At 31.1% G+C, this 56,701-nt stretch overlaps 7 protein-coding genes across 8 annotated transcripts; 3 read left to right on the top strand and 4 right to left on the bottom strand.

Annotated features, from left to right (window-relative positions):
- Positions 1-3,415: 3,415 nt before the first annotated feature.
- On the bottom strand, positions 3,416-5,918 carry LOC111687238 (protein pelota). Its single transcript, XM_023449663.2, has 2 exons — positions 5,578-5,918; positions 3,416-5,517 (listed from the first exon to the last, which is right to left on the bottom strand). The coding sequence occupies exons 1-2, from the start codon at positions 5,616-5,618 to the stop codon at positions 4,383-4,385; spliced, it is 1,176 nt and encodes a 391-aa protein (XP_023305431.1). The 5' UTR covers positions 5,619-5,918; the 3' UTR covers positions 3,416-4,382.
- A 650-nt stretch (positions 5,919-6,568) lies between these two features.
- Positions 6,569-15,399, bottom strand: LOC111687241 (RNA-binding protein 5-B). The gene is made up of 13 exons (XM_023449668.2): positions 15,173-15,399; positions 14,273-14,366; positions 13,875-14,195; positions 13,610-13,793; positions 13,471-13,540; positions 13,130-13,203; positions 12,044-12,148; positions 11,855-11,969; positions 11,398-11,634; positions 10,831-11,331; positions 7,197-8,070; positions 6,887-7,130; positions 6,569-6,824 (listed from the first exon to the last, which is right to left on the bottom strand). The coding sequence occupies exons 1-13, from the start codon at positions 15,180-15,182 to the stop codon at positions 6,711-6,713; spliced, it is 2,943 nt and encodes a 980-aa protein (XP_023305436.2). The 5' UTR covers positions 15,183-15,399; the 3' UTR covers positions 6,569-6,710.
- Positions 15,400-17,084: 1,685 nt separating this feature from the next.
- On the top strand, positions 17,085-17,977 carry LOC111687237. The gene is made up of 2 exons (XM_023449662.2): positions 17,085-17,275; positions 17,400-17,977. The coding sequence occupies exons 1-2, from the start codon at positions 17,146-17,148 to the stop codon at positions 17,750-17,752; spliced, it is 483 nt and encodes a 160-aa protein (XP_023305430.2). The 5' UTR covers positions 17,085-17,145; the 3' UTR covers positions 17,753-17,977.
- LOC111687236 lies at positions 17,776-19,694 on the bottom strand. Its single transcript, XM_023449661.2, has 4 exons — positions 18,780-19,694; positions 18,604-18,718; positions 18,009-18,525; positions 17,776-17,944 (listed from the first exon to the last, which is right to left on the bottom strand). Exons 1-4 carry the CDS (start codon positions 19,607-19,609, stop codon positions 17,784-17,786), a joined length of 1,623 nt encoding a protein of 540 aa, XP_023305429.2. The 5' UTR covers positions 19,610-19,694; the 3' UTR covers positions 17,776-17,783.
- LOC111687234 (cysteine-rich protein 2-binding protein) lies at positions 18,207-25,893 on the top strand. 2 transcript variants are annotated; one of them, XM_046948706.1, is made up of 10 exons: positions 18,207-18,334; positions 21,342-21,493; positions 21,791-21,953; positions 22,009-22,530; positions 24,113-24,628; positions 24,694-24,943; positions 25,009-25,161; positions 25,222-25,357; positions 25,434-25,615; positions 25,680-25,893. In XM_046948706.1, exons 1-10 carry the CDS (start codon positions 18,309-18,311, stop codon positions 25,851-25,853), a joined length of 2,274 nt encoding a protein of 757 aa, XP_046804662.1. In that variant the 5' UTR covers positions 18,207-18,308; the 3' UTR covers positions 25,854-25,893. The 2 variants fall into 2 exon arrangements, with proteins under 2 accessions (XP_046804662.1, XP_023305426.2); XM_023449658.2 differs by lacking the exon at positions 18,207-18,334 and adding an exon at positions 20,452-21,272.
- On the bottom strand, positions 25,874-28,705 carry LOC111687235 (probable ATP-dependent RNA helicase DDX23). Its single transcript, XM_023449660.2, has 2 exons — positions 26,702-28,705; positions 25,874-26,642 (listed from the first exon to the last, which is right to left on the bottom strand). Exons 1-2 carry the CDS (start codon positions 28,603-28,605, stop codon positions 25,979-25,981), a joined length of 2,568 nt encoding a protein of 855 aa, XP_023305428.2. The 5' UTR covers positions 28,606-28,705; the 3' UTR covers positions 25,874-25,978.
- A 1,371-nt stretch (positions 28,706-30,076) lies between these two features.
- LOC111686852 (solute carrier family 12 member 9) lies at positions 30,077-43,485 on the top strand. The gene is given in 10 exon segments (XM_046952152.1): positions 30,077-31,109; positions 32,972-33,106; positions 33,177-33,311; positions 33,314-33,519; positions 36,836-37,726; positions 37,794-38,182; positions 38,245-38,436; positions 38,503-38,788; positions 38,851-38,984; positions 42,194-43,485. Coding segments are annotated over 10 exon segments (2,844 nt in total). The 5' UTR covers positions 30,077-30,832; the 3' UTR covers positions 42,393-43,485.
- The last annotated feature ends 13,216 nt before the right edge of the window (positions 43,486-56,701 follow it).

The raw sequence follows: 56,701 nt of genomic DNA, 5'->3' as shown, positions 1-56,701 counted from the left end.
AGTACCTCCAAAAGAATAACATTTATCATCACTTCAAAAGTGAAATCGTGGACCGTTTTCGACCGTTTTAAAATCATGTTCTGATTAATCTTCTTAGTTCCTTTTTGCCGATGCTAGTGCAACAAAAACATCGTCTTAGAATTTAAAAGGACCCAAAATTTCCACATACAACCTTCAAGGATCTACACAGCGAAAATAAAACTAAGTACCTCCAAAAGAATAACATTTATCATCACTTCAAAAGTAGCACTAAGTGAATATGTTTACCTTCTCTGGAAGTGGTGTTTATTGACTTCAAAAGAAGCGAAATGAATCCAATTGGGTATGAAAAATATTTCGATCTATTGAAATGACAAAGACAATAAAATTCTATCTTTTTTATAGTGGTTTTAAAAAAGGATCTTCATAATCGTGAACCTTTATATAAAGATAAATACTCGAATTAAACTATTTTTTTAACAAAATAAACATTTTCTTACCTTGTGTGAAATCAGAATACGAAGAAACAAATTAATTTGTGTTGAAAATATGCGGTTTGATGAAAATTGATTGAGGCGACATAAGGAAAACACACATTGAAACAAAAATAGAAATTTACAGAAAAAAAGAAAAAATAAATTACTTTACTTATGAAAAAACAAAATTATCTAAAATAACACAATATTGATTAAGAAATAATAGATTATACAAAAAAAAACTGTAACAAAATTAAGTATACGTTCGTTTGATTTGAATGTTTATAAACATTTATTGTATGTAAACATTGTGTTGGCACTCTACCAGTTGTTGATGTTGTTGTTGTTTTGGCTTGGCTTGTTTTTTTTAACAGTTTTAAAACCTAAAAGAGAGTTTTTTTAATAATATTTGTTTTTTTATGTTTTCATCTAAGATTTTGTTTTCGATTCTATTGACCACATATGGTAAAGCAGACACAATGACGATCTTGATTTTTATTTCAATTTTATTTTTTTCTGTTTTCTATTTCAATATTTAGAAAAAAATGTGTACAAATCTGTGTTTTATTGTTGTTGCTGTTGTTATTGGTATTTTTAATATTTTATGTATATTTTGAAGGTGATTTAATTAATAATAATAATATTTCCAAAAAAAGATATGTACAAAAAATTGTATATAGAAAACAAAAACAACAAACATATTGTAAAAGAGCTTTATGCACTCATAAACACTCCGCTCGCTCTTTTATTTTATTCGTTTATTGCTCTCCCTCTAAGTTTTTTTATTAAAAAGTCGAAAGAAATCATTTAAAAATTTAAAAGAAAAACACATTTAATATTAAACAGAAAATTTTGAAAATTAACACTTTTAATATTTTGTGTGGAAAAACACAGCCATTAGATTTTTGAAAATTTGACAATTTTTATTTTTAATATTCTTGCTTTTTCACACGTTTTTTTGGTTTTTGTTTTACTTTTCTTATTATTGCTTTTTCTAGCGGCCCACGTTTAATTGTATTTTCTTGTTGTTTTTTTGGTTTTTCTCAATTAATTTTCTTTTTAAACAAACACGTTAAAAATACTTTATATTTTTTTATATATATATATACTTTTCAGATACACACATCTATACGTATGTATATTTTATACGTATAACAAAAATCATACACTCACTTTATGTTTTAAAAGGGATTTGAAAAATATTTATTTTTTTTTGTATTTTTCAATAACAAAAAAAAAGCTGAAAAAGACTATTTAGCGCAAAAAGTCTAGATCGTTTTGTGCAAGAGGTTCGTTCGTGTGGAGAGCGCGCACGGTTCTGACGCAAATTTGTTAAGTATCAGTGTGTTTAGATGGGCAGATATCCCCAAAATATTTGTATCTTTTAAAAATGAGTTTAACAGCTGTTTGTATTCTCCCCACTACATCCCCTCCCACTCTTTAAGAGAGGGGTCGTTTGTTTTTGATGGAAAGCTTTTTTTGAAATGAGAAAAGTTAAGCTTTCTGAGATCATTTATGAAACTCTTTCAGTGATGGTATTTGTAGTGGTGCTACTGCAATGTCCAAAAATATATAACTATTTGTTTTCCTCTGAAATTGAAAAAAATAAATATTTTCCAGAAAAATTGGTTAGTTACTTACTTTCTTAGTTAGTTTGTTAATTAGTTAGTTAGTTAGTTAGTTGGTTAGTTAGTTAGTTAGTTAGTTAGTTAGTTAATTAGTTAGTTAGTTAGTTAGTTACTTTGTTAGTTAGTTAGTTAATTACTTAGTTACTTAGTTGGTTAGTTAGTTAGTTAGTTAGTTAGTTAGTTAGTTAGTTAGTTAGTTAGTTAGTTATTTAGTTAGTTAGTAAGTTAGTTAGTTAATTATTTAGTTATTTAGTTATTTAGTTATTTAGTTATTTAGTTATTTAGTTATTTAGTTATTTAGTTATTTAGTTATTTAGTTATTTAGTTATTTAGTTATTTAGTTATTTAGTTATTTAGTTATTTAGTTATTTAGTTATTTAGTTATTTAGTTATTTAGTTATTTAGTTATTTAGTTATTTAGTTATTTAGTTATTTAGTTATTTAGTTATTTAGTTATTTAGTTATTTAGTTATTTAGTTATTTAGTTATTTAGTTATTTAGTTATTTAGTTATTTAGTTATTTAGTTATTTAGTTATTTAGTTATTTAGTTATTTAGTAATTTAGTTATTTAGTTATTTAGTTATTTAGTTATTTAGTTATTTAGTTATTTAGTTATTTAGTTATTTAGTTATTTAGTTATTTAGTTATTTAGTTATTTAGTTATTTAGTTATTTAGTTATTTAGTTATTTAGTTATTTAGTTATTTAGTTATTTAGTTATTTAGTTATTTAGTTATTTAGTTATTTAGTTATTTAGTTATTTAGTTATTTAGTTATTTAGTTATTTAGTTATTTAGTTATTTAGTTATTTAGTTATTTAGTTATTTAGTTATTTATTTATTTAGCTATTTAGTTATTTAGTTATTTAGTTAGTAAGTTAGTAAGTTAGTTACTTAGTTAGTTAGTTAGTTAGTTAGTTAGTTAGTTAGTTAGTTAGTTAGTTAATTAGTTAGTTAGTTAATTATTACTTAGTTACTTAGTTAGTTAGTTAGTTAGTTAGTTGGTTAGTAAATTAGTTAGTTAGTTAGTTAATTAGTTAGTTGGTTAGTTAGTTAATTAGTTAGTTAGTTAGTTAGTTAGTTAGTTAGTTAGTTAGTTAGTTAGTTATTTAGTTAGTTAGTTAGTTAGTTATTTAGTTAGTTAGTTAGTTAGTTAGTTAGTTAGTTAGTTAGTTAGTTAGTTAGTTAGTTAGTTAGTTAGTTAGTTAGTGAGTTAGTTAGTTAGTTAGTTAGTTAGTTAGTTAGTTAGATAGTTAGTTCCCTCCTTTATTCCATTATTTATATTATTTTGTATAAATCATGTTTTTTAATTACTACGTTAATTAACGGTAAACATTTCATTTCATTTATTTTCCAAAACATTCAATTTACATGTTTTCTTAAAACTAATAATCATGTTACATATATTCCGACATACTAAGTATCCTCCATGGACTTTCAAACTTAAAACTACTTACAAATTTATAGCTATTACTAAATAATTATAATTCTAATTTAATTTTACATTTAAATATATATAATCCCTCAAAAAATGGAAAAAAAGGGACGCTCTAATTAACGGTAAACCGCATTATCTGTCTTTTAAAAGGTTCCTGCATTAAGGTTGCCATATGCATTGGATATTGAAATATGAGTTACTGGGATTATTGTTACTGTAACTAAAACTGATTAATTTCATCGAATGAAAATTAATTCGGTTTTATTTACTTCAAGAAAATTCTTATGAGTTCTGCTGTTAAACATTTTTAATTGCATAGACATGGTTTACACTGGGTAACTTTTTTTTAGGAAACTTTTGATTTTTGTGTGTGAGAGAAAGAGAAAGAAATATATTAACCATCTCTTTCTCTCACACACAAAATCAAAAGTTTCCCAGTCTCAACCAGGTCATAGAAATAAAAGAATAAATATCGAAATTTTTAATGAAAAACAATTTGGAAATTCTATAAAATTTTAGAATTACATAACACAAACAAAACCTCATGTTCATAACATATGTTCAGAATTTAAGTGTTTAAACAAAATGTTCTTCTTTTGGAAATTTAAATATTTTTATTACGGCTTTTGATTATTATTTTATTTCATTATTATTTATTTACGAATATGTATAAGTTGACTTTTATTTTATTTTTTCTTTAAATTTAAATATCGTTAATAGCTAAAAAAATTGTTTATGTATATAAAAACCTGCAACTAATGTAAGTTCATGCGAGTTTATAAACTTAGTTATGAATAGAAAAAAATCCCTTATTTAAATTATTTTACAGCACTTAATTAAAGTAAAGCACTCCCGCAATCTCTTAATCCGAATCTGAGTCAGCTGCACCATTGTCGCCCTCATCGTCTGAGTCCTCTTCCAGTTCGGGCATAGGAAAACGCAACAAGGCGGCTATGCCGGTCAATTGTGCCAATTGTTCACCTGAAATATGCATACTGGAAAATATTTTCACATCTCCACCGGCGTCACGTACATTTTCCACCAGTTGTACATATTCCTTGCGCTGTTGAACATCTTGACAACGAAACAGATTATCAGAGATGAGTAACGTCTCTATAGCCATGTTATCGGCAGCCATTAGTATATGTTTTTTGCCATAAAATGCCTTAGCCGGTTCACACTGTAACATGGTATAGAATTGTTCTAAAGCTTTTACCTCACCGGCCGCCTTGGTGTCTGAGATTTTCGACATTACCGCTGGCTCTTGTAGCACCTCTTTAAGGGCATGCTTAAATCCAGATGAAGAGTGTACGAGCATAAATTTGCTTTTGTTGTCCAGCAACACTTTGTTATCGGTTTTAACAGCCTGTTGATACATATACTCAAAAAATTGGTCCCTAACAAAACCGGGCGAGGCTATAAGTACACATTTTACTACCTCGAAGTTTACATGCCTCAATATGCCTTGCATAACACTTTCATAGAACTTGGCTAGACCCTTTTCGTGTTGCTGTATGTTGCCTTTTCGTTTGCGCGGTATATTCACTTCTATTTTACTGCGTACCAATGTCATGCTGGGAGTTATAAGACAAACATGGGCTAAACCTTCTTGCATAACTACGGCTGCAACATCAGCCGATTGTGTGGGATCACAAGCCATATCAATACGTTCTAACGCTATTGAATCCCATTCCGGTTTGCGTAATTCAAACTTGCGATTCAGCTCCAAGTCTAAGGTATGATAGGCACCCATTTTCACATATTGATTTTCCTCGATATTACGTCCCTTTAAACGTAAAACACAAGCCTGAGTATCAAAATCTATTGATTCTACGGTTATGGTTAAAGTGGTACGCACACGACTACTTGTACTGGAGCCAGTCGCCGTTTCATTTTGCACCTTACGTATGGTGGTACTACGTACACTATCGCCCTCAGATATCAGATTATAAGCATGCCACATGTCCTCAGATTCTTCGGGTATTAAGATCACGGAGCTGTAAGAGAAGACAACTGCTTATACTTCTGGCATCAGTTGTAGTTCTTGGAACACTTACCCTTGACCCCCTTTATCCATATTTTTACTGACCAACTTCATTATTATGTCGTCTATTATTTGCTCTGTCTGTTGTTAACTTATCACTTTTGCTCTACTACTATCACACGGGGTTTTTGGGTTAATGTCACTTTTGTGGTTTTATCGTACTACTCTGTGGACGTTGAAAAGTTTTCAACATGTTTTTCCGCATTTGTTTAAGATAAATTTAAGTTTCCAGCAAAAGATTTTATTTTTCCTCTTTTTAATACATTAAGATGCCCAAAAGTATTGACATTTCCTCAAAAACAATCTGCATCAGCATTTTAAGCACCAAAATCAGTCAGCAGCACCAGAGTTCTGTGCCGACAAATATTAACGACGATTGCAGCCGGCAAAAAAAATATCGGCGCCAGCTTAAAATCGACTAATAGCCGGCCGAGTTTTCAGTTATTTTTTCCACGATTTTAAAAAATTAATAACGGAATCCGGTAAAATAAACTCTTCGTTTTTTATCCTTTATACATTTAATCATCACTCTAGCTGAATTAAAACTATGAGGTAACCCTGATGAGAGCAAGACTAGAAATCTCAAAATTAGAAAGTCTAAGGATAGTATGATGGTAAGTTTAGTCCTAGTTTAGTTTTAGTTCAGTTCTAGTATTACCATCACATCCATATAAAGTTGAACGTGTAGATTCAGATAAAATGTTGAACATGTGGAGAGGACAGTGAAACTCTCAGCACTTTCTTTGCCATTATATCCAAGTATCTTGGAAGTGATGTTATTGCGAAAATAACATTCCTTACTAACACTGATTGTGAGGAAAGCCGACTAAGCGGCTGGGATCGATTTGAATTAATTGTCTCTATCAAAGTTAATTTAATTCGAACTCCCTTTCCTCCTCTCCTTATATTATGAAGCACAGTTTTAATAATATTCATTGTTTTAGTAAATAATTCAAAATTTATTTTTACTTAGAATATTTTCTATACTAAAATATTCAACAAGATTGTTACGGCGTTATTTTGTACAAATAAAAAGTCTCTTAAAATAAGATTAAATTAAGAAAGCAAAAGTTAAATTATAAAAGATTACTTAACTATTTAATTTATAAAACAACTTAATTAATAAATAGAAAAAAAGAAGAAAAATCACACTGATTCATAGCGAGACTTCATCATTTTCTTAATATAGGACTTGTAATCATCGCCGGGACCAATACCCGATTTTGTGCCTAAGCCAGCGTTAGTATTACGAGCGTTTGCCTAAAAGAACATTAAACATTATGGTTTTATAATGATATACATAGTTATTTTAAGTTACAAACCTCAATAATATTTGTACGTCCTTGATTTTTACGTCCCAGACCTTGACCCTCGGACCAACCCATTTTTTGCAATAAACGATTACCGACATTATTCGAACCTATGGGCATGGCGGGTGATTCCTTTTGTTTTTGGCGTGAAGTTAGATTATTTATTTCTTTTTCGAAACGCTCGCGACTACGATTTGGTGGTGGAGGATCACTTTCACCATACTTAAGTCTTCTTTCTTTGGCACGATCACGGTATCTAAAAACACATTTAATTTTAATTAAAACATTTAAAACGTTAAAACATTTTCACAAAAACACTTACGATAAAGCAGCTGTTAGAGAATCTTGTTCAGCCTGTTGCTGCTGCTGTTGTTGCTGTACCGTTAATCCTCTTTCTAGGTTATGTTTTGCTAGATTTTCTTTATGCAAATTGGACATCTTTAGATGTTTTTGTAAAATCTCCAAAGATTGAAAAGCTCTTTTACACAGCAGACAGGTGAGCTTTTGAAAATCAACATAATCCTTTTCACATGTATCCCCAGCAGATGCAGCACAGCTGACTTTAGCTGATGCCGGTGGTGGTGGTATATTATCCTCGTCAGAATCCGAACCATAAGAGGGTATCAACTTGTTGCTGGCCGCTGCACCCAAACTCATGGGTGACATAAACGTATTGGAGGCATTTAATTTTGTGGTTTTCTTTTCTAATATTGAAAAGCCTAAATCCGCATAACCACTTGATATACCAGCTGATGTTGAGGGTCGCATTGTGTCTTCAGTTCTATTATTATTTAATATTGGTTGAGGTGTTGCCACGACAGTGTAATCTTTCTTTTGATTCAATTGTTTAGCCCACTTTTCCATGTCTTTAACAATTTTTTTAGCTACTTTAACCTTATCGTGTTTATTGCCACTACCACTTTCTTTTTTCTCTTTTTTGGTAGCTTCCTCATCTGCTGCTGTGCTTGTTTTGGCTTCCGTTTCTGTTTCTTGTTTAACAACATCTTGTATTGTGGCTGCTGCTGCAGCTGGTGTGGCCAGTACATATGAACTTTTACGTTGATCCCAATAGAGATATGCCCCCGTTTCGTTGTTGTAATAGTATTGTGAATGTGCATCATAGTAGAGACCAGTGGTAGGGTCATAATAATAACCAGATGTCTCATCATACTGATACAAAGAAACATCGGGAGTGGCTAGTGGAGAATAATTTAATGATATATAATTTAATAAGGAGCTTCTCAAAATTGTGTATGATAACAAAAAATGTTTTAGAAAAATAATCAAGAAAGAAATATTCCTTCTCTAATTAATCTGATAAATTATTTCAGACTCATGTTAAAATTCTTTCTAGGCAGGAAAATAGGGATAGGGAATGCTATTTACCATTGTTTGTTGTTGGAGTTGCGCTGGTTCTATTTCTTTTTAAGTAAAACACTTTTTAAATCTTTGATTTTGCAATTTTAATTTATTTTATTTGTTAAATTCAATGTTTGTTGTAAGGAAAAGAGAATAAAAACAAGGACCGTTAGTATGGTAAAGGGTGTTTAAAAAAAAAAAAACAAGTAATATAAAGGGTATAAAAAAGTGTTAACGTTGAACATTCCGGCCCACATGACTTTGTGAAGTTTACCACAGGTTTTGAATGGGCCCTGAAAATAAATAGCCCAAGGCAGATTTTTCGGCCACAACTTGACCCACTTCGGTTCATAGGGCTCCGTCCCGACATAATAATGGGTAGACGTCGTTTACTAGTTCCACTTCAATTATATTATTGGCTTGAGGGTCAATGTCCGCGAATGAATTTGACGGGAAATTAGCAGTTATTTTGGTTGTCCACTTGTTTCTGTCGTTGTAAGACTTAATTTCAAAAATGACAAAATCATGGCCATATTTCATAGTCGTTTTTATTTTGTATTTTTGAACAAACGACTTCGAAATTTCTGAAATAGTGGACGATCGATTAACAATGGCTCTAGTGCTGATCCAGGTGTTGACATGTTCTGCAGTAATCTTTATGGATGCAGTGGGAAAGTGTATTTGGGTCAATACTTCTTGGTTCTACTCGTCGTGACGGCTGTGGGTCGGGACGGCTAGATGGTTGTGGATCGGCACGACTTGATGGTAGTGGGTCGGCACGACTTAATGGTTGTGGGTCGGATGTTTCGTGTCCTTTTAATTGTTCTGCGCCATGTAGCAACGTGTTATGCCTGTGTCGACAGATATGGCATCCGTTCTCACTTTTGCACGCTTGAGTTGTGTGTGATCGTGCAAGACAGTTCAAACAATATTGACTCAGATCATTGTCTTTTGAATGGGCCCTGAAAATAAATAGCCCAAGGCAGATTTTTCGGCCACAACTTGACCCACTTCGGTTGATAGGGCTCCGTCCCGACATAATAATGGGTAGACGTCGTTTACTAGTTCCACTTCAATTATATTATTGGCTTGAGGGTCAATGTCCGCGAATGAATTTGACGGGAAATTAGCAGTTATTTTGGTTGTCCGCTTGTTTCTGTCGTTGTAAGACTTAATTTCAAAAATGACAAAATCATGGCCATATTTCATAGTCGTTTTTATTTTGTATTTTTGAACAAACGACTTCGAAATTTCTGAAATAGTGGACGATCGATTAACAATGGCTCTAGTACTGATCCAGGTGTTGACATGTTCTGCAGTAATCTTTATGGATGCAGTGGGAAAGTGTGTTTGGGTCAATACTTCTTGGTTCTACTCGTCGTGACGGCTGTGGGTCGGGACGGCTTGATGGTTGTGGGACGGCACGACTTGATGGTAGTGGGTCGGCACGACTTGATGGTTGTGGGTCGGATGTTTCGTGTCCTTTTAATTGTTCTGCGCCATGTAGCAACGTGTTATGCCTGTGTCGACAGATATGGCATCCCTACTCACATTTGCACGCTTGAGTTGTGTGTGATCGTGCAAGCTAGGTACTCGGACTTCCATCTTTGACAAAATGAGTGGTAGATGACCTTTAAGCGTTTCCAACGGTTGATAAGGGGCTTCGCGTGTTGTGGATGTAAATGATTTTTAGCTTCTAAATTGGTATCACCTGTTTGTGTTGATATCGGCCATTGATTTTTAGGTAATTTTAACCAGGAGGTTCCGAACCACCATAGGTTGTGGTTTTCTAGTTCTTGGGGAGTACGGTCCAATAATATGTCTTGGTATTTTGAATTTGAAGATTTCGTATAAGTCCACATGCAAGATTTGCCAATAAGACGGCTCCACACAGTTCTAAGCTGGGTACCGATATTTGCTTAATGGGAGCTACACGGGTCTTTTAAGCCAGAAGAAACGTGAATACCGAGTTTTCCGATTGTATTCGAACATAAAGGGTCGCTGAATAGTATATGCCGTTAGGAATTTTTTGGCTATTTTTGAATTTTTGCAGTTTTTAATAATTTTTTTTGTTGTTGTAAAAAACACTGAACTTCACTACACTACACGACACTTTATACGGTTCGACTTTTCAACTTTTTTCGCCTTTCTTCGGCTTTTTTCGACTTTTTTTCGACTTATCGACCTTTTTCGACTTATTGACTTTTTTCGACTTTTATTAACAAAGTCGACTTTTCGACTTTTTTCACAGACAATAGTCGAGTTATCGACTTTTTTCACAAACAATAGTCGAGTTATCGACATTTTTGGAACAAAATAGTCGACTTCGACTTTTTTCGACAAAAAGTCGATTGTTCGATTACTCGAAAGTCGATTTATAGAACCCTACTTGTTAGGAAGTAAGGAAATGAGAATAAAAACAGGACCGTTACTTTGGTAAAGGGTGTTTCAAAAAAAGTGTTGACGTTGAACAACCATATTTCACAGTAAATTGCCATTTTGCAAAAATGAAATGAGCTCTAAGTTATGCCTGAAGTGCATGAAACATGTATTACTGGGTCGGTGTTAAACAAATACTTAAAAAGAACTTTACTTACGATAAATTTTGCCATCATTTCCCTTCGGTGTGACAATAGTGCGAGCTGCCAATGAAGCTTTAGCCGCCGCTGCAGCTGTTGCCGCAGCTACTGCAGCCGCGGTAGCAGTAGTCTCAATACTATTCATTTTTCTTTGTTTTCGTTGTATGGCCGATAAGGCTACAGCAGCTCCAGAATTAGCTTCGGTCATTTGAGTGTCTGTTGGTAAATTACCATAAGAGCCTTTAGTAATTTCCGATATATAATATTCTGTATAATATTGTAAATAATGAGCATGCTCTGCTGGTGTACTGGCATACATAGAAGCACTGTACTCAGCTAAACGAGGAACATCAGCTAGAGTATATTCGCCAGAGCCACCTGATGAAACAGAAGCCATTTCTGCTGCCGTTAAAGGACCTATAGATGTTGTATTAGCAGTAGATGATGTTGAAGACGAGTTATCCGGTTTCTTGGGTACAATTTGACGATTTTCATGATCAATGCAATAAGTTATTATAACTGAAATTAAAAAAAAAACGTTAATGTTTGTCAAAACATTGATTGATTGATTGTTTGATTAATTACCTTCTTTATTGTCAATTTTTAATGGCGGCTCTAAGGTACTCAATAAATTATGCATATTCATTGAATCCACTAAACTTTCAAAGTGTAAATAACAAATGCCTCTAGAGGTTTGGGTTAATGCATCGCGACTCACTAAGACTTTACTTATTTTTTTCGCCAAGTCGGGTGCATGTTGTGTTATGGCTGTTAAAACCCCCTCTTCATTGGTCAGCACATCCAAATTGCGTAACATGATTTCTGCATTGTAGATGTAGAGTTAGGGAGATTCATTTCGTTATTAGCGTTATTTTGTTATAAACAATTATAATGGAGAGTACATGTATTATACATATGCAAAATTGAGATAACTGAGATTATTTCAAAACTAGGTTTGTTAATAAAACTATTTTGTAATTGTAATTGTAATTGTAATTTTTTTTTGTCTTAAGAAATTCTAAAATTTTTTCAATATTTATACTTTTAGTAAGAATGTTGCTTATTTCATCACTGCCTTCACCGCCACGTTCACTTTCTTCACGAGAGGCATAACATTTGAAACAACTGTCACGTCGTTTAAAATTAAACATGCCACACTGAAAGTTTATTTTTTAAAGAGAAAATTTATTAAAAAAGGAATAGTAATCTTAATAATAGTAAGATTTATTACCTTGCCACAGTACCAATCTGTGGGATTAATTTTTGTTTTATTTGATTGTAATGAATGGCTGTATTGTAAAGTTGCCCGACATGTGTCCTGCAGTTGTAGCACACCCTATAAGTGGGAAAGAAAGAAGAAAAGAAAAAATACCGATTAGTAAAATTCTATTCGTTGGTAAACATCCCACAGACTATACAAGTCACCGGTGTTTGCAGGTCTTTCGATTATCACTTATTTTTTGTTGTTGGTTATTTCTTTTTGGCATGATTCTCATTTATTAATTATGATATTTTGGTCATCTTTTCTTTTTTATTTTTTTGTTCTATTGGCTAAGATGATGGCACATCCAAACATTGTATGTTCTTTTTTTTAACAAGATGATGTATATGATCGTCTATGGTCGGTCTTTACAGTTTATTTACAAAACGTTAGTGTATAATACATATGTATGTAGTCCGTGAATTATGTGATTTTGATGTAAAATTTAAAAATGTTTTTCCAAAATAAAATAAAATAAAAATTGCCTCTTTAAAGTCCTTAAAATCTCAAAATTTTGAAATTATTTTAAAAGCTTAAAATTTATTCAACTGTAAGTTCTAATTTTCATACCAATCTTAAGATTCCTCTCAAATCTAAAATTATTTTACATTTTCAAAACTAATTTTGAATTTTCAAACAAACCTAAACTCATGGTTTAGAAATCATTTCGAAAATTTTCAAAATTTTGTTTAAATTTTCAAAATTTATTTGGCATTTTTCAGGAATTTAATAATTTATAAAATTGAAATTCTAATTTTCAAAAATTCCTTAAAACATCATGATTTCGAAAAAAATATTTTTTCAAACCTAAATTCGAATATTCGATTTCGAGCAATTTCAAATCAAAAATTGGAAAATAAAAAAATATATTTTAATTCTCCAAAATGTCATTGTCATGATAAAAAAAATCTTTTTATAAACTTAAAAATTTTGGCCATTTGTCTCCCCGTCCATTGTATGTTTCTGTCTGTACGTTTTTTTTAATTTAATATATTTTTCACTTTAATTTTTCATAACCCATTTTGTATTGAATTTGTTTTTTTTGTGTGTTGATACCTGAGTTAATTCCATCCAATGTGCAGCTTCATCAACCGTATTAAACTCGACGAATGCAAAACCACGTGATGCACCTAAATAATTTGAATAAGAAGCAAATACAAAATGTTTTTGTAAAAAATCAACTATTTTTTTGTTTGAGGTGGTTTGTTTTATTTAAAAAAAAATTTTTTGTTGAAAAAAGGGAATTTGTTTTTGTTTTTGTTTTTTTTTTTTTTTTGGTATAATGATGCAGAGCGTAGTTTCATTTTTTGAAAACTTGAATACTTACGATTTGTTAAACACTTTATATAAGTTAAAATTTAAAAATAAAAATAATTTTTTTTCTTAGTGAAACCTACCTGTAGTACGTTTACGTATAAGACGTATTGATGCGGGAGCCATGCCCATTTGTATTAATAAACTCATAATCTAAAGAGTAAAATAAAATATGTAATAAAGTAAATAACATTACTACAATACAAGGTAATTTTAACTTACATCTGCTTCGGTGATATGTGATTGTAAACCTAATACTATAATAGTATTTGAAGGAGTTTTATTATAATAATGTCCGCTCATAGTTTCATCACTATCATCGCTATCATGTTCAGTTGTAGTATTATAACGTCTGTTATTATGATTACTATTATTATTACCATTACCACCATATCGTCGATTATCTCTAAAAGTTGGGTAAATTTAAATTTAAAATTTAAAAACAAAAAATAAAATAATTTTTATTGCTTTTAAATCGTTTATTAACCTTCTATCTCGATTGTCATAATCGCGATCTTGATCGCGTCCTTTATCCCGTGATCGATTGTCGCTCCAGTAATGATCACGATCATCCATATAATTGTCATCATTATTGCGAGATCGATAATTACTACTATTACCACCTCCACCACCACCACCTCGAGAATATCCTCCATTTCCGCCATAATTTCTTTCATCTTGATAGTCTTGGTTAATAATATCACGATATAAATCGTTATCATTACTATTACCACGTCTATGATTGCGATCACGGGAACGTGAGCGTGTATTGCGTTTATTACGATAATTTTGTTCACGGCCGCGATCTCTAAAATAATTTTATTTCAATTAAAAGTTTAATTAAATTAGCGAAAAAATACATTATAAATTCACAAAAAAACGTACCTAGATCTTGAACGAGAACGACTATAACGACGGTATCCTCCTCCACCACCACTACCGCCATTACGATAACGTCGTGGTGATATACTGCGTGAACCTACATTATAATTTAAAGTTGTTAAAATAAAATGTTTAACACATAAATGATTCAATCTTTTTAAATTACATTTAATGGAGACAAACTTTATATTTTACGGGGAATGCTAAATCAATAGATACATAGGTACAAAAAAAAAATAAAATTGTTTTCATGGAAATCCGTTTAGGGCCGATCTTAAAACAAGTATGAATGTATAGTCGGGCGTAGCCGACCATATGATGCCACCGGACGGACATAGCTTAATCGACTCAGAAAATGATTCTAAGCCGATTGGTATACTTTAAGGTATAGGACGAATATTTTTGTATGTTACAAACATCAGCACAAACCCAATATACCCTCCCCACTAAAGTGGTGTAAGGTATAACAATATGGTAGAAGTATTTAGTTTAATTTCTTTTTGTACAACTTCGTCTCAGTATTTATACATATTATAGTCAAACAAAGCAAGGGCAGATCGTTTTCGATTAAAATCAGTTCCAATAGGTTGTTGTTAGACCAAAATTCTAACAGAGATATGTGCTCAATAATAAAATAGTTAATAAAACAATATTATTAGTGTGCGCTACAGACGCCAGCACAAACTCAAAATACCCTGCCCTCTGATACTGCTGTAGTATAAGTGTTTAATGCAATTAATTTAAAACTTTTTTTAAAAAAGATATTTTAATCATAAAACTTCAAAAGCACACAAAAATTTATGTATTATTAACTGCATTCATTTGTATTTATGGCTTGAATTTTTTTTTTTTTATTCTTGACTAAATTTTAGAACTTTTAACAATAAAAAAATGGCGACTTACGACGATCCATGTTGAAAGAAATTTTCAATTTAGTTTTAAGCACTTATATTTCACAATTTTTATTCTTTAAACTACAAATTATTATAATTTTAAGTTTATTCTATATTATTTTAATGCTTTAAAATAGAATTTTTTATTTTAGATGTATTTAAACAAGAAAAATTGACACGATTAGTAAAATTCTTCCACAAATGAAAAAATTGATTTCGACTTTCTTCTTTGCTTTTTCACACAGAGTTGTTTTTAATAAGTAGTAGAAATAATCATCTTATTTTCGCTACTATATTTTACAAGACCGAAAGAGTTTTATTTAAATTTATATAATTTATTTTGCAACAAAATTTAAGTTTTCTTAAATTATTTGATTCTGCTTGCGTTTTTTTAATATTGATTATTTTTAACAATTAAATTAATGCCTGTAAAATATAGTAGTAGAAAACAGAATTTTTCCTTAAAACATAATCTGTGTAGACCTCGTCCACACTTGGAAATAGGGTTATATAGTTGGAACGAAAAATTGACTTTTCGACTTTTTGCATTTAGTTAAAAGTCGGCTTTTCAACTTCTTGCATTTTATGCAAAATTGATTTTTCGACATTTTTCAGTTAGTTAAAAGACGACTTTTAGATTTTAAGTATTTTGTAAATAGTCGACTTTTCGACTTTTCAACATTTCGACTATTTTAGACTTTTTCCGACCTTTTTGGACTATTTTTGACTTTTTCCGACTTTTCGACTTTTTCCGACTTATTCCAACTATTTTCGTCCTTTTCTGACTTTTCGAATTTTTTGGACTTTTTGACTTTTATTTCCAAAGTCGACTTTTCGACAAAAAGTTGATTGTTCGATTATTCGAATGTCGATTTATAGAACCCTACTATGAAATAGGGTTCTATAGTTGAAACGAAAAGTCGACTTTTTGCATTTTATGAAAGTCGACTTTTCGACATTTCGACTTTATGCATTTTATGAAAATTCGACTTTTTGCATTTAGTTAAAAGTCGATTTTTCGACTTCTAATATTTTATAAATAGTCGACTTTTCGACCTTTTCCGACTTTTCGACTTTCCGACTTTTTTGACTTTTTCCGACTTTCCGACTTTTTTTCGACTTTTGCCGACTATTTTCTACTTTTTCCGAAGCCAGAAGCGTAATTTTATATTATTATTTATTATTATTAATAAAAAATTTTATTTATATTTTTTCTATTTGTTGCAATTTTTTGAGTTTTTTCGACTTTTTCCGACTCTTTTGGACTTTTTCCGACTTATCGACATTTTTCGTCTCTTCGACTCTTTCCGACTTTTAAACTTTTTTCGACTTTTATTTACAAAGTCGACTTTTCGACTTTTTTCATAGACGATAGTCGAGTTATCGACCTTTTTGGGACAAAATAGTCGACTTCGACTTTTCGACTTTTTTCGACAAAAAGTTAAGAGATTTTTTAAATTAATCACGTTATCTACACAATTTTAATACAAAATATAAAACAATATTGTGTAATATGTTAACATTTAATAGAAAAAAATATTTTTCTTAAATAACATATTTGTATACATACCAATTATGCCATTATTTAAATAAAATGATAATTATTTACGAGAGGCTTGGTATTTTCAGATTTTTTACATAAATAATTCAAAATATTAACGAAGTTTTTCTCTGTTTAACGGACATTTTTAAATATAAAAATGTAAACAATAACAAACTTTGGCAGCTAGGAAAACCAGGCGAATTAAGAAAAAAATTATCAGCTGATTGATTAATACCACCTTATATGAATTCGCCTTGCAAAATACATGTAAAATGTTGTTGTTGTAGAACTGCCATCCCTTTTTTTGAATTCGCCTTGATACGGGCTAAATTTCCAATGGCAAAAAAAAAACAATCAGCTGTTGAAATGACTTCACCTTATTAATTTTGCCATGGCTTGTACAGATTGTTTATTTCAAAATAAACAATTTGAAGAAAATAATGGGTGGAAAAAGTTATTTTTGTGATTATTGTCGTTGTTATATGAAAAACGATAAAAATGTACGTAAAACCCATAACGAAGGTTTAGCACACAAAATTATTAAAACTTCTATTATGAGGAAATATGAAGGTAAGGAAGGCAATATATAAAAATACGTGATTGATGAATGCCATATGTAAAGAAACATCAACTTAGTTCTTATATTTTTTAACCGAAAACAAAACTGTTTAAATAAATTATCTATATTTACCAGATCCTAGAAAGATTTATGAAGAGGAAATCGTCAAACAACCATGTACACGATATTTTAAAAGCTATTGCAAATATGACTTATACTGCCAATATACACATTTCAACGAAACGCAATTAAAACAATTAAAAGATATGATAGAAAATAAAATCACTGCAAACGATTCCAGAGGTCATACAACTATTAAATCTAAACGTTTATCAACAATAAAACAAACTACGAAATTACCTTGGCAAAATTCTATAACAAAACGTAAACAAAAATTATTACCATCCAAGTTGCCAGCATCTTTAAGACCTTTAAGTTTAAAAAAATTATCAAAACTTGATGTATGGAATAATAATTGGGGCGGCTGATATGTAAAACGAGTTTTTGTCGATTAATTTTCTACGATAATAACTTTATTACCTTTTCCATAGTATTATCAATATTTAAACTTAAATTAAGAGATTTGCCAAATTCGCTAAAATATGATTTACAATCAAGACCACTTAAATTTTCCGTACGTGGATCTGTTAAGTGGGCTAAAAGAAAATAAATTAAGTGTTCTGAAAATAAAGTAATAAATGACAATAAAAATATTTTAAACAACTTATTGCAACTTCTGCTCACCATATCGATTATCTATTGCAAAGTATAACACTGTATTCCCACTTCTACGATCACCGGCTTGCAATAATTTCTGTTTCAAATCATGATTATCAATTATAGACGTATTTGTCTCATCGTCTAGGGCCATTCGTAGGCATATCTTTTCATAATAATTATGAAATTGTTTCTTTAAAACTTTTTCATCTGTTTCCAGTTCATCTAGTTGCCGTTTATAAAATACTTTTTTCATTAGACGTTCATCTAAGATATTTAGCATGCATTCCGCTAATAGAAAACGATCTTGTCTTATGGCCAAGTGCAATGGTGTATAGCCCTCATCATTTAGGGTAAGTAATAATTTTAACTCAATTTTGTTCATTAAATGTTCTAGTGACTTGACTGTTATGTCATTTAATATAGCTAAATGTACAATAGTATTTGATTCAGCATCGAATGTATTAAGATTTAAACCTTTTTCCAATAATAGGCTTATAATTGAAGGGTCACACATGTTTATTACGGCCAGTTGTAATAAATCCTGGAACAGACAGTTAGATACATAGATTAACATAAAACTCATAAGTTAAAACATAAATAATACAATATGTATGCATACCTCATCTTCTTCTGTTAGTATATCATTAAGATCTGTACCTATATAGGTTTGCCATATGGGAATATGTAAACTTAATTTATACGTTTGATTTTTAACAACAGCATCTTGTATTGGCCTAAAACATATAAATCAAATTCAATTACATTATCAACAACATTAATATGTTTAATACATACAGTAGACCATTTTCGAATGGCTCATTTAATTTATTAAATTCCATTATTACATTTGTCTGATGATCATCGAATATATTTACAATATCCGAACTGCACTCTGAAATTGAAAATGAATCGATACGTTGCCGTTTTGGTGAGTTTAATTGCTGTCCATTTGGCGCCGAAGGCGTTGCTGCATCATTATTCATCATCGACGTTTTGGGTTTATTCATTTTTGCTAATTGCTTGGCGCGAGATTCTTTATTGGCTTGCGGTAAAGAAACTTTACGTTTTCGTTTTCTTTTCTTCACCATCTCTTCGGATGCATTGGAATCTTTACTATTAGGTGTTTCATTACCACTACCATTGGCAGTTTCTCGCATTGATATGTCTTCAGTTTCTTTACTTAATAAATCTTTGATTTCAACTGGATCTGTTTGCGTTTCAATCGTTCTATATTCCCTAGGTGAATGATGACTGTTAATAACAGCCAGTAGTTTATTTTGCATTTCTTTATCTGGTAGTTTCATTAAAGCTGCAAACAATTCTTTATATTCGGGTAGCATACGTTTACGTTGCTGGTATACTTGACCATTTCCCGCTCCCTCTACTGCTGGCGCTAATACATGCAAAGGTCGTGGCGTTTTATCTTTTGTGGCAGCTACATGTTTTAAAATAGTACATTTTCTAAACGGTACCATCGCAACGGTCTGTTGTGTTGCTGACACAACGTGTATGACCGAGAATTTGTTTTTCGTATCGTCGACTGTTGCAGCTTTCTGCTTTATCACTTCATCTTCTTTATTTGTTTTTGTATCATTTTTTTGTTTAAAGTCCCGTACTGTTATCATGATTACGACAATTAATCTTCGAGTATTATAAATAAGAATAAAAATATATAGAAAAAAACAAATATCTTGGAAATTTTCGGTACATCCCCAAGATAAGATTTTTATTTTAATAAACCATATGTTTTTGGGTGTCAAGTAAACAAAGTTAGAGAAAGTTAACAAGCCCTAATAAGAAGATTTTCAAAATAAAGTTGTTTTTATTTAGTGGTGAATTTTTATTATTTTTGTTGTTTTTTTTTGTTTATAAATGTAGTAAAACCCAAAGTTTAAAAAATGTTAAAAAAATTATAAATTTTAAACCTCTTTTTGGCAATTTCGTGTCAAGGGGTTTAACTCAAAAAATCGATTTGGAAGAAATTTGCAGCAAGGTTAGTACTATTGTATAGTAGCCAGACACCAATTTTCAGCTCTCTCTCTCTGCAGGACTTAGAGGGGGTCGTGGCGAAACTCTGCCATAATGTGAACCTACTTACATATATTACTAAAAAATTTCATTGAAACTAAAATCGTGTTGTTACCCCACGAAATTGGCCATAGACTAAAATTTAAAAAAATTTATAAAATTACATTCGATTTACTTTCCACTAGATTTGTGTACTCGGTTTTAAAATGAGAAAAATTATGCGAATTCATTTTTAAAGCAAAAATTTTCTCGGATTCGGTTTATAGAACAGTCCTATCTGTTCTATAAACCGAAATATTATTTTACCTTAATTAGCTTTTTTTATTACTGAATAAATAAAATATCTTTGTTTTTACATTATTGATCATTTTCTTAATGCAAAATTGTTTAGAAACAGATTTTCTGCAAGAAGTTTTAGATGGAGGGTAGGATCAAATATAGGCCGATCCTCGTAAAACTTGGAGAAAGGATTTGTTTTTAATTTTTAAGAATCTTTTATGGATCCCTGCAAAATTTCTCACACAACTTATGTGCTTGCTCTGTTGTTATTATTAATAATATATTTGCTTCCAAAATCCCACTTTCTGATCTCTAGGATTCCGTTTATATTTAAAATGGTAGAGAATTTAACAAATAAACGTTATTGAAAACTTATTCGGCTTACAGTCGGCCGCCGCCGACATATTTTGTGTCAGTAACTGCCGCCGTTAATATATGTCGGCGCAGGGCTCTATACACGCGTGTATTGTTGTTATCTTTTTTGTATTGTTGTTAAACAATTTGTTTTTTTTATGCTACAAAATTTAAAAAATATATACAATTTGAGTGAAAACAATTAAAAATATAAATGGCCACATTACAATGCTCCTATTGTTCGTTGGACATAAACGATGAAAGATTTCTACATTGTGGGAATTGTGGCGGTGATGTGCACATCAAGTGTCTGAGACATGCCAGTACACCGGGTGATTTATTGGGTGATGTTTTCTTTGATTTCACATGTGCCAAATGTATGCAAATACAATTTGAATCACCGTCGACATCAAAAGGCTTACATGGCGGCAACAGTGTTGACGTTGATAATGTTGTCCGGGAGAAATTTGTACGTCAGCGTATGCCCTGGCTATTGGTCATTACAATGGCTTTGTATAATCTAGCGATAAAATCCAAAGGTTTAAGTCGTCATGGTTATTTTCATTGGCGGACGCATATTGTTAATTTTATAGATAAGAATTGGGATTATCTTTTTGATCCGACAATGTAAGCAATTTAGATAATTGTGAAAACTGTTAATTTTTTGTTTAAATGTATTTTTTTTACATATTATAGTAAACGACGAAAGAAGTGGACAGGTTCGATTTCGGGAGCTTTATCACATAATAGTCCTAAATATTTTACATCTGGCCAGGAGTTATTTGATGAAACGGGCTGGTGGAAATTAACTCATGCAAATAAAACACCAAAAGATATTTTTAATTTATGTAAGTTGTTTAATGTACAATAATATATAGATCCTAACTGCAGGGAAAGGCTCTACTAATCTTTCCTGGTTTGGTAGTGTCTGTAATCCCTTTCTTTCAACATTTCATTGCTCATGTGTAATGATATGTAAAACCATTAAGAGAACTGCTTAATATAAGTTGCTGATCCTTGACAGGGTCAATCACTCCAGAAGTGACTTCATTGACCATGAAACCAATAATTTTTAAACCATCTCCATAATTTAATGAGGGAGTAGTCTGACTGTTTCAATATTTTGTTAATTGTATTACTTTTAGATGAACAAGAGTGTTTAAAACGTCAACAAATGCGCCAAGATAAACGACAACAAGATGACAATTATGCTAGTGATAACTCGGCCAATGAAAATGATAGCAAACGCCCTAAACGCCATGATTCCGATGATGATTTAGTACCCACTGATTCTTGCAGTCGTACAATGTAAGATCAAAATAAACAAACAAAAAAATGAAATTTTAATTTATTAATATTTCAGTCCGTATATGGGTCGTAAACCTAAAATAGCAAAACCTCTAAACATATTAGATGATGATTTATTAAATAAACAACATAACACAAATGTTCTAGCGCCACCACCTCTCGACGATCCAGTTATGCCGCTGAATACCGTTCAATCCAGTTTAATGGATTTCTTAGCTGAAAGTTTAGCTAGCGATGATTTGAATATGTTTAATACATTACCAAATATAGCACCAGAGCCGTTGGTTGAAAGTGCTGGTAAAAATGATATGTTACCGCTACTTGAAGCCCATAATGATAATGCCAACTTTTTCGAAAATACTTCAATAATAAAAGCTGAACCGATGGATTTGAATGGTCATTTATATAGTGATTATAATACACAAGTATTGTTAAATGAAAAACTGAAAAGCTTTTTTACAAATTCAACATTTCCCTTAGATCAACAACAACAACCACAACAACATTTTAATAATAATTTTTTGAGCAATTCAGTAGCTGGTATAGGAAAAAATTTTCATGATAACATGGAGCCAGTGTAAGTATTAAATATTTAGATGTTTCTAAACAGTTTTATAACCTTCACCTTCGTGAGGAGGTATAAATAAGTTTGTCATTCCGTTTGTAATTTATGTAATATAATTTTCCAACCCTATAAAGTATATATATATTCTGGATCCTTATAGACAGTGGAGTCGTTTAAGTCATGTCCGTCTGTCTGTATGTTTGTTAAAATTAGTTTTTAGAGGACCGCAGATATCGGCCAGATCCGAATCTTCAATCTGTCCATTAATAACGGAGATAAAAGCAAAAATACGCGACAACCTCTGAAAATTTTATCAAAAATTTAAATTTTTTATTCATGCTCAAACAGAAATTGCAAAAAACAAAATACATAAACATACGTTAAATTTTGTTATTGTACAGTACAATAACAAAATTTGAGTACAATTTTTACTCTTGTTTATAAAAACATGACAGAGCGAAAGCAGCAGAGCAAGAATGGCGAGCGAGAGCATCACTAGTGTATTGTTATTGTCTAGAACCATGGCAAAACTAATAAGGTGAATTCATTTTTACAGCTGATTGTTTTTTGCCCACGTAAATTTAGCCCGAAGCTGTCAAATTCCATATAAAAAAATTCTTTCAAACCCAATGCTGTCAAAATTCGCCGCAAAATGAAATGACTTCACCTTATAGTATATTCGCTTTGGCTAGAACCATGAAATTAAGAATGTGGAGCCTGGCTTAAGTTAGAATCCATAAAAGGGGACTTTTTGGTACTTTTTCGTTTTTCAAATGGTACTTTTTGAATATTCTATAATATAGAACCTAGGAACTTGAAATTAAGTATGTAGATTCGGAATTAGATGAAATACCATAAAAGGGAACTTTTTGGTGTTTTCTCGTTTTTCAAATGGTACTTTTTGAGCTTTCTATAATAATGAACTAGAAACATGAAATTTAGTATGTAGAGTTTGGATAAGACGGGAACACATCAAAGGGAATTTTTTGGTACTTTTTCTTTTTAAAAAAGGTACTTTTTGAATTTTGTATAATATTGAGCCTAGAAACATGAAATTAAGTACGTAAAGTCGAAATTAGGAAAGAACCGAAAAAGTGAACTTTTTGCTATTTGTTTGCTTTTTTAAAGGTACTTTTTGAATATTTATAATATTGAACCTAGAAATGTGAAATTAAGTTGTAGAGTCTGAATTAGTTGAGAACCCATTAAAGGGAACTTTTAGGTACTTTTTCGTTTTTCAAAAGGTACTCTTTTTTAATTTTCCTTAATATTGTATCTAGATTCTAGAAATATGAAATTAAACATGTTGAGCTCGAAGTATGTTATGTAAAAGAAGGCTTTTTGGTACTGAATGTTTTTTTAACACACCATGGTGAAGGGTATATAAGATTCATTAAAAATGTTCAATGAGAAAGTGATTTTTTGAAAATTTTTTATAAAGGAATTTGTTTTTCGAACTTTCTATAAAGATGAAAATTTTGCGAAAAGTTTTTTAAAAAATGAAATTTAACAAAAATTTTCCTTTTTTCCAATGTTATTTTAAAAATTTGCAATTATATTTCAAAACAAATTTAAAAAATCATTATTACTTTAGACAAACTGAAAATTCTCTTCACACTAATTCGGAATTTTCCAATGAGCTGGATGAGGATAATACTACAACATCTATTACAAACCAAAATCCTATACTTAACGAAGAAAAACCAGAGGAACAACCAGAATCTGACGAAGAAGACGAAGAATCAGATTCTGAAGAATTTCAACCACGTATTGTACAAGTAACAAATTTCCAACAATTAACGGCTGAAAAACAATCTTGCTCCTCGTTAGGTGCTACAAGTCCCAGTAAAAGTAGTGGTAAATTAATTAAACAAGAACTAACATCAGATTCCGAATTTCGAAATAGTGTTAGATCAAATATGGCCGATGAGATAAATGAAGATTCATCCGATGATGATGACGATAATCTGAGTACAACATTAAGTGCTTGTAAACCTAGTCTTTTTACCAAACAACCTAAACGTCAATGGCCCTGGCTAATAGATAATCGTTCGGATGATATGATGGAAGAAGAAATACAAGATAAAACGGAATCATCAAATAATACAGAGTAAGTTTTCTTTTAACGATTTTCTTACACCATGCATTAATTGACTGTATTTTGTTTCCCTCAAGTCTTAACCTAATGAGTGAATACGAGGAAAAAGAATTGCTACAAAAATTACGTAAAATTTTCAATTTAGAAGAGAAATGTAAAATTCACATACCACCATTCATTAGAAGATTTTATCGTAAACTATGTATACGTGAATGGAAACGAGAACATGGTAAACCTATATTTAATCTAGACGATTATGTTAGTAACAATAAGCAACGCTTAGGATCACATATGTCTGAAAAAAACAAAATTATAGAACGTTATCAAGTGAGTATGTTCATTTGGTGAATGTTTTGTGAAAGATATGTAAAAACTTTTTTCTTATTCCTTAGCTTATTTCCTTATCTTCTTCGGATGTTAAAAAATCATTTTATGCTCGCATAGCGGGTTCTTCACAGTATGAGTTATTTGAATCTCCTTACACGCAGCGTATTTTACATCCTTTTATTTATCGTGATAGAAAATGTTGTCCTCCATTTCTTAAGGTATTATAAAAAAGAAACTTAATTTTTTAAATATTTTATATTTTTTTTCAATATTTATAGCTTATGTGTGAACTGCAATACAAAGTTAATGGTATACCACCGACTCGAGCACCTATAGATTTTTGTTATGTACGGCCTAATCATATAGCAGCAGTAAATGCTCTATTACAAACGGTATTTTGGCCAGGAATTGATAGTAAGTAAAAATTATCTTCATTCGCTCTATAGAGACTAGTTTAAATTTCTCTTTACCTTTGTTTTATTATTTCTAGTGTCTGAATGCTTAAGTTATCCAGATTTTAGTGTAGTAGCTTTGTATAAAAAATTAGTTATAGGCTGTGGTTTTCTAGTACCTGATGTTGGTTTTAATGAAGCCTACATTTCTTTTATGGCAGTACGACCGGGTTGGCAAAGAAGTGGTATTGCTACTTTTATGTTATATCATTTAATACAGGTTTGTTTAGCATTCTTATATCCATTACTTAATAATCATATCATTTTAATTTTAACAATTACAGACTTGTATGACAAAGGATATAACGTTACATGTATCGGCCACAAATCCTGCAGTTGTTTTATATCAAAAGTTTGGTTTTAAAATTGAAGAAGTTATATTGAATTTTTATGAAAAATATTTACCTTTCGATTCGAAACACAGCAGAAATGCATTCTTTTTAAGATTAATGAGATGAATTGAAAAAGAAATAAATTAACAATTTGTTATACTAAAAACTTCTTTCACAATTTATTGCCATTTTTTATGAACATACTTTTAAAATGTTTACACTTGTGTTTAAATTCAATTGGATGGAAGCTTTTAAGCAAATATCTTTTCCTCTCTACGTTTTTTCGTAACCACTGTACCGGGTTTATGTTGGGCATCCGGATGATTCATAAGTTCGGGCGGGCATACTGATACCGGACTTGCCATAACACATTGCTTAAGATCGTAGAACAATTGACTGTCATCTTTGGTAACAAACGATATGGCACAACCAGTTTTACCAGCTCTGCCCGTACGACCAATACGATGTGTATAATCCTCAATAGTTTTAGCCATGTCATAGTTAATGACCAATGATACATCTTTAATATCAATACCTCTACCAGCAACATCGGTGGCCACCAACATATCCTTCGCTCCAGATTTCAAAGCAGCCAAAGCATATTCACGCTGCTCCTGTCCTTTACCACCATGAAGGGTACATGCATTGTAGCCCAATTTCTCCAGACCCTTAGCCAAAACATCGGCACCTTTTTTCTGGTTAACGAATATAATTACAGGAGGATCAATGCCACGTGATAAAATCTCCATTAGTTTCTTGCGTTTGTCATTTTCGCCCATCATGTAGACAATTTGTTCGGTACGTTCCGTAGGCTTGCCCACAGAACCAATGTAAACTGTAGCAGGTCTTCGCAAATAGGTGCGTGCCAGACGTTCAACCGCTGGAGGCATAGTAGCTGTAAACATCACAGTTTGTCTGTAAACAAATCACAATTTAGTGCAACTAATTAGTTAATAATATTAAAAAAAGCTCACCTGTATTTCTTTTTTGAATAGAAATTTTCCATCAATTTGCTAGCATCTTCAGCCTCTTCTGTATCTGGCTTTAAATTTGTCACCGGCATATATTCCAAAATTTTCTGTACATCTGGCTCGAAACCCATATCAATCATACGATCTGCTTCATCCAATACTATATATGTACACTGATTTAATACCAAATAACGATTTTCCAAAACATCAATCAAACGTCCAGGAGTAGCAATAACAATTTCACAACCCAAACGCAAGCGAAAACCTTGTTCTTCACGTGAAAGACCACCAACAACAACCACGGTACGTATGCCCAAAGGCTGACCAAATTTAGTTGTTTCTTCTTCGATTTGTTGGGCCAATTCACGTGTTGGAGCCATAATTATAGCATACGGACCTTGATCAACATCTTCTAGACGTTCAATTTTCGGCAACGACTGGATCCAGGAGAGTAAAGGAATAAGGAAGGCCAACGTCTTACCCGAACCCGTTTCAGCTACACCAATAATGTCACGATTTTGTAAACCAATTGGTATGGCTTGTCTTTGAATGGGTGTGGGTTCTTTATAGCCAACACGATCAATAATATCCAAAATCTCCTTGGGAAAACCAGATTCTTTCCAACTGCGTATGGGATTGGGTATTTTACCACCCTTAATGGTGATATTGTAATCTTCGCGAAATATACGCCAATCACGTTCAGTCATTTCATCCACATCCTTTTCTGACCAATGACGATCATCCCATTTTTGTTTGTCTTCCTTACGTTTCACCTTCTTAAGGCGTACTTTTTCCTGTTCTTTTTCTGCCTCCGTACGCCGTTTTTCCAGAAGATCACCGTAAAATTTACTTTGAGTACGTTTTTGTTCCTTGATATCGATACCAGCTACATTTCCTCTGCCAAAAAATTGTACATGATGACGTTCTTTGTACAGATTATTATAATCCACAGAGGTATCTTCGGCTGCATCCCAATCAAACACAAATTTGCGATCATTTAAACGTCGTACTCTACGCTTTTTCTTAACTATACCCAAATAACGTTCTCTTATGGCCTCCAACTCCTTTTCTTTATCCTTGTTCGAGAGATCATCCACCCTCTTTATTTCTCTATCTCTATCACCAGCCCCACCACGATTTCTGTCATCACCACCTCCACCGCCTCGATCCCTACGATCAAAATCACGCTCACGTTCTCTATCACGGCCTTCTCTTTCACGACCCTCCGGCCGGCGTTCAACTTTAAGTTCTGGCCTTTTCGCCGATACACTAAAACTGTTATCAATGCCACTACTGGAGGCGGTAGCAATGCCGGATATAGATGCAGAAATGCCCACACGTACACCACTTTGAGCTGCTCTCATAGCGGCCACTTCCTCTTGACGTCTCTTCAAAGCTTCGGCAGCTCTTTGCTCTTTAGTCAAAAACACTGGTTTGGCACGTGCTTCCTCTTCCCGTTTCTTCTTTTCCAGCAATTCTTCTAACGATAATGGTTCTGATTTCTTAACCTTGCGATTCTCCTCCAACAGTTCCTCTTCTTCGGTTTTTAACTCTTTTTCTTTTTTCAGCTTTTGCTCCAACTTCAGTAAAGGTTTTTCATCTTTTGACTTTAGGTCTTCTTCAGCATCACGCCTCTTATCTTTATATTTCGAGGCATCAGAATCACGCATTCGTTCCTTAGAGCGGGATCTTTCGCGACTGCGTTCACGATGACGATTTTGCGAACGTTCTGGAGAGCGGTCACGACCGGAGCGTTCTTTAGAACGTGAACGGGTGCGCCTGGCTGCACGACGATCATAGTCACCACCAACTCCGCGGGAATCCCTTGCACGTTCACGGTCTCTGTCGCGTTCTTTATCAATGTGACGTTCGCGGGAACGTGAACGGCGCTTTCTATCATTAACCATTTATTTGTTTTTTTTATATATACAGACTTTTTATTAGTTTTCTTGGTTAATCAAAATGTTTTCTTCGGAGGAATTAAAACGTTTGTCGGTGAAAAAAAAACAATATAAACAAAGAGTTGCCCACTTGTTAAGCAAATAGAAAAGTAATGCCAAGTTTAGTGTTGAATTAATTTTTAATAGTTTCTATATCATTTTATTTTTTAATATATATAAAGTCTAATAATGGTTTTTATGTGAAATAGTAATTTATAATTGTATGAATTTATTATTTTTTTAACAATTTTAATATTTTAATATACATTTTTAATAATATGGCAATACTGTTAACATATGTATAATCAGTGATGTTAACACAGGGTCATGTTAAAATATTTTCATGTTTCGGCCTGCTTGGTACTTTCTTGGTTCCTTTGGATATTCACCTATATTTTCTTAAAAACCGTTATAATTATAATAGAAGTTAAATTTGTTTAAATAGACACATAAAAACTACATTTTTACAATTAATTTTTAAAAACAATAAATAAAATTTAATAATAATTCAAAATATTGTGGTTGAAAACATATTTATGTGTATTTAAGATATATATGTAATTTTGCCATTCGTATTATTGGACATTCGTAATAAAGAGGGTACGTACTATTGGACGTTCACTGTATATGATATGGCAAAGAATTGGGGTTCTATAAATCGACTTTCAAATAATCGAACAATCGACTTTTTGTCGAAAAGTCGAAGTCGACTATTTTGTTCCAAAAAAATCGATAACTCGACTATCGTCTATGAAAAAAGTCGAAAAGTCGACTTTGTAAATAAAAGTCGAAAAGAATCGAAAAAAGTCGAAAAGTCGGAAAGAGTCGAAAAAAGTCGAAAAGTCGACTTTGTAAATAAAAAGACGAAAAGTCGAAAAAAGTCGGAAAATGTCGAAAAGTCGAAAGAAGTCGAATAAAATCGGAAAAAGTCGAAAATAGTCGGAAAAAGTCGAAAAATCAAAAATAGAAAGAAGTCGAAAAAACTCAAAAAATTGCAACAAATAGAAAAAATTTATATAAAAATTTTTAATAATAATAATAATAAAAAAATAATAATAATTGAAAAATATTCGAAAAGTCGAAAAATGTCGAAGTCGAAAAATGTCGAAGTCGAAAATTCGAAAAACGTCGAAAAAATCGGAAAAAGTCGAAAATATAGTCGAAAAAAGTCGGAAAAAGTCGAAAAGTCGAAAAAAGTCGGAAAAAGTCGAAAATAGTCGGAAAAAGTCGACTATTTATTTATTTCGTTTCAACTCTAGAACCCTACAAAGAATATTACAAAACATTTGCCACTAATTTGGTTGTTGGTACTTTTTTAACACCTTTGTAACTATAAATACAATTTTTAAGAACTCATCACTGATAGCAACGACATATTCAAAGCGTATTTATAAGGTGGCATTCCATGGAAATCATTTTCTTTCTATATAGTCTTTGACATTATTTATATTAATTTTCTAAAAGAGAAATATTTTTTCTAAACAAAGTTTGACATTAGCTTGACATGTAAACAAATATCATCTGTGCTTAAGGTGTTACCTAATTAATATACTTCATTATTTTCCCAAACAAATTGCAAATTTCTTTAGTTTCTTATTGGAGATCGTTTGTGGAGTATATTTTTGTATTAACTTTGGATTTGTTGGTGTTTACAGTACTCACACGAAAACCCCTTTTAACGGATGACGCATTTGTGAACAAAAAAGAAAAAAATTGTATATTGTGAAAACATAATAGGAAAAAAAAAATACACTATTAATTTTTTGTGTGAAAATTAGAACATTAACTATTGTACTACTAGTGAAAAACCTAGATTAAAACAGACGCGAGATGGTTTTGCCGAATATAATTATTTAAACTTTCTCTTCGGTTTAAGTTTAATTACATGCTGAATTAAATTTTAACTGTGTGAATACAAAAAATAAAAAAACAAGAAAAAACTGAACTGTCTACATTATTGTTTAAGCATCATAGTTTGATATTTAAAAATCAGCGTTGTCGTCATCCATATAATCAACATACAATTTAATATTTATTGTTATTTGTGGGCGTCTTGTGATTCTTTTTTAGTAGCAATAACAACGGATTTTAACTACATTGAACTAGTTACAAATAAAACAAAAAACAAAGAAGAAAAACTTACACAGCTGTTTGGTGGTTTAAGTCCTATCAGGCAGCCACAACCAGCCATACAATGAATTCTCAGACCAGTATTAATGGTGACCCGGAAACAGCACCCATAGCTGCTCAACGTTCCGGCGGAGCCTCCTCTATGATGCGTTCTTTTGGCACTCTTTTCGGTGCGTCTAACGGTGGCCCTAGACGAACAAGTTCACAAAATGGTGTTGATGGCTATGTTGAATTCGGTATGCAGGATCCAGAAAATAGCGGACGTACATTAGGCACTTTTGCTGGTGTATTCAGTCCTGTAGCTTTGTCGATGTTCAGTGCTTTGGTATTTATACGTGTTGGTAAGTATTATTTTAAGTTTTATTTAAACCACTATAATGGGGAGGGTGTTATTTGTTTTTGTTGTGCTTTTTAATGCCCACAAATAATAGTCCTGTGTCTAATTTTCATATGCTTTCCCTTACGGAAATCCTGTTAACATTGTATAGCTAGCATTTTTGGCAAATAAATCCATGAAATTTAGGCTAAAAACAGTTACTGGTTTTATGTAGGATATGTCCCTTTCTAATTGTCTTATATGTATAATTTTATCAATTGTTAATCAAAATCAGAGACTAGTTTTATGTCTACCTTAAGTTTTCGATAACATTTTAAGAAGGATAAGTCCATAAACATATGATCTAAACTGCCAAAATTATATTCTCTAACCACATACATACATCAGTACGCTGATACTTTCAAAATTCAACCTAAAAAAATACTTTACATATTTTTGTACATTATTAAATGGTCACTCATGTACGACTATACTTTCTTACTTCTTTTTACATTCTATATTTTAAATCAGGCGGACATTCATTTTTAAACTCTTATGATTGATGGTGTTATTAGACATGTGTTATGTTTGTTTTTTCGGTAGTATTTATATGTATATAGTTTGATTTGTCTTCTATTTAGATAGTAAATAATGTCGCCATAAATGAGTCGTCTTCGCGGCTTCATTGATTCTTTGTATGTATTGAATTTCCATCAAAACAAAAACAACGCAAAATAATTAATAATACTACTTTTACTACTCATTTTAAATGAAATCTAATAAGTGTAGTATTTTAATGAATAAAATTAAATAATTTATGGATACATTTGTATGTTCATTTTCCGTTATTATTAACCTACATGTCATCATCTACATGTCATACATTATATGTAGTATTAAATAAGTACACATTTGTATATACATATAACTTTATAAACAAATTAAAGATATACAATTATTATTAGGAAGAAAAACTTATAATAATACAATTTTCCTAAAATTCAAGTTGTGGTCTAGACTCAAGATTGTTTTATAGTTTAGACTATAGATAGTCTAGACTATTGACTAATCTATAGTCCAGGCTATAGACGGTTCTATAGTCCTGACTATTGACTGTTCTTTAGTCCAGACTATAGACTGTTCTATAGTCCAGACTATAGACTGTTCTATACTCCACACTATAGACTGTTCTATAATCCACACTATAGACTGTTCTATAGTCCAGACTATAGACTTTTCTATAGTCCAGACTATAGACTGTTCTATAGTCCAGACTATAGACTGTTCTATAGTCCAGACTATATTGTCCAGACTATAGACTGTTCTATAGTCCAGACTATAGACTGTTCTATAGTCCAGACTATAGAATGTTCTATAGTCCAGACTATAGACTGTTCTATAGTCCAGACTATAGACTGTTCTATAGTCCAGACTATAGACTATTCTATAGTCCAGACTATAGACTATAGATCTATAGCCCAGACTATACAAAGATCTATAGTCCAGACTATAGACTGTTCTATAGTCCAGACTATAGACTGTTCTATAGTCCAGACTATAGACTGTTCTAGTCCAGACTATAAACTGTTCTATAGTCCAGACTATAGACTGTTCTATAGTCCAGACTATAGACTGTTCTATAGTCCAGACTATAGACTGTTCTATAGTCCAGACTATAGACTGTTCTATAGTCCAGACTATAGACTGTTCTATAGTCCATACTATAGACTGTTCTATAGTCCACACTAGAATCTTTCAACAAAACTATAGAATTAGGAATTAAACAACTGATTGTTTTAAGAAAATTTTTAATTTCGTTACTTTACAATAATAGAGATTTATTAAAATTATACATATATGTACATAATTTTATCTATATACTTTCAGGCTTTATTGTTGGCAATGCTGGTTTATATGTCACCCTCTTACAATTTGTTATTGCCTATGTAATCCTATTATTTACTGTGGCATCTGTATGTGCAATTTCCACTAATGGTGCTGTTGAAGGAGGCGGCGTATATTGTAGGTTTTATGAAAATTTATGGTAATTACAGATTCAACATATAATTGCAATATTTTTTCTCATTTTAAGTTATGATAAGTCGAACATTGGGTCTGGAATTTGGTGGTTCTATTGGCACCCTATTCTTTTTGGCAAATGTTGTGGGCTGTGCCATGGCTATTTCCGGTTGCGTTGAAGGTATTATGAATAATTTTGGTCCTGGTGGTTATTTGCATCCGCTGAAGGACTTTTACCGGATGGTACTTGGTGGCGTTTTCTATTTTGTACCGTGATTAATACACTAATGCTGTTGGTGTGTCTAATAGGAGCTTCATTATTTGCCAAAACTTCCGTATTAATTTTGGGTATTGTCACGGTCTGTTTATTAGCCACTTTTATAAGTTTTTTGGCTGAGGGTCCCAACAATGACAAGGTAAGTGTTAATTTATTGGATAACTATTGTTATTATTATTTAATTTTTTACTTTAAATTTTTAAAATAAAAATAAACAATTTACAAATTATGAGTATTAAACGTAGTTGTTGTATTGTTTTTGTTATAGTTTATTTGTTATAAATAAAAAAATGTCCAGTAGCTTATCATACCAATATTAATACATTTATATAATTAATATCTTGTTTTATATATTAATACTTTTTCCGGAATGTAATCAATAATTGTGTAACATTATTTTTAATATTTGTTAATGTGCATTCAATTTCAAATGTTTTTTTGTTTTAATTGTGTTGAGGGGGTTTTAAATAAGTTTCTAATTATGTACACAATTTTGTTACAATTATGAGCAACACATTTTTTATCTAGAGTGTCGTCATTGTAAAAAATAAGTTTTTTTTTCCTTTTTATTAAATATCAACTTTAAAGAGCAGAGCATTAAAATATGTTATTTATCGAGATTGTCAAGAGATTGTCAATTAAGTTATGAATCACATTTATTTTAAAAATTTATTTTTTAAAATATATTATTATGAAATGAAATTTAATTCCCAAAAATATAATGGTCAGTACAACAACAACAAACTAATTTTATATATTCAAGGTCGTGTTTTACAGTTATAACTAAAAGAATAACGTCAATATTGTTGACTGTTCTATTGTCCAGACTATACACTTTTCTATTGTTCAGACCGTAGACTTTTAAACTATAGACTGTTCAATAGTCCAGACTATAGACTTTTCTATAGTTCAGACTATAGATTGTTCTATATTCCAGACTTTTCTAAAGTCCAGGTTATAGACTGTTCTATAATCTAGACTATAGACTGTTCTATTGTCTAGACTATACACTGTTCTATAGTCTAGACTATAGACTGTTCTATAGTCTAGACTATAGACTGTTCTATAGTCTAGACTATAGACTGTTCTATAGTCCAGACTATAGACTGTTCTATAGTCCAGACTATAGACTGTTCTATAGTCCAGACTATAGACTGTTCTATAGTCCAGACTATAGACTGTTCTATAGTCCAGACTATAGTCTGTTCTATAGTCCAGACTATAGACTGTTCTATAGTCTAGACTATAGACTGTTCTATAGTCCAGACTATAGCCTGTTCTATAGTCCAGACTATAGTCTGTTCTATAGTCCAGACTATAGTCTGTTCTATAGTCCAGACTATAGTCTGTTCTATAGTCCAGACTATAGTCTGTTCTATAGTCCAGACTATAGTCTGTTCTATAGTCCAGACTATAGTCTGTTCTATAGTCCAGACTATAGTCTGTTCTATAGTCCAGACTATAGTCTGCTCTATAGTCCAGACTATAGTCTGTTCTATAGTCCAGACTATAGTCTGTTCTATAGTCCAGACTATAGTCTGTTCTATAGTCCAGACTATAGTCTGTTCTATAGTCCAGACTATAGTCTGTTCTATAGTCCAGACTATAGTCTGTTCTATAGTCCAGACTATAGTCTGTTCTATAGTCCAGACTATAGTCTGTTCTATAGTCCAGACTATAGTCTGTTCTATAGTCCAGACTATAGTCTGTTCTATAGTCCAGACTATAGTCTGTTCTATAGTCCAGACTATAGTCTGTTCTATAGTCCAGACTATAGTCTGTTCTATAGTCCAGACTATAGTCTGTTCTATAGTCCAGACTATAGTCTGTTCTATAGTCCAGACTATAGTCTGTTCTATAGTCCAGACTATAGTCTGTTCTATAGTCCAGACTATAGTCTGTTCTATAGTCCAGACTATAGTCTGTTCTATAGTCCAGACTATAGTCTGTTCTATAGTCCAGACTATAGTCTGTTCTATAGTCCAGACTATAGTCTGTTCTATAGTCCAGACTATAGTCTGTTCTATAGTCCAGACTATAGTCTGTTCTATAGTCCAGACTATAGTCTGTTCTATAGTCCAGACTATAGTCTGTTCTATAGTCCAGACTATAGACTGTTCTATAGTCCAGACTATAGACTGTTCTATAGTCCAGACTATAGTCTGTTCTATAGTCCAGACTATAGACTGTTCTATAGTCTAGACTATAGACTGTTCTATAGTCCAGACTATAGCCTGTTCTATAGTCCAGACTATAGTCTGTTCTATAGTCCAGACTATAGTCTGTTCTATAGTCCAGACTGTTCTATTGTCTAGACTATACACTGTTCTATAGTCTAGACTATAGACTGTTCTATAGTCTAGACTATAGACTGTTCTATAGTCTAGACTATAGACTGTTCTATAGTCCAGACTATAGACTGTTCTATAGTCCAGACTATAGACTGTTCTATAGTCCAGACTATAGACTGTTCTATAGTCCAGACTATAGACTGTTCTATAGTCCAGACTATAGTCTGTTCTATAGTCCAGACTATAGACTGTTCTATAGTCTAGACTATAGACTGTTCTATAGTCCAGACTATAGCCTGTTCTATAGTCCAGACTATAGTCTGTTCTATAGTCCAGACTATAGTCTGTTCTATAGTCCAGACTATAGTCTGTTCTATAGTCCAGACTATAGTCTGTTCTATAGTCCAGACTATAGTCTGTTCTATAGTCCAGACTATAGTCTGTTCTATAGTCCAGACTATAGTTTGTTCTATAGTCCAGACTATAGTCTGTTCTATAGTCCAGACTATAGTCTGTTCTATAGTCCAGACTATAGTCTGTTCTATAGTCCAGACTATAGTCTGTTCTATAGTCCAGACTATAGTCTGTTCTATAGTCCAGACTATAGTCTGTTCTATAGTCCAGACTATAGTCTGTTCTATAGTTCAGACTATAGTCTCTTCTATAGTCCAGACTATAGTCTGTTCTATAGCCCAGACTATAGTCTGTTCTATAGTCCAGACTATAGTCTGTTCTATAGTCCAGACTATAGTCTGTTCTATAGTCCAGACTATAGTCTGTTCTATAGTCCAGACTATAGTCTGTTCTATAGTCCAGACTATAGTCCCTTCTATAGTCTAGACTATAGTCCCTTCTATAGTCCAGACTATAGTCTCTTCTATAGTCCAGACTATAGTCTCTTCTATAGTCCAGACTATAGTCTCTTCTATAGTCCAGACTAGACTATAGATTGTTCTTTAGTTTAGACTATAGACTGTTCTATAGTCCACACTATAGACTGTTCTATAGTCAAGACTAGACTTTTCTATATTCCGGTCAATAGACTTTTCTATATGTAGTCAAGAAAGTCTTAAGAACAATTTTTCTTTTTATGAACAATCACAGATTTTGGCTATTGTCAATTATGCAATACATATAATATTTAATATTTTTTTTTATTTACAGGTTCCTGTTCCTGATGAAAATAATTTGATAAATAAAACAATTACACCGTTTCTGAATTATACTGGCTTGAGTGCCGAAACTTTAAGAAGTAATTTATATGAAAGTTATGGTCCTGATTATACTTCGAAAGGAAAAATGGTAGATTTTGCAACGACATTTGGTGTATTGTTTGCTGGTGTTACTGGTATTATGGCCGGTGCAAACATGTCCGGCGAATTGAAGAGTCCTTCGAAGAGTATACCCTTGGGTACATTATCTGCAGTAGCATTTACATTTGTTTCATATGTTATACTTTCATTTTTAATGGCATTCACAACACCACACGATACAATGAGAAACAATTATCTCTTTCTAATGTATGTCAATTTTTGGCCACCATTTACTGCCATTGGTATTTTGACCGCCACCTTTTCTACCGGTTTAAGTAATCTTATTGGTTCAAGTCGCATTTTGGAGGCTTTATCGAAAGATCAAGTGTTTGGTCCGTTGACAAATTTTGTTATTAAAGGCACCTGGAAAGGAAATCCTATAGCGGCAGTTATGACCAGTTGGGTTTTAGTGGAGTGTATTTTATTGATTGGTTCTTTAAATACAATTGCCCAAATCAATTCAGTATTATTTATGCTTTCGTATTTGGCCACAAATTTAGCCTGTTTGGGTATTGAGTTGACAGGAGCACCTAATTTCCGTCCACTCTTTAAGTATTTTACCTGGCATACATGTCTTTTTGGTTTGATCGGCACCTTGGTTATGATGTTTGTCATTAACCCTATCTATGCCTCTTCGAGTATTATATTATGTTTATTGTTGGTCATTGCTTTACATCTATTCTCGCCGGCCACACAATCAGCTCAATGGGGCTCTATATCACAAGCTTTAATGTTCCATCAGGTGAGAAGGAGAAATAAGTTAATTATAGATTTATTTAATTGCTATAACAAACAATTTCTTATGCTAGGTACGCAAATATCTACTTATGTTGGATCCTCGTAAGGATCATGTCAAATTCTGGCGTCCCCAAATGCTTCTGCTGGTATCCTCGCCCCGTTCTTGTTGTCCTTTGGTTGATTTTGTTAATGATATGAAAAAGAGTGGTCTGTATATAATAGGTCATGTTAAAATTGGCAATCCTACTGATTTGGAAGATCCCACTTCGGAGGAAAACAAACAATGGTTGTCATTTGTCGATCATATGCATGTTAAGGCTTTCGCTGAAACTACAATAGCTAATTCGGTGCGTGAGGGTGTTCAACATTTAATACGTTTATCTGGCATAGGAGCCATGAAACCTAATACTATTGTATTGGGTTTCTATGACAATGAAGCACCTAAAGATTTCTTTGAAACGTAAATATCACTTTAAACTATTATTGTTATTTAAACAAATAATTAATTAAATATTTTTCTAGCTCCACTTCACCTTATAAAACTGATGGTTTCACTTCAGGGGAAATGCAAAATTTCCCCATACGACGTGATGGCGAGGAGAAACATATTGATGTTACCGAATATGTGGCCGTTATTAGTGATATTTTACGCATGAAAAAGAATTTATGTTTATGTCGACATTTCCATCGTCTGGACAAACATTTTATAGCCAAGTAAGTTGTAAATAAATCAACTATGTTTAATCAATTTTATTTCTTTGTAAATGTATAATTTTGCAGAAGTAAACATGTTAAATATATTGATGTCTGGCCCATCAATGTTTTCAATCCAAAAACTGAAGATCCTTTCGATGTTGTCTCCTTATTTATGATGCAATTGTCGGTTATTATGCTGGCGAAATGGAGTCATTTACGTTTACGTGTTTTCTTGTGTGAAACTAATAATACTTCAAGTACCACTACATTTGAAACACAAGATCCTAATATGCCTCAGATTGAAATTTTCTCTAAAATGAAATTAGAACAAAGTCTTAAATCGTTAAGAATAAATGCTGATATTATAGAGGTAATTAAAAAAAACGTTGATTGTTCTTAAAAGCAAGTTATAATTATTTTTATTTATTACAGATTCAAGAATGGGCTCGTGATACGGAATTTACTCGTCACTCTCGTATTCTTAAACAATTTACACAACATGCTGAATCTGCCACAGAAGCGGTGACTGAAGAAAATCTTAATCGTTCATTGTTGTGTATGCAAAGGTAAGTTTAACTTTAACTACTTTAAATAGTTTGGTTTGGTTAGTGTAAAAAGAACATTTTTTGAATTTATCCTAATGTATAATGTAGCCGTCATAAATTGATATTGCAAAAAGTTGAAATCACTCGTGTCGATTTTCTTTATTATACGAACAAATAAAATTCAGGCGATTTACTGAACTCATTTGTCTAATCTCTAAATCAGTTTGCGTTGAAACTCAATCAGTCGTTTTTGCGTAAAATTTTGTACTAATCAATTGCTATTTAACACCAGCGTTATGCAACCTGGTGCTACCTGAAAAGTCAGTCGCAACTTTCTTATTGATTGTTGTTTTACGACTGCCACAGCCCCATTCCAATCGTAGTAGCAAACATAACTCTTCAAAAGTAATTACCCAAACGTCACTGTTTTAGGCAAAAGATTTAAGAAGAGAGATTTAGACTTTAGCAAACATAACACTTCAAAAGTAATTACCCAAACGTCACTGTTTTAGGCAAAAGATTTAAGAAGAGAGATTTAGACTCGATGAGTTACTTGTCGGTGTTGTTGAGATTTGTTTCATCAAAACATATCGTTTTGCCTGTAAAAACGTTTAAGTTATCTAGTTTAGTTACGGATAACTATGAAGTATCCTTAAAAAAACGGAGTCGGATGTCATTTAATGCTGGACAGTGACATAGAAAATGGTTAATTTATTCTTTTTATACCCATCACCTTCGTGAGAAGGGTATATATAAGTTCGTCATTCCGTTTGTAATTTCTATAATAACATTTTCCGTACCTATAAAGTGTATGTATTTTGGATCCTTATAGAAAGCGGAGTCGATTAAGCCATGTCCGCCTGTATGTTTGTTGAAATCTGTTTTAAGAGGACCTTAGATATCGGCAAGATCCGAATCTTTAATAACTCTGTTAGATATGTTTTCGGGAAGATCGCTATTGAAAATCAGCAAAATCGTACAATCTCTGAAAATTTCATAAAAACTCAGATTTTTTTTTATTCATATTCAGGCAGAATTTGTAAGAAACAATAACAAAATACATAATCATACGGTAAATTTTGTTATTGTACGCTTGTTTATAAAAACAAGACAGAGCGAGAGCAGAAATGCAAGAGAAGCAGAGCGAGAGCAGCACTAGTGTGTTGTTATTGGCTAGAAACATGAAAATGAGTATGAGGCTTAAGTTAAAAACAATAAAAGGGAACTTTTTGGTACTTTTTCGTTTTTTTAAAGGTACTTTTTGTATTTTTTATAATATTGAACCTAGAAACATAAAATTAAGTATGTAAAGTCGGATTTAGATAAAAACTCAAAAAAGTGAATTTTTTGGTACTTTTTTGTTTTTGAAAGGGTACTTTTTAAATTTTCCATGATATTGAAACTAGAAATATTAAATTAATTATGTAGAGTCTGAATTAGGTGAGAACCCAAGAAAGGGAACTTCTTGGTACTCTTTCGTTTTTTAAAAGGTACTGTTTGAATATTCTATAATATTGAACCTAGAAACATGAAATTAAGTATGTAGATTCGGAATTAGATGAGAACCCATAAAAGGAAAATTTTTTGGACTTTTTTCGTTTTGCAAAAAGTACTTTTTGAGTTTTCTATAATAATGAACTTAAAAACATTAAATTAAGTATGTAGAGCCCGGATTATACGAGAACACATCAAAGGGAATTTTTTGGTACTTTTTTTTTTGTTCAGCAAAAGGTAGTTTTTGTACTTTCCATAATATTGAACCTAGAAACTAGGTAAAAGTCGACTTTTCAACTTTTTGCATTTTATGCAAAGTCAATTTTTCGGTTTTTTCAGTTAGTTAAAAGTCGACCTTTAGACTTTTCGACTTTTAGTAAATAGTCGACTTTTCGACTTTTTTCGACATTTCTATTTTTGACTTTTTTCGACTATTTTTGACTTTTTTCGACTATTTTTGACTTTTTCCGACTTTTTCGATTTTTCCGACTTTTTTTGACTATTTTCGACATTTTTTCGACTGTTTGACTATTTTTGTTCGATATTTCTACTATTTTAGACTTTTCGACATTTTCCGACTTTTTTGGACTATTTTCTACTTTTTCTGACTTTTTAACTATTTTTGACTTTTTCCGACTTTTCGACTATTTTCAACTTTTTTCGACTTTTTCCGACTATTTTCGACTTTTTGACTTTTTCCGACTTTTCGACTATTTTGGACTATTTTCGACTTATCGACTTTTTTAGACTATTTTCGACTTTTATTTCCAAAGTCGACTTTTTTCACAAACGATAGTCGAGTTATTGAGTTATTTTGGAAACAAAATAGTCGACTTCGACTTTTTTCGACAAAAAGTCGATTGTTCGATTATTTGAAAGTCGATTTATAGATCCCTACTAGAAACATGAAATTTAGCATGTAGGGACTTGATTAGGTGAGAATCTTTAAAAGGGTACTTTTTAGTACTTTTTCTTTCTACAAATCGTACATTTTGCATTTTCTATAATATTGAACTTAGAAACACGAAATTAACTTCCTTCTTGCCTAAGAAAGTTCGTAGAGCATATAGTCTATGCGTTTTTTTGCTCACTTCTCACTCATTCTATAGCTCGCCAGCGACACAGTTTCCTTTAGAATCCTCGTGTTCTTCTACCTATACGAATATGATGTTTGATTGTCTCATCATCCGATTGCTGGTTTTGTCGTAATGTTGTGTTGAGATTGTAGTTTGACGAAGATATCATGATACCAGTGTTAGTTTGCTATTATTTTTCGTCTGATATTTCTGCCTAAATTGGACTACATTCTTTTACCTTCATACTTTCTTTTATTTTCCAATATGACGCAACATAAGTTTCTCTGGAGTAAGGGTTTGGGGGTTTAATAGCTAATATTTTCTACTAGGTTTTATATTAGTAATACTCGAATGCCCTTATCAAGAATAACCTCTAAAACATTAACTCAAATTCAAATCAGTCTAATGCTCTGATAGCATAGTATTATCATCCGAAGTAAATCGGGACTTTAAATGTTACATTTTTCAATTTATGAACTTAGAAAGTAAGAAATGTCATTAACAGATCGTAAGGTACAAAACTAGAAATTTCTAGACGTCTTCTGGGCTCGTGTTTAAGAAACTATAGCCGATTTTATACGTTTCATTTAAAATTATTATAATTTGTTTAACTAACCAAAGCAGTTTTATTTATAACCAATTATCATTATCTATTTCCAGAGCCAATCAAATCATACGTGAACGTTCCGATCAAACAGCCTTATCATTTATATATCTAGCAGCACCACCACAAATCAACACACCCGACTTTGGGGAACGTAGTGCACGTTATATGGAATTGTTAACTGAATTAACAGCAGAATTACCACCCACAATCTTAGTACACGGTGTAAGCACCGTAACTTCCACTACTCTTTAAGAGCATACATGACTACGACAGCAAAACAAAATTTTTATAAAACAGCAACATTATTGTAAAATAAACTACATTTTAAAGGATTTAAATGTGAGAACTTTAAAGGCTAATTTACACTGAAATTAATAAAAATTTTTAACATATATTTAAAGTTCGAAGATAAAAATTCCTAACAGATGACACTGTTTTATAGAAAAAAGCAACTTTTGATTGGTATTAAATAATCAGCATTTTTGTGTTATAAATAATTTATGCAACATTTTTAAGGTAAAACAATTTAAATAGAAAAATTTATTAATTTAAAATTAAACATATTTAAGTAGATTTCATTTTATTTTTTTTTTGTTTTTTGGCAATGTATAAAAACAACAAGTTATGATTTGTTGATACGTTATGCGCTGTGTTTACAAGTAATTTTTTTAAAAGCTTTAAATGTTTTATTTTGTTACAAAATGGTAATATTTTTTTATTAATTTTGTATGAATATTATTATGCATCTATACTTGTTGTGTTTATACATTTTTTTTAATTTTAATATAAAGAACTGTTTTAAATCAAATGTATATTTTACTTTTATAACAAATACTTTTTGAGAATACTTATAATAAAACTCAGTTTACAAACATATTTATAGTAACTTTATTGATCATATCACAATTGTAAACAATTCCTAAAGAAACTTTAAATGAACTATTATCGACCAAAACAAAAAAAAAGAAATGTTTAACATTTTAAAAAGAAAAAACAAAAAAAAAACATATTATTGTGTATTAAATAATTTTTTTTTTATTAAGAAAGATAACAGTTTTTTTGATTTTATTTATTTTATAAAACATTCTGTTTATTTTAAGATGTTCAAAAAAGTAGGAATTAATTTTACATGTTTTAAAACTCTTTACACATATTTATTTACAAATTATTGTAATTAATTTTATAACAAAATTAAGCTCTCAAATTGTGAAATTTTCATTTTAATAAATATACATGATTAAAATCACATACATATATGTGATTTTAATCATGTTAAAAGAATGTAAAAATTTGTGATCATCACATATAAAATAAAGAAATTTTAAATAAAGTCTTAATCAAAGCAAAATAATGTTGTAGTTTAATTATAAAATGTTTTTAATAAAATTTTGGAATAGTTTATTCAAAAAACAGTTTCTTAATAATAAGTTTGAAAACTTACTTTGGCTGTTAAATAAATCGAAAATCTAGTATTATTGGCAATAGAATTTTTCATATAAGACGTTGTCTGCTTTTACATCTTTTAATTGACACTTATTTCAATCTAATCATGACACTACTTTGGCCGTAATAACAATTTAGAGCTACACAATTAAAAACTAACTAATTTAAAAAAGTCTGGCAACATTGGCAAAATAATTTTTCAAAAAACTCAAGTTAAACTTAGAGCCTAACGACTGATACTAATTTTAATCAAATCATCCCACTACTTTTGGAATAATAGCTATTGAAAACAACTTTATAAAAAACTAACATAATTTAGAATGGCAATACTGGTTAAAAAAAGTTTTCATAAAATCATTGCTAAAATTGAAAGCTAACAATTGATTCCAATTTTAATGAAATCACACCAGTACTTTTGGAGTAATAGCATATGAAAACAACTTTATAAAAACTAACATAATTTAGAAAATCTGGCAATATTGGTAAAATAATTTTTCATAAAATGCTTTTCTTAAATTAAACACTAACGATTGACTCTAGTTTTACATAAATCGATGAAGTATATTCGATTTTACAGCAATTTTAAGAATACCTAAGTTTGTGCAAATTTCCAAAACACGACAACCCTGTTACGATATGGTAACAACGCCATCTATTGTTTGGGTATATGGTTTTTAAGCAAAGCTAAAAAAATTGTCTAACGAATACATATTTTCAAAACGTTATAAAACAAAAACTACTGAAATGATCTAGATAAAGTTTGTAGGGCCTTGTAGGGATTGAATTCAAGATTACAAAAATTTAATTTTCCAAAGTTGCCACCTGATTATTATGGAGGAAAATAATGATTCATTTTATTTCTATATATTTTGCCATTTTTGACAAAGTGGCAACTCTGGAAAAAACATATTTTGAAACTTGGACATATCCTCTATAAAACCATATATAGTTTATAGCAATCAATTATGAACTTTTTGTGTTATACCGTTTTAAAAATAAACATTTGTTGTGCAAAGTTTTTAGAAAAAAGACAAAGTTATCCCTAGAATACATATTTTCATAACGCTATAGCAACTAAATTACTGAACCGATTTTCATAAAATGTATATGGTCTAATAGGGAATAAAATAAAGATAGCAAAAACCTAATTTACCAAGATTGCCACCTGATTATTTTTGGTAAATAAATGATTAATTTACTTTCTATATATTTTGGCAATTTTCGATAAGGTGGCAACTCTGGAAAGTTAAATTTTTATATTCTAGAATTTACCCCCCACCAGACTAAACAAAGTTCCTTTAAATCGGTGCAGTAGTTCTTGTGTTATAACGTTTTGAAAATATGCATCTGCAGTACACAATATTTCACTTTGCTTAAAAACAATATACCCAACCAATAGATGGCGTTGTTACCATGTTGTAACAGGGTTACCGTGTTTTGAAAAATCGGTCAAATTAAGGTATTCTTTAAATAGCTATAACTCTAAAAATATTTATTGGAATTGCATGAAACTAGTTTCAATCGTTAGATTATAATTTAGGCTACTTACTTACGAATACTTATTTCACCAGTGTTGCCAGATTGTTGAAATAATTGTAATTATATAAAGAGATTCTTTAAATTATTGTAACTTTTAAAATACTTAATGGAATTGAATACAAATACAGTCAATCGTTAGGGTAGATTTAAAGCTAGTTATATTATGGAAACTTTTTTAAACTACTGTTGCCATACTGTTAAAATAATACAAATTTTACAAGGTATTACTTAAATTGCTATAACTCTGGAAATATTTAATTGAATTTCATGAAACTAGAGCCAATCATTAGACTATAATTTAAAGCTAGTTGTTTTATAAAAACCTTTTTCACCAGTGTTGCCATACTGTCCAAAAAATGTTATTTAAAAAGTCATTACTTAAATTGCTATAATTTCGAAAATACTTTATCGAATTTTATGAAACTAGAGTCAATCGTTAGGCTATAATTTAAGTCAGTTATTTTATAAAAACTTTTTCACCAGTGTTACCGGACTGTTTAGATTATTGTAATTTAATTAAGGTATTCTTTAAATTGATATAATTTCGAAAATCCTTAATCGAACTGAATGAAAATGAAGTCAATCGTTGGGCTATAATAGAACATAATTATTTTAAGAAAAATTATATTAATATTGTTGCCAGATTGCTAAAATAATTGTAATTTAATAAAGGTATTCTTTAAATTGCTGTAATACGGAAAATACTTAATCGAACTTTATAAAACAAGACTCGATCGTTAGGCTGTAATTTAGGCTAACTAATATATGAAAATTTATTTTACCAGTGTTGCTAGACTTTTGTAATTATTATAATTTTCTTAAAATTTCTATTATGTTTTACATGTCGGCATCACTTGTCCCAAAATTGCTGTTCAAGATGTGAATTGATTCTATTTACACCCGTTTTTGATTCTATTTACATTTGTTATTTAAAACGAATTCTTAAATTATTTTTTGTTGGTCTATATTCTTAAATTTTCATATTATTAACTTGACTTTACAATATGCCGCTCAATTAAGTATTTCGCTACATTTTTAGCTAAACAAAATTCCTAGGAATTCCTTTGTATCCATAACTAGCAACAGACATTCTAACGCCAACCATAACTAAAATATACAAATGACTACGAATTATATATTTCACACGCAATTTCCTATAGACAAAACAATAAAAGAATGTAGAGCAAATAGCATCTGGAAAACAATAGCTAACACAGATGATATCGGCAATGATCTGAGTGATCTCAACTTGATCGATTGTATGATGTCAAAAATGCCACGCGACCGCAAAAACGCTATAGATTTGAAAGAGAGACTACCGAAATTTCGTTATACAAACAATAGTGCGAATTCAAATGAAATAGTTTTTATACAAAAGAAGGTTTAAGCGATAATTACAGGTTACCTAAAGATCGTGTAACGCCTTCTTTCACTTTTTCTAGTATGAGAATTATAAACTGAGTAAGTAAATTCTAATTAGCGGCAAAAGAGATTTGTATATAAAGTGAGGGAGAGTTTGATTTACTCAAAGGACAATGTGAATAAAAGAAAATAATGCAATTTACCTGCAAAAGGCTTCGTTCGTTCTTTGCCTTGCAAGACACATTGTCCATGTCAAAATAGTGACAATAGAATAAAGATCATATAAGGCGTGTTTGATTTAAATTTTGACTTTTTGATTTTCTACATTTCAGTTATGGCTTTTGTTTCGAAACTTAAACATTGACTTTCTTTCTATTATTCTCGTTGTTTCTTTTTTTCTTGATCGTATTTAAAAACAATTGTATGCAATTCTTCTCTATTGTTGCTCAACAATAGATAGGCTAATGATAATATTGTATATTTTTTTAGTTTTGTAAATTTGTGAAAAGAGAGTCAGTTAAAGTTCCTTTGTATGATCGTTGTGCAGATTATACGAAGGAGCTAAAATGTTGAAAATATTACATTTTAATAGGTGTTTTAAAATGTGATGTAAAGTAAAATGTTTAGCTTAAATTTAGAGATAAGTGATATCGTTATCACTAAATTGCTATTTTTAAAGCCACCAATTTGACATTTGCAAATGTTAGGCAGGACTATAGACTAAACTATAGAATAGGCTATATACTAGACTATAGACTAGACTAAACTATAGACTAGACTATAAACTAGACTAAACTATAAACTAGACTATAGACTAAACTATAAACTAGACTATAGACTAGACCATAGACTAGACCATAGACTAGACTAGACCATAGACTAGACTATAGACTAGACTATAAACTAGACTATAGACTAGACTATAAACTAGACTATAGACTAGACTAGACTATAGACTAATCTATGACTATAGACTAGACAAGAATATAGACTAATCTATGACTATAGACTAGACTATAGACTTGACTATAGACTAGACTATATACAAGACTAAAAACTAGACTGTAGACTAGACAAGAATATGCTTTAAGAATAATGATCGATACATTCTAGAGTATTCTACAAACGTTTCATTTTTAAAAATGCTTAAATATCATCCCTTTTTGAAACTCCCTTTTCAAATTTATCTTTACATATTCTTTGCACAATTGACATGCACTTGTTGCTAAATTCTATTGTTAATCGATCTGTCTTTTGTTTTACAATTCTTTCGAAATTTTCTCACGTTCTTTTCTACTTGTATGATCTTTACAGTCAATTGTTCAGCATCATTTTAATCCAGCCTAATCCAGATTTTGGCAGTAGTTTTAACGAATATTAGTCAGTGTTTGTTTATGTAAAAATTATATAATTTATGTTTTATATTATTTACAAAGATTTGTTTATCACATTTAATGGTATTAAAAATTTGCATTGTCTACTTCCTTGAATTTTTTTTGAATTGTTTAAATTGGGAAATTCCTGGTAATGAGAGCAACAACTTGTCTATAGTCAAATATGTAATATTTAAATTGTTTTATAAACACAGATGTGCAAATTTGTTTTGTAGCCAATGTGTCTAGCATTTTTTTAAATTAATGTTAATGTACACATTTTACACAGGCCGATCAAATTTTAACCCAATGATCCAAAGAATTTTAGATATGCTGACTCAGAATTTCTCCATCACATCTAGGATTTGAGATTGTGTGTCCTGAAGTTTGAAACAACGTAATTTTTGAGATGTTATAACATTTTATAAATAAAGTTATCTTGGCGTTTTTTTTTTCAAATTTCAGCACACAATATCTCAAATCCCTAAAGTATTCATGTTCGAATTCAGCTCGGCTCAATTCTTTAGAAAAGTCTTACTTGGCGTAAAAAGGATTTGGTTCCAAATTGTTTAATGTAGAAGGTACCACCCACTCTTAACTCCTCTTGGGACCATCAATGTATTTATTCGTAATAACATTTGGTGAGTTGGTCTCAGATACAGAATTTCTCTCAGGAATCCGCCTAAAAAAGTATTTTTCGTCAGTATTTCCAGTCAATATTCAGATGTAAAGATTCGAATTGTTTTGCTTTTTTTGTGTGCCCTATGTATGTGCCCGTTGGGGGATTGCAATATTGAATGCGCATCTTCCATTGCCTGCCGCCCCATTATAACACTATACAACAATATGGGCGAAAAAAACTGCCTTGAAAATTCAATTGCTACCTTTAAGGTTAACACCCCATTTGGTACCAAACACTTTTTTGCAAGTGTCTTAGCTTTTCTTATTCTTATTAGAATATTCATATTGCAATGATCACTCCTAGGTACTTCTTTGGAGGCATAACGTTTGTCATCTTATATATACTTCCTAGTACAAAAACAAGCATATTCCTCGCAAAGTAGTCGACTTAAATTGTGAAAGAATTGCTAAATCTTTCTCGAATTTTTCATATTATATATTCCACCGACAGCCAGAAGGCGATTAGGGCAATATCAAATGATAAAGTTACATCTAAAACAGCGCTAAATTGTAAGAAAATTTAAACTGAATACTGTTCAAGAGGTAAGGTTTACTTCATATGGATACCAGGCCGCTCGGGAGTAGTCGTAAAATGTAATAGCTTTAAAGGAAAGCCAGCTCAAAGCAGTTACCCTGAAAACGCAAAACCATTCTATGCAATAAAAGCTGAATTAAAAATATGAGCGACAGAATCCCATAAGGCCTTTTGGAATAATGCACGTTGGGTAGAATCACAAAGATCCTATGCGGTGACGCTGATAGTTTTCTAAGTAGACACACAGGATTACGAGCACATCTAAGCAAAATTGGACTTGCTAGTTAAGACGAATGCAGAGCATGTGAAAAGGACAGTTGAACTCTCTTAAGAACTTTATTTGTCACTGCCAGGCATTTGTCGAAGTTAGATACAAGTATCTTGGAAGTGATGTCATTTCGAAAAAACATTCCAGACTAACACTAATTGAAAATTGTTTAGGAATTACATCCAGGAAACTGAGTTTCAAAACATTGAAAAATAATACATTCAGCGATCAACAGGACCAATAAAGGCCTAGGTGTATTTCTTCGTATTTAATAAAGTATATAAACATCCTTCTTTCAACCTAACCTAACCCTAAAAAATATTCTTTTGGATAAACCCTTTATATTATTATTTACTATGTTACTTGTAATACCGTACACCACTTTAATGGGGAGGGTATATTGGGTTTGTGCTGATGTTTGCAATGCACAATAATAAGTCGATTTAGCTATGTCCGCCCGTCCACGTAAACCTTGTAATTAAACTACGAACGAAGCCCATTGAAAATGGTTAATGTTTCACCTAGCTCCCATATAACTGAACCCCCGAATAGGGCTTGAAAACCTTGTAATCAAACTACAGGTCGCAATTATGGAGATAATTCAATGAAATTTGGCACAACTGAACACCCGAATAGGGCTTGTTAACCTTGTAATCAAACTACATGTCGCATTTATGGAGATAATTCAATCAAATTTTGCACATGATCTTCTATTGTCCCAGGGACGAAGACTATTGAAAATGGTTAATATCGGTCCATTATTTCACCTAGCCCCCATACAGCTGAACCCGCCGAATAGGGCTTTTAAGTTTATAATTATGTTTAATATAATCGTATCTCGACAAAAAACTGCAAAACCATAAACTCTATAATTATAGGGCCTCATTTGACCCTAGTCCCTATAAAAAGCTCCTTCAAAATTTGACTTAAATGTCCATAATAAATGGCTTAAGGTACAATTAAACTTAAATATTTCATTATGAAATCACATTTTATTTTTGTAACAGGTGAAGGGTATTATATGATCAGCCTCGCCCGACTATAATTTTTTTCCTTGTTATACCCTACACCATTTTAGTGGGGAGGGTATATTGGGTTTGTGCTGATGTTTGTAACGCACACTAATATTGGTCCTATATCCATCTTAAAGTATACCAATCGGCTTAGAATCATTTTCTGAGTCGATTTAGCGATGTCCGTCCGTCTGTCCGTCCATGTAAACCTTGTAATCAAACTACAGTTCGCAATTTTTAAGATAATTCAATGAAATTTGGTACATAATCTTAAATTGTCCCAGGGACGAAGCCTATTGAAAATGGTTAAGATCGATCTATTATTTCACCTAGCCCCAATACAACTGAACCCCCGAATAGGGCTTGTAAACCTTGTAATCAAACTACAGATCGCAATTTTGGAGATAATTCAATGAAATTTGGCACATGATCTTTTATGGTATCGTAGACGAAGCCTATTGAAAATGGTTAACATCGGTCCATTATTTCACCTAGCCCCCATACAACTGAACCCCTCGAATAGGGCTTTTAAAACTTGTAATCAAACTACAGGTCGCAATTTTGAAGATAATTCAATAAAATTTGGCACTCGACCTTCTATTGTACCAGAGACGAAGCCCGTTGCAAATGGTTTACATCGGTCCATTATTTAACCTAGCCCCCATACAACTGAACCCGACGAATAGGGCATTTAAGTCCATAATTGTGTTTAATACACTCGTATCTGGACAAAAACCTGCCAAACCAATTTTTATACTAGCCTTGATGACTTAGAAACGATAAAGTTTAATAATTGCTTTAATTTTATATTTAACCTTAAATATATTTTTTTTACAGACATCGAATATGTGAAATAACATATTTACTCTCCCTTGGAATAAGCCGTGGCGTGGCGTGAGGGCTTAAGTACTTCTTAACTTTTAAAATATTTAATTAAAAACTTAGAAGGAAACTAATTATTCCGCGAAATACACTGTGGTGTAGGGTATTATATGGTCAGGCTTGACCGACTATAACATTCTTACTTGTTAATAATGTGGTTAATTTTTATTTATAAATATTTGTTTTTTCTTCAATATTGGGCCAAATATAAATTAGCTTCCCACTTTCTTTAAAAAACTAATAGAAAGTATTTCCTTTAATTTAAAATAAGACTTAATACGAGTAGTACATATGTGAGTATGTGTGTTTATTTATTTTATTTATTTATTATTTATTTATTATTTTGTAGTATAATATGAAAATTGCATGATTGTGGTCATATATGATGCATTTTTTTTGACTGGAAACCACATACATGTAGGTTGCTTTAATTTTAACAAAAAAAAAAATTAAAACTGACCCACATTTATGAATTTTATTTAGAAATCATATAAATAAACAAAATCTCTCACTAAAAGTTAAGTTGTAAATAACTATTTGTTTTCGAAAATATTAAATCTCTATATTTGAGATAATATAAGAGTTAGAGTCCTCAAATTTTGTTGGAGCGACTTTAGTGTCAACATGATTATTTAGGACAAAAAGTGGGCCGATTTCATATAAATGAAATACAAAAATTTGTTAATCTTGGAAACTATTACAGTTTAAATCTATTACAGTTTAAAAAATTTGCAATGTAATTTTAACATTCACGTAATCATTTTGGAAAATAAATTGACGGACTACTTATGAGGGGAACGGTACTTCCCATATTAATAAAATACAAAAATTCGTTTATCTGGTAAACTAGTTATTCACTAAACTAAATTATTCAAATTTTGCACTAAGAACTTTAATATTCATCTGAACATTTTGGAGAAAAGAGAGCGGACTTTCATCATGGGGAGCCCCTATATGAATTAAATATAAAAGTTCGTATATCGGAGAAATTATTAGAGTTTAAATCTGCAAATTTTAATTGAAGAACTTTGACGTTCATGTGAACATTCAGAGAATAAAGGGCGGACTATCAATGGGGGGCTTTGCCCCTCCCATATGAATTAAATACAAAATTTCGTTTATTTGGAAAACTAATAGAACAAGATTCTTTAAATTTTGCAAGAAGAACTTTATTTTATATCTGGATTTTTTGGATAAAAAATGGCAGACTAATATTCTAAAAAATATATATATATTAGAAAACCAACATGGCGATGAACTGTTAAAACGAATTACGAATGTGTCGTAGAAGTGGGTTAATTGGCTATCGTCATTCAGAGACCGTATTAAGTAATTCAGCTGATCGTGGAAACATGGTATTAGGGTAGCAAAGCACACTGGGTATAGCAAGTAATAATATAAAGTGTGATAAGTTTGACACTATTATTGATAAAATTTTATAAAATTATCAAAATTAAAAAACTCTTTAGCGCGAGCGTTTTAATTTTTCACTTGCTTTTAACAGTCCTTAAATAGAATTGACTTTTTAAATCTTTGCCGACTTAAGATACGAATCAAATGTTTCCTAATTGCAACATTCAATTGAATTGTCATCTAGTAAAGTAAACCAAATACTGTATATAAATTTCAATTAAAAAAAGGATCAACATGCAACTGTGACACTAATGTCCTTTTCGTACGTGCTGTTATCCTACCGTTTATTTACTATAACGACTTCTGGTTAACACAAAGTGTTAACTGTTTGTCAGGTAAATGAAAATATAATAGACATGACAAAATACTCTTACCATTGACTGTCACCTACTATCGTACAGGCCTACTCTTTGCAGCTAGTCTCTTATAGAACGTGTATATCAGTAATAGTCATCACATAAATATTGAAAGATCAAACTATGATGTGACATTTATGACTTCTTTTGAAAATGATTTTTATTAAAAAAAAAACAGTTGTTATCTTAATGAGGTCGTATCATGTTGTGTTATTGTTTTCAAATTGTACAATCTATCGATCACAATGAATGAAAGGACACATTTTTTGTAAAAAAACACTCTTTGTTGAAAATAATGCGTAACAAATCTTTGAGTGTCACCAAATTGTAAAATGTTGTGTAAATAAATGTGTTCTGACCGTATAACCGAAAATAATAGGTAACGTCAAATTCATTGAGCGATTAGGAATGCTTTTATTTTTAAAGATTAATTTTACAGATCTCGAGGTGAAAAGGTCATTTCGTTTTACTAATAAAAAAAAGTTCATAAATACTTTCAAATCGATTTTTAATTCTTAAAAAAAAATATAAACTTTGAAGAAATAGCTATCTGAACACCTTTGGTCAATTTTTTCTGGGTCTAATATGTGAAAAGTTTCACACATTTGAATAAAACCCTGTATGATTAAAACATGCAACTTTAACCCCCTCAAGACCGAAATTTCTAGACCGATAGCGCAGCTAAAAATTTTGTGTCTGGTCTGCTATTCAATAGTACTAACATTGGTGAAAAATTCGTCCAAATCGATTTTTTGAAACGGGTAACTTGATTAACCCGAATATTAATTATTCTTGCTAATAGTTTGATATAACATTGAAAGCTGCTTTTAAAGACCTATCATATGACATACATACATATTTCATATATGTATTTTCTATGAAAAAAGATAACTACATCTTAAATTTATCCATCTATAGATGGAATGGATGGATGAGGTATACCACAGGGTGACATTTTGTCGCCTTTACTCTGGGTTACACCAATTAATAACTTCCTTAGGACCCTAACCAAGACAAGGCACATCGATGCTGGGCAAACTACTACAGGGAGTTCAGCGTACATGTTGCTTGGGTAGAAGTGGTGCCATGTGTACTACTTCTAGAAACGTTGCTAGATTCTACCCATTGAAACATATTTGGTGTAGAATCACACAAGACCTCTTGGAACTATGGAACAGTGGGAAGAACCACGAAAATCCTGACCCTGATGAGAGCAAGACGAAAAATCTACTCAAAATTATCAAGTATGAAGCATGTATTCTGAGTGAACACACATGATTACGAGCACATTTATGCAAAATTGGACGTGCGGATTCAAACGTATGTAGATAAGTGGAGAGGACAGTGAAACTCTGGAGCACTTTCTTGCCACTACCAGGCTTTCGTCGAAGTTAGATCCAAGTATTTTGGAAGTGATGTTCTTCCGGATATAACAGTCCTTACTAGTCGAATTTAATCTTAATTTTATAATTTTTAAAAGATTTTTTGCTGGGGTTTCTGTGAGAGGGGTTGTTTAGTATACTTTTCAAAAGGATTGGGCATTATTTCCAATATAAACCCAACAAAAACTTTCATTACCACCCAGCAAAAAGAAGCGAAAAAGAAGTAGAATTTACTCCATGGAAGTACAGAAAAAGACCTGAAGAAGTGATGATAGGATTCCAAATACATCTGAAGTCATTTTCAAGAAGTAATTTTTATGTTCTGTTTTTGGAAGTTATTAGGAAGTGAAATTTGACGTAAATAATATTAACATAAATAAATAAATAAATAAATTAATAAATAAATTACACGCATTTATCAATCAAATCCAAAATAAAATAGGTTTAATTTAAAAAAATTCAGTTTAAAAAAATGTACCTTCAATTTTAAACAAAATTGGATTCTTTCCGCTTCTTTGGAAGTAAATAAACAACACTTCTACAGAAGGTAAACAAATTCACTTAGTATTACTTTTAGAGTGGTGATAAATGTTATTCTTTTGGAAGTACTTTTTTTGGGATAGTATGCAACTAATTTAACACGCATTTATTTATTAACTTATTAATTAATAAAATTGGTTTAATAAAAAAAATCAGTACAAAAAATAAACCTTAATTGGTTCTTTTCGCTTCTTTGGAAGGTAAAAAGTAAAATTCGTTTTACTTTTGTTGGGAATGTAAGGGTTTAAATGCTAAAATTTACTTACACAATATTTGAATATTGAATTTTTTATTATTAGGTAAATGTATTTACAATATCCCTGCAAAAATTATTGGAGTACATGATATATTTGAGTGATTCAAAAACTATGACCCTATAAACATGGGTATGGATCTTCTTTATTTAAAAAAAAAACAACATGGTCCATAGCTTGCATTACTTGGGATCATGTTGCGGATCATGTATTTATATAGTTTAAACAAGAGAGTAGTTTTTCGATTACTCCGATGTAATGCATGGATGGATTAAGTGGTTCTCACCTAACACATCACAATGTTAGGTGAGAACCTTATACATATTCGGATTAGTTTTGGACTAGTCCTAGTTCTTTAAAGAGTACTCCATACACACGTCTGCGGAGTAGAGTCAATTTTTTAGGGATTTTTATTTTTTAGTATGTTTATAAAACCATATAAATAAATTGTTGTGCAGTAGAACTAGTAATAAAGGGTTTTAAAGGACACAATTGGTTTCACGTGTACTAAGACTAATAGGTTAGGTTGAGTTGGGAACTAGAAATTTTAATTAATCGAAGAGGACAAGAAAATGTTTTTAGATATTTTTTCTGGTTTTTTAATAAACTATAACTTGCAAATATTATATGAAGATAATCGTAATTTTGATTTCAATATTGACCTTGCCAATCAAAAAGAAATCAACTGACAAATGTTGTATGATTTAAAAGAAAATGAACAACAATGTTTTTATATTAAAAAGGATTTTTTTGTTTGCAAAAGTTAGTAAAATAAAAAAAAACGGAAAGTGAAAATTATATGTATTTTATAAACATAAAGCCACAATAATTATATTTTAGACAATAGTAGTAAATTATTTTAAAAAACAAAAAAAATTTAATATTAAAATTGTTATATGTAACAGAATTTAAACCAAAAAACACATATTTTATTTATTTACAATACAATAAGAATAATAAAAGAAAATTAAACGTTTTGACCGCAAGCCAATTTAATAACAATACTGTGCAAGAAACAATATTAAAAACAACAACAACGAAAGACATGCAACAAATACTCAAAACAAAAGGATCTTACAAAGTGGCACGAAAGACCAAAAGGAGTGAGTTCAAATATTTACTATATATGCCTAAGTATGGGTTGTATGTGTGTGTGTAAAAAGAACGAATCAGAAATTTTTAAAACAGGTAAAAACATGTGGCCTATATTACTTTAGACCAATCATAATAAAGGTTAATATATAATAACTCAGCCTTTAGTAAGGAATAGTATAAAAAGATGTAAAGGATGCTGTTGCAGCAACAGTTACTTAAGATCATTTCAAAGTTAAACATCGTAAACGTTTAGATTTTTCTTAAAATAAAGTCAAACAATATGTTATCCAGTGATTTTAATGAACAATTCCATTATACGCAATTTCAAAACGAAGAATCTACAAACGGTCAGCTTAACAACAGTATGGGCAACCTCTCGGATAATAGCAGTTTAGCGGAACAATTTAGTTCCTTAAACGAAAATC

This window comes from Lucilia cuprina, chromosome 2 (assembly GCF_022045245.1).
Source record: "Lucilia cuprina isolate Lc7/37 chromosome 2, ASM2204524v1, whole genome shotgun sequence".
Taxonomy (NCBI): domain Eukaryota; kingdom Metazoa; phylum Arthropoda; class Insecta; order Diptera; family Calliphoridae; genus Lucilia; species Lucilia cuprina.
This window is presented reverse-complemented; position numbering and strand designations above follow the sequence as displayed.

Bases quoted from the DNA above. Each gene is read 5' to 3' on its own strand.
- LOC111687237 (XM_023449662.2), top strand. From the start codon at position 17,146: ATGGGTGGAAAAAGTTATTTTTGTGATTATTGTCGTTGTTATATGAAA. The intron at 17,276-17,399 runs GTAAGGAAGGCA...TATATTTACCAG, and splicing joins TATTATGAGGAAATATGAAG to ATCCTAGAAAGATTTATGAA.
- LOC111687241 (XM_023449668.2), bottom strand. The intron at 13,204-13,470 runs GTAGGTTTCACT...CAAATTATTTAG, and splicing joins TATACGTAAACGTACTACAG to GTGCATCACGTGGTTTTGCA. The intron at 7,131-7,196 runs GTAAGTGTTTTT...ATGTGTTTTTAG, and splicing joins TCTCTAACAGCTGCTTTATC to ATACCGTGATCGTGCCAAAG.
- LOC111687235 (XM_023449660.2), bottom strand. From the start codon at position 28,605: ATGGTTAATGATAGAAAGCGCCGTTCACGTTCCCGCGAACGTCACATT. The intron at 26,643-26,701 runs GTGAGCTTTTTT...ATTTGTTTACAG, and splicing joins TATTCAAAAAAGAAATACAG to ACAAACTGTGATGTTTACAG.
- LOC111687238 (XM_023449663.2), bottom strand. From the start codon at position 5,618: ATGAAGTTGGTCAGTAAAAATATGGATAAAGGGGGTCAAGG. The intron at 5,518-5,577 runs GTAAGTGTTCCA...CTTCTCTTACAG, and splicing joins ATGGATAAAGGGGGTCAAGG to CTCCGTGATCTTAATACCCG.
- LOC111687236 (XM_023449661.2), bottom strand. From the start codon at position 19,609: ATGATAACAGTACGGGACTTTAAACAAAAAAATGATACAAAAACAAAT. The intron at 18,719-18,779 runs GTATGTATTAAA...TATATGTTTTAG, and splicing joins CCATTCGAAAATGGTCTACT to GCCAATACAAGATGCTGTTG. The intron at 17,945-18,008 runs GTGAGCAGAAGT...CTTTATTTTCAG, and splicing joins TGCAATAGATAATCGATATG to AACACTTAATTTATTTTCTT.
- LOC111687234 (XM_023449658.2), top strand. From the start codon at position 20,860: ATGGCCACATTACAATGCTCCTATTGTTCGTTGGACATAAACGATGAA. The intron at 21,954-22,008 runs GTAAGATCAAAA...TTAATATTTCAG, and splicing joins GATTCTTGCAGTCGTACAAT to TCCGTATATGGGTCGTAAAC. The intron at 22,531-24,112 runs GTAAGTATTAAA...TTATTACTTTAG, and splicing joins CATGATAACATGGAGCCAGT to ACAAACTGAAAATTCTCTTC.